The sequence below is a fragment of the Pseudopodoces humilis genome, chromosome 11, assembly GCF_049639895.1.
Source record: "Pseudopodoces humilis isolate 2021_Gansu_Grassland_sample_001 chromosome 11, ASM4963989v1, whole genome shotgun sequence".
Taxonomy (NCBI): domain Eukaryota; kingdom Metazoa; phylum Chordata; class Aves; order Passeriformes; family Paridae; genus Pseudopodoces; species Pseudopodoces humilis.
The window spans coordinates 22,458,356-22,530,444 of record NC_142210.1 but is presented as its reverse complement, the minus strand read 5'-3'; the positions used below and the strand labels follow the sequence as shown (position 1 = coordinate 22,530,444).

Genomic DNA, 72,089 nt, shown 5'->3' with positions numbered 1-72,089 from the left:
AAGAGCTTTTGACCTATTATTCTAAATACTTCAAATAAGTATTTGTAGCTGTACCTGCTTTGTAGACACTGATTAAATTATAATAAGGAAAGGAATCAAATATTTGATTTCTCGTGGTAGTTTCCCTCACTAGAGGACTTTAGACGTCTCTGGGGGTTCTCTCTGACCCTTTGTACCCAACGGGAAGGACAAAACCAAAGCCGTGTTGTGCTTCAATGGAGCTGCTGGAGTTGAACACACACATTGGGGACTCCCCATTCCTGCAAAAACAGGAGCTGATTTCCCACTAATAAAAAACTAATAAAATAAACCGGGATCATTTTCTAGGGTTGAGTGGAGACACTCCTTATTCATGTACTTGAGACAAAGGAAGGCCCACGGTGCTTGCAATAAACTTTGTTTTTTGCCTGAAGATAAAGCAGCCGGTATTAGATCTGCAGCAGGAGCAGCCACGGCCTCTATCCTATTGATTTTCCATGCTGCTGCAGATTGGGAATATTGTCTGCTCCTGCCCAGCTGGAGCTGTTCGGTGAATTTCCAAGATTTAAATATTTATTGCTCTTTCAGTAATTTCTCAAAGTTTCCCCGTGTTTTTTCAATTTGTCTGATCTCCACCTATGGGGAGGAAAACTTTTAAAGCTGCCAAAAGCCAAAGTATTTTTAGAGAGGGCATCATGTATTGATTATTGCCAAATCTCTGTGGACTAAGACACTATGTTATTGTCAGCATTTTTATTGCTGCCACTGCTTTTTCTCTTTTTCCCTTTAATGGTTACAAGTGAGTCTAATATATTTTAGGCCAAACTCTTCTGCCAGCTAGAAGCCACTGAAAACTTTTCCTGAGGACCATATCCAGCTTCAAGAGGCAGGAAAATGAATATATTTTCTGTGTTTCTGTTCCTATCAGCCATTGCAGAGAAGAAGAAATGCAATTTCAGTTTGTTTTGACAAGCAAAGAGAATAATCTCGTTCTTCTCTTGATCTCACTATCCCTTCACAGATTACAGCTATCTCATATGTAATGTAAAAATCTTATAGAAATTGAAATGCGTGAAGGGGAGACAGGAACAGATCTCTCAGGGTGCATGGGAACAGGAATTTGCCAGGGGAATTGGGCCCAGAAAACACAGGGATAATTTGTGAACCACGAAGAATCTGCCCACCTGGAAAATGTTACGGAAAGTTCGATTCGATGCACATCTGAAAGGCAAAGCCCTCCTTGCTCTGCTCCCCTCTCTCTGAAGCTTGGTCGATATTTACCCTCTCAAAACCAGCCCTGCACAGAGCACAGGGCCAAGAGAGACATCAGGTCTCGGGTCCAGACCATTCCTGGTTCTGTGGGGAGTGCTGGAGGGAGCTGGGAGAGGGGCTCAGCCTGGAGAAAAGGGGGATCAGGGGGACATTCCCAGGGAATAAGGGGTAGGATGAGAGGAAATGGTCTCAGGCTGGCCCAGGGGGGGCTCAGGGTGGACATCAGCAGGAATTTCCCCATGGAAATTCTGGTCAGGCCTTGGCAGGGGTTGCCCAGGGAGGTTTGGAGTGTCCATCCCTGGAGGTGTCCAAGGAATTCCTGGAGGTGGCACTCAGGGCTCTGGGCTGGGGACAAGAAGTGGATCAGGCACAGCATGGGCTGGGAGGGCTTGTTTACCCTTCATGATTCTGTTATTCTGTGATCTTCATGGCCAGAAAGATTTTATTTCTGCATTTGTCTTCATGAAACAGATTTTAACTCTCCTGCTTTAGTTTATTAAAAAAAAAAAGAAAATCATATCAGAAATGCTCTCCTTTTCTCATGCCATAATTTGGCCTAGACCCTGACATTAAGCAGACCTTTTTTTTTTAGATCCTGATAGCAAATTTCTGTTCCCAAACAGACCCAGATAAGCAAGGCCACTGCTGATGAGAGGCTTATCTGTGGTGTTTCTGTCAGAGAAAGTGCAGTGTAATACAGGTCAAGTAAGCCAGGGTTTGTGTGAGAAGAAGGGAAAATTAATTGCAAAGCTCAGCTTACAACTTCTCCAGTAATGAACTCGCTCAGCTCGCTGTTGTCTCTGATGCTGCAATGCAGGAGGCTGGGGCTGAACCTGCTGTGCTCCAGCTGCGTGCACAGCATTCCTCCCCGCAGGAATAAATGGGATTTTTATTCCTTCCGCTCCTCCCTGTGGGTCAGAGCAGGGGGATGGCAGTGGGGATGGTGTGACAGATCAAACAGGAGCCTCAGCACGCCCAGATTTCCTGCTGCAGCTTGGACGTGCCATTCCTGTGCCTCAGTGTTCCTCTTCGAACACGCTGGGACACGGGGAGGGCACTGGGGAGTCCCTGGGAGAGGAGCAGGAATGCTGCAGCTGCTTCCAGGGGCACATGGAGGGAGCAGGAACCACTCCAGAAATGAGCTGTGAGGAGAACTGAGCTCCACTTGAAAGGACTTGGAGGAAACTCACGAGTGCTCGAGTTACTGCATCAGTGGTGACGGCGGGGACAGCGGCTCCTCTGCTCCATGCCAAGGCAAATCCTTGGGAAACGGGATGGGAATTACCCAGGTACACACATTACCAGCACTGGAAAATATTTCTTGTTCTCTTCTCTGGTGTTTCCTACTGCTCAAGTAAGGGGAGGCATGGATTGAGAGCTGGAGCTGCACGAACTGCAAGGATTTTAAAGCCCTTTTGCTGTCCTGCTCTGGGAACACCTTCCCAACACCTCTGCAATGGCCAAACCTGACACCCTGAAAATAACCCAGATTATTGTGACCAACTTCTGGGCAAAATCTAAACTCTTCCATAGACTTTACACAGTCAGTGAGCATTTACAGGGCCAATACCATGGATCACATTGTGAGTGTCCTCACCAAACTCTGCCTAATGCACAGCACAGGCCAGCAGGACAATTCTGAATTTGCTCAGCAGAGTTCTCCTTTCTTCATTTGTTACACATAAACTTTGTGCAAATAACGTTATTTTCTTTTCTTTTTTTTTGTCTTTTCTTTTTGCCTTTGCTTGTTATTCCCAGCGGCTTTTTTTAATGCTATTTTGCCATTTCTCACAAGTTTCTCTGTGCTGTAATTATGCCAGTCTGCTTTCCAAACATACTTTTTTTTTTGGTACTGAAATAGAAAGGTTGGGACTGCACAGAGGAAGGGGGAATAATTTTCACAGAATTATTTTGGCGACTTCAGGGACTGCACGCAATGTTTTTACATCTTTCCATAGATTTTTTTCCTTCTCCCTCCACTTGCACATGTTTGGAAATCACTCAGGCAACATGACATCCTGAATATCCCAGCCTAGGAAAAGCAACTGCTGTGCCTACAGGAGTGGATATTTTACATGAGACAAGTGGTTATTGTCAACGAGGCTGGGAATAACTTGCCTGAACATTTCCAAGCTGGCTCCAGCTCTGTATATGCAACACGAGCAGTGATGGAGTAGTTACAATATTTCTCCAGCAGCACAGCTCCCTGCAGACATCAGCAGGTTTTATCAGGCTCACAGGGAATGTTCCCACTGTTTATTGCACTGGGGAAATTCTGCCTCCAACAGCTCAGGCCAGATTAGGCTTTTCAAAAGCCCTGATTCTTGAATTTTATATTCTAATGCTTTTTGACTGGTGGGGCTGAAGGGTTTTCTGGCAGATTTTTATCAGAAGCAAACAAAGAGGCAAAATATTTCCCGGAGACTGCTCGAACATCCATAATTTTATATCATTTTGGGACTGAAATGTGCAAACAACTCGATTAGGCAACACAAGAAATGCCATATAAGATAAAACCCCCAAGAACTAAGTTCTGAGCTGACTTTGGGGCTGGTGATATTTAAAGCTATGAACTCCAGCTCCCTGAAGATAACCAAGAGAAATCCACTGCAGCTGTCTGCACCAAGGTGGAGATTGAGGGATATCTCCTTTAAAATCTCTGTTCATCAGTATGGGAGGCCAGCTCTCCTGCCTCAGCTCGGAACTCTCCCTCCAGCAAGGTTAGAGAGTGGCATTATAATTTCATTATAAGGCATAGCATGAGCCCAGCATTCCTGATATGTGCAGGACTGTTTGGAGCTGAAGGCACGAGGAGGTGCCTCCAATTAAACGATGGCAAATTGCACAGCTCAGTTAAAAAATACTGACTCAGAACTTGCTGCAGAAAAGGGCTCCAGCTGAAGCCCAGCCTTTCCCAGCAAAGCACTTATTTCTGTGGGGAGCTCTCAGTTGATTTTAAGAGGGCTTTGCTGCTTAGATGTTTGTTGAAACCAAAACCAGGAGAAGAGTTTAGTGAGGCCACCCAGTTGTCCTGGCAGAGGCATCAGCTCTCACATTGGCAGAGATGAGATTCTGCTCCCCGCCTGCACAGCACCTCTGCCTCTCTCTGAGCCCTCAGCTCTCTTGCTGGCCAAGGGACAGCTCTGTCACTGTGCCAGCCTGGGGAGGGGACGTTTCTGCCACAGAAATCCTGCGGTACGTGACCCGGGCACGGCATTGCTGCCATTCCCTCCCATTTCCCGCTCAGCCCCGTCCCAGGATAACTCTGTCATCACTTCCCGGAGCACAGCGGGGACAGAAACCAGATCTCCGACTCCATTTCCTTCCAGGCACCTGCTGGAAGCAGGATTAGAAGGATAACAAGCTAAACCTTCCCCTGCCAGGTCTGTGAGAGGAATTTGCAGGCCAAGTATTCTGCCCCACACTCGATCCAGGATCGCAGTGATCCTGCTGATGGCAATTTACTCACACACGTAAGAAAATGAATAAATGAGTAAACAAAAATCCATATTTTGAAGCTGTAGGTGATCTCCACAGGCTCCCCAGCTGGCACCCTGGGCTTGGCAGTGTCACACATCCCTGTTTGTGAGATGGGGACAAGTCTGGGCTGTCCCACCGTGGGGCTTTTACCATCCACCACTCCTGACACGAATCCTCAGGAGGAGGATGGAGCTGCTGAGGTCTCTCTGGTTTGTGAGACCCTTCTGCAGCATCCCATAATATATTTTTGATATCACAGAATGATTTGGGTTGGAAGGGGCCTTAAAGTTGATCTCATTCCACCCCTGCCATGGGCACCTTCCACTAGACCAGGATGCTCCAAGCCCCTTCCAGCCTGGCCTGGGACACCTCCAGGGATGGGACAGGAAGAATTTGGTGTGTCCCTAAAAGCAGAGGACTCACCTTGTCTAATAACAAACTGCTCCAAAATAAATGAAACCAATTAGCAATAAAAGGCAGATCACAAGAGTGTTAAATCCGGATTATCCACCCCAGATGAGGACTGGAGGCAGCTGATGGCAAAAGGTTTTGGTCTCTGAGCTCTGAGTTGGAATACTCTGGCTGAGTTGGTGGCTGCATTATAACACCATTTACAGACACTGTGTGGAGTCACAGGCACAATAAATCCAGGGAAAGAGCTCCCGAAATCGAGAGGGAAATTCGCACTTCACTGAATTCAGTGTCAGCTTCCATTAAATTCAAAGGGACAGGAGACTCTTCACGGGGTTACTGAGCATCTGTAAACACTTCCAAGCATGCCCCAAGTTACAGGTTTATTTTTCAGTTCAAAAAAATTGGCCAGGCGAAGAAATGTTTATTTCTTATTACAGAAATAGGAGAACAGAGAAGAATGAGCCAAGAGAGTCCATAAGCGAGCAAAGATATCAAAAAAACATTAAGATATTCAGGGTGCTATTCAGTTTAGGAACCTCATTGGATGTGGGGAACCTAATCTAATCTGACTTCTTTTATTTTTTTTTTACTGCTCCTGGCAGTGCATTTTCATTCCAGGGTGGCCTCAGAGGCGCTGGACTCTTCACATTTCATGTCTGATGTGCTTCACGCTGAGGCTGTGGATTGATGGACACATTCACAGAATCCCAGGTTGGTTCAGGTTGGAGGGAACCTCCCCAGATCACCTGATCCAACCCTTCTGCTCCAGCAGGAGCACCCAGAGCCAGCTGCCAAGGTCAGCTTGGACAGGACTTAAGGAAACTGAGTCAAGTGAGTGCCCAGGGCAGTGGGGCTGCAATGAGATGATGTTTAAGGTGCTTGCCAACACAAAATATTCCATAATTCTATGCCTGTGTCCAAACACCTTTTGAATAATTTCAGGAATGGAGACTCCAGAAGCTCCCTGGGCAGCTGGTTTGGTCACCCCCACAGTAAATGTGGGTTTGGTCACCCTCACAGTAAATTTGTGTTTCCAGGTTTCAGGTTTTGCCCACTGACTCCTGTCCTGGAGCACCATCAGAACGAGCCTGGCTCTGCCACCTTTGCACCCTCCCTTCTGTGATTTACAAACTGATCACACCCCAGCCTTCCCTCCTCCACCCTCAGCAGCCCCAGCTCTTCTCTCTCCTCTCCAAAAGGCAAACTGTCATCTCTCCAGGCAGGGGCAGCAGGATTATTATTTGTATTAATTAATCACAACTTTGAAATGAGAATAAAAAAACCCCTCCCTGTGATGAGGTTAAAGAGCTCTTGTTCAAATAAAGCTTCTTGCTTAAATATCACGGGGAGAAAAGAGGAGAGGAAAGATAGGTAAATATTTGTGATAAATCAGGTTTAAAGGCTGTACCTCTCCCAGCAGAAATAGGAGAGGCAACTGCTGCAAAAGTGAGGTTGGCACCTCAGTCCTTTCTAAATCTTCCTGGGGAATGTTATGGTCAACAAAGCACTGCAGTTCCTGAGCATGTGTGACTTACTCACACACTCAACTTCAGCTATAAATAAATGCTTAATTGTCCTGGAGTTTGTGTGTGCCTGAGCCCAAGCACACCCCGTGGATCCGCTGCTGAAGGGGCTGGGGCTGGCTCAGCTGGTAAATCAGGGTTCACTTTAAAGCCCAACTGCAAGGCTTGAAGGCTCCAGTCACCTTTAGATGAGGTTTTTAGTGCAAAATATTGAAGCAGTTGGCAGCAAAAAAATCTTAGGAATTTTAGATCTTAGAAATCAGAAGATGACTGAAAATAAAATTATAAAGTTTTCTTAAATTTTGGGGTTTAGTTGCTACTGGGAGCTCAAAGGACAAACATGAGCTGGGGAAAGGGAAAGCTGAAGCTTTAAGAGTTATGAACTGCTTGGAGTGGTGGGAAAGGCAGAATGAAGAAAGAATGAAGAAATTATTGCAGCCCTGTTTGGCAACCTCTGTGGAAAATCACCTTGTCTCTTTTTCATCATCATGAAAAAGAATAGAGAGGAATTTCCAGAATTCCATAATGCTGAATAACAGTCCAGGCAACACAGAAAAGAAAAGCCAGAAACAGAAAGGAAAGGGTGAAAAATACATGAGTAACTGAGGCCTACATGATGCAATTTGCTACAAGGATTCAAAAGAAAAATAGAGAGATTAGTGAGAGATACTAATTAATGGCAAAATAAAATTACCTAAGTGTTTCTTTTATGTGAATTTGGATTGAAACTGGAGATTAAAAAGTGCCACAATCAGCTGAACTCTGGATTCTGATGCAGAAAAAATTGTATGTGTTCATATATACAAAATCCAGCTTGCCGGATTTTAATAATTTAAATATTGATCAGGATAATTTTTATGCAAACACACACACAAAGGAAAGGCTGTTTGATTAGAGGGAATGGTTCTTCTCTCTGAAGATTTTCTTGATAAATGAGTTTTTTCCTTTCCTATTGCACATTTCAGGTTAGTCACAAATGCAGGTCTGGATTTCAGAGGGCTTTGCTGTGGTTGCTAGAGATGGTGAATCTCAGGCTGGAATGGAACCAGCAAAGTGTCACCCTGAGAATCAGGCCTTTTGATATTGTTTTCATAATTTCTAGCCCCTTTCCTGAGAAAGTAACTATAAACATAGATGTTTATACATTCCATTAAAGATTTGCCTTTTGATGGAGGTCTCTCATGGCCAGTGTGGTTGGGAAGGTGGTGACCCAACTATCCAATCCCTGGTCATTATCAAAAAACCTATAAATACTGAAAGGACAAAATAAACTTTCTTCTTTCATCACACTTCAAGCTGTGCCTGTGTGAATCATTTTGTGTTCGACAGTGATGAGCAAAGGAAGCAGCAAAAGGTTTTCCTCCACCAAGGAGGTGGAAGAGAAGGAAAACTCTGGAGTCAGCAGCTCTGCACCCCTGGAGGGTCTGAGAGGCTCCATCAATCAGGAGTGAGCTCCTCCCGTGGCTTTGGATTGTGAAAAACGAGGTTCACATATTTTTTATAGAATTTAAAAGTTTAATAAAAAAGACAATTAGGAGATAAAGTCAAGTTTACAGATATGGCTGGGTGTCTGCATTCAGCCAAGAGAGCTCACCTCACTAACAAAGGATTGTCCCTTAAAAACAGAACCCTACCACATATCCATAAATTCTCATACATATTCATCCATTCTTCTCAGGATCTTTGGTGTTCTGTTCAGTTTTCTCTTGCCCCCATCCCAATAGATCAAACTTCTTGGTGCCATCGAAATTTACATTCCCTGATACCAGAAATGCAATAAATTCCTCCCCCAGAGCTCTGGTCACTGCTGTCTTCATCTGGATAAGATAGTTTATGAATACAGGGGGTCTCTAGTTATCTTTTTAGTCTTTGGGTTATACAAACAAAAGTAGTTTTTGTTTTAATACTATGCCATAGCCTAACATATATATATATTATAACACTAAGTTCCATCAATAACAGAAATAAAGGAAACTGTATTAATACAGCTAAATTTTCTTATCTTATACATACAACACTCATTATAACATTTGCAAGAAGCCAATAATATGATATGCATTTACAACAGGATCACTGCAGCTCTCAGGAGCAGCTGAGACCTGGCTGGGGCACCATAGAGGGAAGCCAAGCAGAGCAGTCCTGATCCCCAGACAGAGCCTGGGAAGTGCCATCACTCAAACAGAAACACCCTTGGAGCAGCACACGTATTTATGGCCAACCACAACTCATTTCTTTGTGTTTTATTTTACAAATTCTCCATTACTTGCTTCAGCTGCGCTGAAATGGCCTCCTGTATTTCAAAGTATCTCAGGCTGATCCTGTACTTGGCTTTTCTGTGTCGAGAAATCTTCAGACAATTGAACAATCAGATTACTGAGAAGCTGTTAAGTGCCTCGTGATGCAAGGAAGTGTAGCTATTTAAGAACTAATGTGAAAAATGGCAAATTATATGCTACCAGCTAGATCTGAAAGGGAAAAAAGGAGGAATAAGTCAATATGATTAGACAGGACTATATTCAATAAGTACAATTTTGGTTTGAAATTGTGCAAGAAGAATTTTATTCCTTTGCAGATTTTCCTTTGGGTTATAGAAGATACCTCTGCCCTGCAAGACACATTTTGCTTTTGCAATCCTCATATTTATAAAAATAATCTGATTGAAAAGAATTAGTTGCACAGAAATGAGAATTTCTTGGTTTTTACGATGTAGATATTAAAATGGATCCTCTATATTAAAAACTGAAAAGATTATTTATACAAGAAGTGCCCAATCAATCATTTTTCCAAGCAGAGAAGCTGTCAAAAAGAAAAATCTTGCATTAATGATCATTCTTTGGCAAATCTGCCCAGGTTTCTCTGGAATGAGAAGTTGTTGAGTTCATTTGAGTGGACACAGCACAAAGCCATTACTTTAAGCAGCTGGTAACTTTGGCCTAAGGACTAAGTGAGCATTTGCACAGAAAAACTGAATAAAATTAACAGCAATGCCTGTGTTTGGCTGCATTTTGTAGATGGGGATTTACCAAGTCCTCAGTTCTGAACTAAATCTGAGGTTAAAAATGTAAATATTAACAGAAGAATTCCCACAGCACCAGCCAAGGCACTGGAGGTTTTTGTGAGTGTGTCCCTCTTTTGCACAAAATCTGGAGAAACCCAGCAGTGTCAGAGACTTCCTGGTAGAATAAGAGACTGTTTGGAATTCTTATGGGGTATCCTGGTCACCATAAATTCATTAAATCCAGCTTTGAAACACCGAGGTTCTGTTCCAGCTGCCATTTCGCTCCCCAGTCCCAAAAATGCCTCTTCCATAGCACCAACATTTCTGGGTTGGACAAGTAAAAAGCTCAGAGATTATAAATTTATCTCCCAAAAATTCTTCCACTCTAGAACCCGTTTAGGTTGCACTGAAAGTCTGAATCTGGCTTAGAAGGGAGTGGGAAATTGGCATCGCAGAATATTCAGTAATTTGTGGGTCATGTGCTCATAAAATGAGAAAAGCTCTATATCAAAAAATAACTTTTATAACATTTACACAAAATATAGCAGAAACTGTGATTTTAATAGAATTTCCAGCATGGGAATACAATCAATGTTTAATATTGGGGAAAAATTTAATCCAAGTGTTTATGGTATTAAAGATGGAGTCAAAAGAATTTACCAGACCGCCCATTTCCATCGAAATCTAAGTCAATGACAAACTATTAAGATGTTTTCATGTAGCCCAAAGGACTGCAAGGAAAATGTAAAAATACTTTTAATTACAGCATTTTGTGCCATTATCTATATATTTACAGAAGTAGCTATACCCTAGAGAAAGATGGCAAGTGTTTGCATGAAGAAAGGTGAAGGAGGTCAGAAAAGCTGCACATTCTGTGGAGAATGGGGAACGTGGACACTGTAATTAATGGATCAAATTGCCAGGGAATTGTAGAGAGGATCAGAGGGTAAAAAGATAATTAGCAGATCAAAGGGTAAGAAGGCAAGTGTTGAAATAAAGTGGTGGTAATAGAAGCAGCTAAAGAGGAATTATTGACCAATAATTGTATTGCTTTGGGCAATGTCTGCTTTAGATAGAGCTGTTATTAAGGAGGTTTTTCATGCACTAATCTGCTTTTATGAAAGTGGAGTTATGAGTGTCAAATGCCACGAATTCACTGCAGGGCTCGGACTGTAACCTGGTTTTTAGGAGTTTGTAACCAATGCCAATGGGAAACAGAAGGAATTCAGGCTGCAGGGGCTGGAATTGTGGTCAAGGGATCTTCCTTTAAATGGAGAAATAACACACAGCAGGCTTTTCAGGGATTTTGGCGCTTTTCTTGAATCAACAGAAATTTCAGAGTTTATTCTGCAGCGGGGGAAATGTTGGGTTAAAGCCTCCACTGCTCTAAGCTTTATTCCCTTCCCTGCAGGCTGAGTTTTGTCTGAGACCTCTCTTTGCTCTCTGGACTAACAAGTCCCAGCCTTGGGAGCTCCTGGGGAGATTTGTTGTCAAGACCCCTCTCTAGGAAGGAATTTTTGGAGGTGTTGGTCTTAATATTTGAAATAATATCTCCTCTGAGTGTGGATAGGGATGGGAAATGCCACAGTGGGTCAGATTTATGGGACAATGGCAAAAATCTGTCCAGAGCCTTGGTGAGCAGGGGATCCTCAGGTGGGCTGCAGAAACTGCCAGTTTTTCCCAGGGATTGCAAGAGGATAATTTTGGTTTCTCCTTCCGTTTTTCAGAGTCTGGAATGGCATTTGTAGTTAGCACCTAATGGATTTTCCTCTGCAAAGATAAACACAATTTGTTCCCATCTTTACTCTCCCATTTAGCTCATCATTAAGAGAAAGCTGTGGGAAAAATGTACGTTCTGAGGTGTGGAGGGGTTTTTTTGTTAAATAGTAAATACCTCCCAGATTATTAAGTGATAGGGAAGATTGAAAATGTCACTCAAAGGAACTCTTGTGCTTCTGCTGAAGGCAATGACAAAATTTTAATTAACTGAAAGGCACCCAACGATCAAGAAGTGGGAGTGCTGTGTCTTTCCCAGAAAGAGATGGATCTAGAAGTTTTGTGCAATGGAGGCAGTAGTGAGTGTTTGTGGATAAAATTGTGATTTTGGTTTGTAATAATCATTTTATCAACCAGAATTCTACCAGCAGTGAGAGCTCCAGGGTTAAGATCTTTTTAAGAGCAGAGAAGGGGAAAATTCTAACTGTGCTCATCACTGTGGCACTGAAAATGAGACATGAAATGGGATGAAAGGTCTAGATAAAAACATGCTGAAAAATAAAACAGGAGCTATTTCTTTTTTTCTGCAGTTATAACTCTTAATTAAAAAATAAAATAATTTAAACATATTTGATTTAGGTCATGAAAAATGAGGCATGGTTAGGGTTATTTAATGACTGATGTAACTTCTGCTAAAAGTACCTACAAAATTGATATCTCTGTAATTAGTGAGTGAGAAAAGTTTAATATTTCAGAAGTATCCCTTTGGATGTGTAATTTCAGCTGGTTCTCACAGTCCTGAATAAGGTCCTTTGAATTACTTTCTAAACAATTCAAGATAAATGATCAGTCACATCTTCTGTTGCTTTTTCTGGGTTAAAACCTTAATTTTCTCACGCGTGAGATGACAAAATCAGATCAGTATTAAAATGCAGTTGAAATGTAACTATTTTGTAAGAAAAGGTGCTGCACAGGCTGTGCCAGAGAGAGGCTGATGAGGTGATTAAACATCCTGCAAGGAGGAATTTCATTTGGAAGATTGAGAGCTGTGGTGAGAACTCCTCTCTGCCTACACACTTTTACCATTTCTCACTCTGAGGATTTATAAATAGTTTATAAATTAAAAAATAATTAACCCCAGCACTCCCAGACTTACACCTTCCACACGTGGTTCTATTGATAGGGGATAAAACATTAACTCCTGCATTCAGGGCATATATTAAGATGGAGAAGAGTTGGAAAGATCAGGAGCTGGTGTTCTTTTCCAGGCAGATATACAGATTTGGAAGGAATAGATGGATAATTTGCAATACAACAGTGATTTAGTACAATAACAATTTCCTGGCTAGCTCCAGATCCCTGAAAAGAGTGCCAGGGTTTTTAAAAAGTGATGCATGTAACGACCAAATCCAGTAAATCCCATAAAACAGAGCCCACAGCCTCTGGAAGTGTCCTCGAGCTTTCAGGGAAGGAACTTTTATCATCGCTCACTTTGTGTAGAAGACCCTGTGCAGGAATTAAACTTCATCTTTTCTCCTGCTTCTCCCCAAACCATCACGTGGCTAAAGCCTCCCCAGCCCTGCACTCCTTACATGCCTGGAAGCCTTAGTTAATCTCACCTGCAATCCAATTAAAAGCCTCTGGAAGCTTTGCACCTGCACTAATTGTAGATTCACATCACTGCTTTGCAGTCATTAAGTCCTCGAGTTAAAGTTTTGATGAGTGCAGCTAATCTGGTTTATCAACAAAGTGCTGCAAGGTTCCCGTGCTAAACCAGGATAATCAGCAGGGGTCAGGCAGGAATTATCTTGTCTCGCCAAGCATTTCAAAATGCCTAATTATGTTTGTTCATAAAAGTTGGACCCAAAACAGCTGAAATCCGAGGGAAAAGCTCTGGAATTTTAACTGTGAATAACTCGTTTGGCCGAGGTGTTGATTTATATCAGAAAGTTCTGTGTGTGTTTCATTCTTCAGCAAAAAACAAGATATCAGGGCTGTGTTTTCAAGGTGCAGCAGATAAAATCTCATCTCCATGCTGCTGACAAAAGCTGGGGGGCAGCTGCTGCTGGACCTGTATTTCTATGGATGTCTGGGTGCATGGATGAATATTCCCTAGGAAACACACCATGTGCTCCTCCCACCTCACCCAGTCAAGGCAGTTAAATATTAATTAACCCTGTGGCCAAATCCCTGTTGTAGATCCCAAAGCTGCAGCATCCAAACAAAATTCTGTATTTTACCAGAGATTGTTTTTTAAGAAGTTTCTTTATGTTCATCAGAAGCAATGGAAAACCCACCTAGAGCTGTAGGTGAGGATAAATGAAAACGGAGCACGGAGAAAGAGAGAAATACTTGTAATTCAGCCAGGAACTTTTGATTTTTCTCCTAAAGGATTCTTGCTCCCGGTTCACCAGGAGTAAATCAGCACACCTGTGGCATTTGGAACAGATGGAGCAGGCATGGCAAACACCTCCAGCTGCACAGATCTGTTACCCAGGTGCTGGCTTCAGGCTCTGCCTGGCCAAGGACACCGGGGCTTTGAAAAATGCCCAGAATTCCAGGGGCTGGAAGAGAAAAGACAGGGAGAAAGGAGTCAGCTGGCAGCAGCATCATCCAGAGCAGCCCCCAAGCCTGAGCCAAACCTGCCCAGCTCATTCCTCACCCCGTGCTCTGATCACTGTCAGATTCCTAAACTTATTTGGCAGTTCAGGGGGAGGAATTTTTGGCTGGAGTTATGGGGCCAGAGACACTGGGATACTTATTGCCTCAGGGGATGGTGTTAAACCCTGCCGTGGTTGATCATTCTGGGGCAGATGCTCTTGTGTGAGCTCTTCTTTTAATTCCTTCCCCCCTATTCATTTGGGTTCTCTTCACACCTTATTTTTCATCACTCCCATTTTCTGCCACACTTGCTTCCCCCCCTTGGTTGTGGTTTTTTTTTCCATTTCTCCTCTTTAATCCTTCCTCCCTTCCTTCCTTTTTTCTATATTTTTTTCTTTCCTCCTTGTTTGTTTCTAGGCTTTTTACTTGTTTTTTGTTTGTTTGTTTGTTTGTTTTTAAATTCTCCTGCTCAGTGTGTTTTTTTGGGGGGAGGGTGGCTGTTTTTGTTCATTTTGTTGCTTTCCTTTGTGGAGAGGGTTTGGTTGGTTTGGTGTGTGTTTTGTTCAGTTTCCTGATTTTTATTTTTCCTGTTTTTTTTTTTTTTTCTTTTTTTCCCCTTATTTATTTTCCTCTCTTTGTTCCTCGTTTTTTTGGGGGGGCATTTATTTTCTCACTTGTGAAGTTTTCCCCTGGAGCTGAGGAGGGCAGTGGCAGAGTCGGGGGCAGTGCCAGCCCAGGCTGCTCTCCACTCTCTGGACACGCTGCAGGTGGAACTCAAGCACGGTGACGTTGGTTATGTCCCTCCAAATAGCTCTGCTGATGGTGCAGAACTGGTGCTGAGCCAGGAGAAATGATAAAACATAATCAAGCCGCAGAACACGACGTTGTGATGTTGATGGAGACAAATTTATATCCCTCCTCTGTCCATGTTATGTTCAGATTAATCCATTTGGTATCTGTGTGTTACAGAAGCCAAACCACTTGGTAATGATCTGCTGGGACAGGAACACTACAAGGGTCTATTCTTTCATAAACTAATTTTCTCTCCAAAATTCTAATTCAAATAAGAATTTTTCTGTTTTTTTTTTTTTTTTAAATAAACAATAACAAACTTAAATTATTTCAGTTGAAAAGAATCCTTCCCAGCTCTGAGCTGCTGGGGATGAGCTTTCTCCTCACGAAGATTTAACTGGGTACATCTATCCATGTGTTTATAGAGCAGAAATCTCTGCTGTATAAATAGACTGAGCCTCTACTGACCAAAGAAGGACAATCCCCAGCCTTCCACTTGACCAGAAATTTGCCTTTTTTAGTTTGATAACATTGGACTGATCCCAAGGCCAGGCCTGAACATCCATTCCAAAAATCCGGGAGGATAATCCATGAGGATAAATCCAAGCAATAAGGGGGTAATAATTTATTATATATATAATATTATATATATATATATTATTATATAATATATAATTATATTATATCATTATTACATATATATTATTATATATAATAATTTATGAGGGTAATATCTGCAGCTGAGGGGAAATCTGGAAATTTTGGGAGGGTCTAAGTTGTGTTAGAGACAATTTTAGACTCTGTTGAAAGCCAGAAATCCTCAAGATTGGTTGGTGCAGCTTTGCAGAGCAGGCCTGGGTCAGGTACTGTGAACATCCCAACTCCTGAGTTTGATGCTCCAGCAGGAGAATAGATTGGATTTCACACAAATAATGCTTAACTAACTACTGCAAGCTTATCTAGCAAAAATTTCTTCAGAAACATATAAACATTTAAAATGTGAAAAAAAAAAATAAAAGTGGTGGGTTTCATTGCTGAAAAATGTCTGACTTCAGCCCTGCAATGCCAATATTTGAAATAAATGTGAAATATCTGTCATTAAACATTAAAGATTATAAACCCAATGACAACTGGTTCAATGCCAACGTTTTTGCTGGCACTTCAGTTCATTTTGTCCTGATCTTTCATCAGCTCTGTGACTAAATTCAGAATGCTTTGGGTATCAAGGATGGTAAGAAAGAATCAACACATTTTCTCAGGTTTCACAGAGAAACCTGTGTTTCTTGGCTCTCAGGAGCGAAAATAAAACATCAATTAACAACATTCCATCTTCAGGAAGGTCTGGGTGAGATACCCCTCTAATATATAATCATCATTTTCAGCAATCACAGCCTTTTTTCACTCTTCATTACCTTAACCATTTACATTCAAGTACTTCAGGCTTTGCTTGGGGTTTTTTTTTTTCAGATATGAGTCATGAATGACTACATGATGTATTGATTTCATTTGAATGATAAATGGAGATATTATTTCCCAGGAGGTGAATAAATACAAAGCTAGCAAGTCACACCAAGGAAAATCAGTAAAACCTGCAAAAAGTGCTTTAACCTTTGTTTTACTCAAAAAAAACCACCTTTGCAACCAAACATTTTATAAACTTCACCACCTTTCCAAAGGTTATTTTTCATTTTAATTGGCTCAGATATTTTCCCCTCCTTGATTAGGCTGATCAGAGAGGTGGATAAGGAAATATTGCTGTGAAGAGGATGGCTAGAGAAATAAATACTGCTTTGATGGTGCTGTCAAGGCTCACTGTGGCAGAGCAGCACCCAAAAAACCCCTGAAGAACAGCACAGAAATAAAATGGGGAATGCCAGAACTGCTCAGGGATGGACGAAAAGTTCACCCTTCTGTGTTTATTTTCAGTATCACATGGTTGCTCTGAAGAATATTGATAAATACTCTGCTAATCTATGTAATGGGCTGATTACCTGTGGTATAAACATGCAGTGCTACATAAAGAGGGCTTTTGGATCCCAGATCATTTCAAGTTTTGATCAGCACGTTCAAAACTGATCAGATTTTTTTTTTTTTCCCTCTGTTCAGGTTTGTCTGCAGCCTTTGAAAATCCTGTGCTAAAAGGTGGTTTTCAATAATGTAGTCAGGGAAGTTGTTGTAGTTGTAGGATGTAGTTGTGTTCTCTTAGAAATAACAGGAAAGATGATAAGCCATCCTCTCTTGCAGAATTTGGCCTTCCTTTATAAATAAATCCTTTCAGTGCAGGGATCCTGTGTGGTCAAACTGATTGGCAGGAAGAGAACACTCTCAGTTCATTATCCGGAGTTCTTCAGCTCAATCCAAGGAGGCATTTTGCAATCACTAGCACAGAAAATAGATGCACTGAGATGCTATTGCGTTTACAGAAAGCTTCAGGATAATTCATTTATGAGATGGCTTGTTGCTCTTACATACTACTTACATTCATCAAGTTCTTGGCATTTATTCTCCCCAGTTGAGCCAGTGGAAAGCAACCAATTACGGCGGTGTTCAGGCAGAAAAATTCCAGCCCCATCCAGAAGGAGGGAAGTTGGAAGAATTATCCGTGGGTTTCTCTAGAAGTTTTTAATAGGTTCAGCTCAGTCAGGTGGAAAGGAGAGTGGGAGATGCCGGCTCCCAGGGCAGGGAGCTCACCTGGCCGTGGCAAAGAGTCCTTTGGGTTCTTCCCACCAAGGTCACAACGTCCCTCTGCAGGGATCCCCTTCCCAGCCTTCCATCCAGCGGATTTCTGGCCAGGCCCCACTCTCCTGGCAGCTTTTGGGGCTGGGAATCTGCTGTCACCGAGACTGAGGCTCTTCTGCAGGTGTAAAGCCCTGCTCCTCGTGCTCCAGGAAATGTGGGGTGTCCCTCAACCTGGAGGCAACGGAGTGGACAAAATGAAAGTCATAATTGGAGCTTGTCTCTGTAGGAGGGACTTGTCCCAGGGTGCCTGAGCTGGAAAGATGTGAATTCATTATTTGTGAATCCATAACTCTTTACTCCTTGAAAAATGAGAACTGTGGGAAGGACGCTGGGTTTTCCAGCTAATTTCAGTGTAGCTCCTGATTTAGGCTTTCCATACACAGCTCAAATCATCTCCTACCATGGATTTGTCCTACAGGTTTGGCCAGAAACAGGCACAAATTCACACTTTTACAGCAGTCTTAAAAGTTTTTGGTCTAACAAGCAAATATTGCCTTGTGTGTCCAGCAGAGTTATTGTATCTTTATGTTTATGACAGTGAAATTATGTCTGAAATAAGGCTGGAGCACGGTGGTGTTTAAAGATTAAATCTGATTGTGTTCTGCATGGCAATGCTGTAAAACTGCTATTTCTGTTTTTAAAAAAAATCCATTTCCCTCTAACAGATTGCATTGTTTCTTTGAAGGGTGAATTTAAGCAGCAAGTATTTATAATAATATGTACATCATTAATCTCCAGCCTTTAATCTCACAGTCCTACTTAACCCAGGGAAGCTTCAAAGGGTGTGGGTGCCGTGTGGGTTTTTTTTTATTGAGAGAGGAGGTAAAATATAAATGAAAGATCTGAAATCAAAATTGTATCTGTAACATTTCCTTTTAATCTGCATAACACATTTAATGCTCGACACGTTGGGAAGCTACCTGGGTATCTGCCTGATGAACAGTTCTAGGGACAAACTGGAAAGAGTAAACATATTAATTAGAGACTGCACAGCTCCTTCTTGCTGGTGTAATCATTAAATTGATTTTTCCAGTCTGACATGTAATTGTTCCAGCGATGGAATCCTGCTTTCCACTCTCGTTCTGCTTCATCAATATTTCCTGTAAAACATGAAGTGGGTTACATTAATCTAAATTTGAATCTCTTTGTATGCTAATTGAAAAATAATTTTGATTATCAATGTCATCTGCTCCAAATACATTATGGGATGGTCTTTTGCTTCTTTTCTCAAACCTGGAATGACTGAAAATTCAGTGATTAGCATTTTGTCTACATAAGAAAGGAAGGAGGGCAAAGATATCATTCTGGCAGGGTAATAAATATACTTTAGATTTTTTTTAAAAAAAATATATATTTTTAATATACATTTTGGATAATTCTTCTGTCCATCAAAATACATAATTTTAAAGCATTTTTTTCTTTCTTTTTTTATCCTCAAAATATTCCTTTGGTTCAATACACCCTACATGGAAACCCACACACCCTGAAGACTAAATAATGCAAAACGAGAGAGATGTTTGTACAGATAAGGTGAAATCACAGCTTTGTTTAAGGCAACAAGAGGATTTCCATCATTTCAATGGATTTCAATGGATGTCCAGGATCTCGACATCCCATGGAATAAATCCCCAAGTTCACAGCATAAAGGGCACAGGTTTGGAGTAGGATACTGTCAGATATGCACTGTGTCAACATGAAACCATCTTCTCTTTTTCATCCCCACCTTTAAAGCATTTTCCAAATAATCCTGAGTCCCAAGGAAATATTTCTTGCCAAGTTTGTTATAAGCATGGGAGCAGAGGGTGAGGATGAGAAGAGCCATAAAAATACTGCTTTTCAATGGATTCCAGAGTATTTTTTGGGCAGGGATCCCTTCCTGCAGCCCCAAGAGGTGATTAACACACGGAGAAAGGCAGTGGCCTTGCAGGAACATCCCAGACACCACCAAAAACCAGGTGCAGGCTGTCTCGGTCACTGATGCTCATCATTTTGTTCCAGCTGTAGACTTTAGGATAAAGTTCAGAAGCCATTGATGATCTGTGAATGTTTTATTGGTTCTGGACCCAGCTCTGGTGGTGTCCCACACAGCTCACTCCCAGAAAAACCTGGTTGTGGTGTTCCTGAGGCGACAGCTCAGTGGTTCCTTTCTGCTCCTTTGGCTTTTATGTTCTTGTGCTGCAGCAGATCCTCAGTCCTCTCCCTCCATAAATACACCCCTTCCCCCTTTTTTATTACCTGCCAACACTGCAAGCATAGCTGGTGATGTGAAAATGAAATACTTCTGTGTTTTACACCTCGCTAGAGAAAATATCCGGGAGAGAGAGTTCACTGATTCCGAGATTTAGCTTGGAGAAGCATCCAGTAATTTGGTCGCTTATCTGCAGTTTAGCTCAACGTTTCCAAACCTTTTTGGTCTGGAAATCCAGATGGCAATTTAATGAGACTTTGAAATGAGATTTACTTCTTGGTTCCAGTGAGACCAGAAATAAAACCAAGATACTTTTTCTCCGGGAAGTCTTGTACTTTTACATGCAGTCAAAAAGCAAAGTGTGAAGAACAAATATGGGAGAAAATGTCAATAAATTAACCACATCCTTCTCCCTAAGCTCAAAGTTGTAAATAAGCTTGGTTACAACAGAGATCAAAGGAAAGTTCAGACACTTTTAAATTTATTTTTTTTTCTGCAGACCACGACTGCCATTAACTCAGAGTTGATTTGGGAAGTGCTGGTAACAATAAAAACTCATTTTCATTGCTAAACTATGCAGAGAGAACTCAGAAACGTGGGGACAAAACATGCACAACATTCTGCTTTCCTAACTCTAAGAACTCTCCTTTGCACATATTTAATTTAAAGATGTAGTCAGGGTCTCAGGCAAAGCCAAATTTTTCTCATTAAGTCAAATGGATTGGTAATTTAGTGTATGAAGCAGTAGCAGTATTATTTGGAGAAAACTGCCTGAACTGTGTTTCTCATTTTATTCTTGATCTTGGGTGTCCAGTTTTATTTATTTAGGCAAAACCTCCAATTATGAATTAAAAAGGAAACTCAAAAACCGCTCTTTTTTAATTATTCAGGTGTAGAGGTGTTTAAAGTCTGCCTAAAGACACTGGGATATCTCTACCATAGACACATCTTGAATTAAAAGTCACCGTTCTGGGGTGTAAATTATGGGGCTTTTCAGTCCTTTTTAAAGATAATGGTGAACAAGTGAGCCAGCCAGAGAAAGAAGACATCAAAAAATTCAGAGGAGCCACCATTATGAATCTAAAAGACAAAAGGGGGACGGAAAACACTGAAATAAGAACTTGGATTCCCATTTGTTTGCTTTTTTCCCCCCAGTGATAAGATCCAAATTGAAGTCACAAGTCAATGCATCCCATTATCACCAACATCATCAATCTCTGGGAGGCAACCACCCGTGACTTAGATGAGCTGACAGCTGGAGGCAGAAAAGAGAAAGATTAGAGAGTCCAAGCTGACCAATAATTACAGCTCAGAGCACTGGGTGCCTGCAGAGCCACGGAGCCAGCTAAGAGTGAAAACAGGGAATTTTCTATGAGCCACTGGGGCAAGCCCAAACTTTACCTTAATTCCCGTGAGCCCCGTGCCAAGCCCAGTGAGACTGACAAGGGGAAAAGGGGAGATCCTGTAGGTAATGAATCAGTGCTCTGAAAAGTTCCACTTCAACAGATCAAAGTTTAAAAAAAAGGGTTGGTTTTTGGGTTTTTTTTTGACTCTTCAACAAGCCGGTGCAATCAGCTGGAATTTCCTCTCATTCCATCTATCCCTTACTTTAATGGTGTTACAGCAAAGTTGAATTTATCACCAACCCGTCATTTGAACTGCTGGATGTGCCAGTGAAGTGCTAATCTTAATGTTAACACATAAAAATACACCTAGGATTGGGATAAAGGCCGTATAGCTGATAATTAACAAGGGATGACAAGTTAGAATTAATTTTTCCATCCTCAACAGCTCATGATTGCAGGTACCTGCAAGTTTCTGTGCTCAATAGTATGATAAATGCCACAGGTTTATGCTGTAGATTCTCATGGTGAGAATTTCTTCACAAATGTCCAGATAGGAGGAAACAAATAATATCTATATTGAATATTCTTTAATCGCACTCTCTGGACATCAAAGTTTTGTTAGCCACAGCAGTATATTCATTTTCACATGTGTTTTTAAGGACTACAAAATCCTTTATTTTCTTTTTTTTTAGTTCCTCCAGAAGTCAGCAGGGAGATTAATTATTCTAAGGGCTGTTGTCTTTTCAATGACATGGAAATGTTAGAAAAAGTCAGATGGTTTAGGTACAGAAACTTATTTTTCATAGGTGCAATGAATAAAGTCTTTGTAGGGAGATGTGGTAGTATTGGTGAGGTTACTTGTGATTAATTCACACTTCTTCATGTATCCAGCTCTGTGAAAATTTAATTTAATTCTGATGGTGAATTTTCTATTTAGTCAATTTTTTTAACACTCTTACCACCCTGAGTATTTATCTCTGCAGAATCCAGACACTGGTTGGAGGATCACAGCAAACACAATAATTTTTGTTGCTCATTGGTCAAGAGGTTGAACATTTCTCTGCCTCCATATAAAAAAAAAAAATCTTTTTAGGGTGGTTTTAAAATGTAATATATTTATATGACCAAGCTTGATTTCTTCATAGATGATATATGATGCAGTAATATCAAATAAAATAGAAAAATATGTATTAGGCACACTAAAATAGTAATGGAAGGGTAAATGGAAAGTTTGGCTGCCTGCAGCGTTCTACAATCAAGAGGAAACGGGCTCATATAAATAGGAAGGGCTTTAGATGCATTAAAGGTTGTGTTGAGGAGGTAAAGCCTAACACAGATGCTTTTATAATTAACATATGATTGCTCTAAAAGCTACTTAGAAGTCACTTTCTGTTTACTGTCCCTCCGGTGTGATTCTCTCAGCAGAAACCCTTCTGGTTTCAGAAGGAAATGGGGAATGCTGAGTGCTCCCAGCTTGTCCTGAGCTGGGCTGGGTGTGCTCAGGGCCTTGGAAATTGGGTTAAAATCCGTGTAGGAATTGTGGCTGCTTGGGACTGAGAGCCCAGCTCTGTTCTTCCAGTGCTTGTTATAAAGCTGGACACAAAACTACAGGTTCTGACTTGTGTCTTTATTGATGGATTTATGAATTGAAACTGCAGGAGAAGACACTGAGAAACTTTCCAAAATCATACAAATTACTCTAGAGGTATCAAGGCCATATTTTATATATTTTATATATGGCTGCTACTCATGCAACTGTGAGAACCTTATTTTTTCCTTATTATTTCCCTACCCCAAAACCATAATAATTTTAAAAAAATATCTGATATGATTGCTTGAGGAAAATGTGAATGATCTAATAGTAAAGATATATATTTCTCATCTATTTACCTGCCTCAGGGAACTTGTCCTACACAGCCTGTGATGGGAACAGGCTGGTTCAGATCCAGGACACATTTGGATCTGGCCTTTAAAGGCTTTAAAATCCCTCAGTGGGTGGCAAGGCTTGGGCCAGGAGTGGGTCAGGAATTAAGAAGGGGTACCAAGCACATCTGTGGCAAATCCTGATCACTTGATGCTGAAAAACCATAATTTCTGTAAAATAAGTTGTTTTGATTATCCTCTTTGGCTTCTACCTGACAGAATTCTACATTGCTTACCTGAACCCTACTTGAACTCGTAACAACGAGAACATAAAAATTCCTTACTTGTTCCCTGTCATCTTCTATCACCTCATGTTAAAGCAATCTTCTTTTCCTAAGGACATTTCAGTGAAAGGAGTAATAGGAACAAGAGACCCTCAGAACAAGAGGAAACCTTTGCATTAATGACATGCACTGTCCTTGGGGCATAAAAGGAGAGCAAAAATGCAAAATAATATTTCAGTGAAGAGAATTATTGCGATATCAGCTATTATATCACATTTGTACACAGGATTTCAAAGGGTTTTCTGTCAGAATTGGATAATATTGTATGGGGAACGTAATGGAAATCCTCTGTTTTTATTATTGCAATGTTTCAAGGACTGACAGATGATACAAGACAAGGCAGTGCCACTTGTTGACAGTATTCTTGCCTCAGCTCTACATTTGGGTCCAGACACAGCAATTCTTCTCTTTTTGCTAAGAATACACTCGTGAATTTCTTTTAATTAAATTATGCAAATTTATGTTGTGAATTACCAAATGTGATGCATTTATGTCTTCTGGCAGATCCTGAGTGTTGCTTCATCATCCCTCACCCCGCAGGACCAGGCAGAGCAGCTCTCCTCTCCTCTCCTCTCCTCTCCTCTCCTCTCCTCTCCTCTCCTCTCCTCTCCTCTCCTCTCCTTTCCTCTCCTCTCCCCTCCTCTCCTCTCCTCTCCTCTCCTCTCCTCTCCTCTCCTCTCCTCTCCTCTCCTCTCCTCTCCTCTCCTCTCCTCTCCTCTCCTCTCCTCTCCTCTCCTCTCCTCTCCTCACCTCTCCTCTCCTCTCCTCTCCTCTCCTCTCCTCTCCTCTCCTCTCCTCTCCTCTCCTCTCCTCTCCTCTCCTCTCCTCTCCTCGAGTCTCCTCTCCTCGAGTCTCCTCTCCTCTCCTCTCCTCGAGTCTCCTCTCCTCTCCTCTCCTCTCCTCTCCTCTCCTCTCCTCTCCTCTCCTCGAGTCTCCTCTCCTCGAGTCTCCTCTCCTCTCCTCTCCTCGAGTCTCCTCTCCTCGAGTCTCCTCTCCTCCACACAGACTTAGTTAAGCTCAGCCCATTTGTAGTTTCCACATTTTTCCCTGGGGTTTCCCAGCCAGGTTAAAGGAATATGTAAAAGAGTTCAGTTCTCCTGGCTCAGCACAAAGTTGTCAGAATCTCTGAAACCTCCCTGAAATCCTCCCGTAATTGGGAACGCTGTGATTTTAAAATCACACTGTAGGCTTCATAAATTATTCATTTTACCTACTGATTTCGTGCCTCTTGATTTAATTGAAAAACATCTGTTGAATTGAGAGGGGATAAAAGTTGAGCCATAATACAGTCACCGACTCAAATGAGGAAGGAATAAATTATTTCAGAAGGAATCATCTGTGCACCATGACAGTTTACATATTTTTAAGGTTTACGAGTTTTTTAGGATGAGCATTCAAACTGAGTCTTAGAGAAAGATTTTAAATTACTAATTAACATCTTAAAAGTGTATCTCATTTTTGAAATGAGACTTTCCTTCAGTCAAGCTTCAGAATGTGATTCTAGAGGTGCAAAATCACTTTATAAAATCAATTCCTTTTGAAATCCAGAGCACAGAGGCTTTGGTAAAACAGTGCCATTGCTCTTCGAAAAATTTGGGTCTTCTGTGTTCAACTGACCTTAAAGTTTCAAACAATTGTACTTTTCTTGGCAGTGAAACCTCATAAATCCATTGTATGCATGGCCAGGCACAAATCAGTTCTGTTTTCTATAGACAAATCCTGCAGCCTCTGGGTTGTCAGCAATGGCACTCCAGAAATAAAACACAGGGCTCTCACGTGAGCTGGAAACCACAATCCCCTCTTGGCAGTGGCACTTCATCTCCTCAGGGGATCAGTTGCATAAAATAGAATCCCATAAATAATAGGTAATATAAGCCAAATATAACATCCTGTAACAGTTTATACAGAACATCTAAAGCCTCCAGAATTCCCAGTGCTAACTCCTTTAGCTGATTTTCCTGATCTCTCCAGCACCCAGGAGCACTGGTGGCACCAAGACTCTTTTGGGGGGTACCAAAGAACAGAGGTTTCAGTGCTCACATTGTGGCAGCATCTTTGGGACAGAAAATCTCCATATCACAAAACCCTGGCCCTCGGTGTGCCCCTGGGTTTTGTCCTGGTACAAAATAGGGTGGTGACCCCAAAGCCAGAAGCACAGGGCACGTTCTGGGGTCCACCCTCAACACAGATTTATCCAACACCAACTCAGTTTTACCCAGCTGAACATCCCAGTCACAAACAGGAACATAAAGATGGGAACCCAATTATCACATCAACATCCAGCAAACAATCCTTGCAGAAAAGTTGTATATAAAAGCATCTAGAAGAGACTTGTTACCTGTCATTTCCACAACTTTGGGGAAAAAGTGTTTCCAGAATCGACACTGCTGAGCTCGTAGTTTTGTCAGTACCTCAGAAGTGTTGGTGTTCAGTGTCAAATATTTTTGGTCAGTACTAGTGAAGACTGGCCATCTTATTCCATTAGTCAGGGTCCCGTTTGGAGCTCTAAATGAGAAAAGAAACACTTCATTTACAATGAGAAACCACCTCAGCACGCAATAAAGCGTGGTTTGGGTTTATTTAATCGTTGTTCTACTTAAGTGTGTTAGTTTGGAATGACTGATGTGTCTTTTGGGAAGTAACAGGGGAAAAAAGCCAGATAAATTTAATTTACCCTCATTTGAAGAAAATAATTCCCCTTTTGAGGTGTTCTGGGTTCATCAAAGGGGAAAACTTAATAAAAGATCATATTCAAGCAACTTTTTGAATCTGGATATTCTCACAGAGGCTGTGAATGATTAGGGATGACTCTAGAAGTGACCAGCCTGCCAGTCTGAGAGGTTGAGTGGTTTGTGTTTTAGTTTGAATGCTTTGATCCCTTCAGATGGACAAACAGATTGGAATAAATGACTGGGATGAACAAATAATGTCTGAACTGGGGTGAGATCTGTGTTGGGAGAGAGAACAATTATTCCTCACTAAGGAGGAGCTCCCCTCCTGGAAGAGTGTTGGGTCTGGTTAGTGAAGGGCCAAATGGGAACAATCTGAAATCTTGTGGGAACTGGGAAGAGGCACAGAGGGCTTGACCCTTTATAAAACAGCTCTGTCTGTGAAAGGAGCACAGCTGTTGGCATTAAAAGAGTTGTGATAAATATTTATAAAACAACAGAATTCATAAGGCTCTAAGGACAGGCATCCAGATTTCACCTCCAGAAATGACAGTATCGGTGTGAGGGGGAAAAAATGGTCTAAATGTGTAGGAGACAACAAAATGGGCAGCGTTACATTAGGGAACAAACAAAACAGAGCATGAATTTTAGGAAAATAAGTAGATTTGTTTTTCAAGCAGTCACAGATCACCATTAGCTCAGAAGAAGTTAAAAATAGAAATGAACCATTTTATATCAGGGCAAGCACAAGGAGACATTTTCTTTCCTAGAAGCTGATCTCAAGGAATTTGGGATTTAGGGCAGAGCAGCAGTAATTGATGATTCTCAGTGGGATAAATTAACTCTGAGCTGAGTTCATTTTTTTGAACCTCTCTTTTACTTTTCACCAGGACTCTTCCTGGAGGCAAAGAGGAGTCCAGGGAGTGGAGCACATTTGGGTTCTGCTTCCCAAGAGAGGGAACGAGGCAAGAGGTGTGGATGGGAGCACTCAGGGCACAAGATGCTGAAGCAATATTGATATCTCTCAGTTAATTCCGAATTAATCAAGTTTTCAGCCCATGTTTTTGCGTTCTGGGGTCTTTGGCATTGGCTGCTCCAAGAACCAGTGCTGGAATAAGAGCTCCAGGCTGTCATTTCCTGAACTGCTCCTTTCTTCACCGATTTTTCTTGACTAATTCAGATCTGATTAACCCATGGCACTTTTTTAAAGTGCACATTTATTTGTGACTCCTGAGAATGATGACTTAAGCAGAGCTGACTTGCACTTCAGTTCAAGATCAGGACACTAATGGTGCTGTCAGTATTCATTTAACAGCTTTTATGCTATGAAATAAATCATGACATCCCACATTATAATTTACAGGTGTGTGGGGGGATTACACAATGCCTCGATGGCTACAGATGTATTTTACTAAAAAATGATTGAAAGAACTGTCAGGTGAACGCAGCACTTTGAAGCCCATGAACCTGATTATGACAATCTCTGCATTTCTAGGAAGTTTACTGTTCAAAGAAATGCCCAGTAATTTCCTTCTTGGCTTTATTATTGAAATTTTCCCAAGTTAAAAAGCAGCTCCCAGTCAGAGCAAAAGTGGAGATCACAGGAGTATAATTTGGAACAAGTTATGATTATAACCTTGTTGTTCCCTCACAATTACTGTTCATCCCTTCTTATTAATAACTTCATGATGAGAATTGCAGTGCCCAGAACAGGCTGTAAAATTCCCTGTTCTTTGCACCAAATTCAAAGTCTAATAATATTCATACAGAACAGCGAAATTATGGTGGGGATATCTTCAGTGAGCAGACAGGAATCCAACACCCTGCACAAACGTGTCACTGCCCATTTAGGTTTGGATGGACAACCTTTGGTGATCCATTACAGAAACTTGAAAAAAAATAAAAAAAGTTCCATTTGCACAGAAATCTCCATTCTATCATCTTTTATCAATTCCTTAAAGCTCTGCTCTTTTATCTTCTGGTACCGCTGAATCATCTGTGCCTCAGTAATTCCAGTTTTGCCACTTCAGTGCTGGCACTGGGGCCTGGTGTTTTGTCCTGTAAAGGGTTTGGGTTGTGCATCTTCAAGACAGGCCTCTGTTTTGTGTTTTTATCTTGTCAAAACACCTTTCTTGGACAAGATTTATTCAGAGAAGGCCTGAATTTTGTTTGGAGAAAATCATCAAATATTATGTCTTGGAAGGGACCTTGGAATATCCAACCTTCTGAAATGAACAGGGACATCTTCAGTTAGACCAGAAACATGAGCTTCAGTGAAGATCTTAAAAGAATCTTTTTCTTTTTCCCTTTTTATCATTTGCAGGAGCAGTTCTTAAGGCAATGAAGAAATACAATTCTTTGAATTGGTCCCAGAAAAGAAATGCAAGACAGAAAACCAAAACAAAACCAAACCAAACCAAACAAAAACCAAACTCAAACCACCTGTGTTTAAACTCTGGTGTAAACAGAATTTGTCTCATTCCTGCAGCTATGTTTTCTCTTTGCATATGCCCTGAAATTATGGGCTGGATTCTCTCTACTCTGGTAGTGGCACAGCAGCTCATTTATAATAAATTGTTTTCTTAAATATGTCTTTAAGTGGAAGTTTCTTGGTTGTATGTGTTACTTAGATCAGGTTCTTCTCCCTTTGGGTTTTTCCATCCACAATTGCCAATAACTTTAAGTTTTCAAGATTAATTTATAGCAGTGTAGTAAATTGGATATAGGCGTGAAGAAGGATTTGGAAGAGCTTATTAACCAATTATTTCTCTGTATTTAATATTCATCTTCAGCAATTTTAGAAAGAGAAAGTTAATTTCATTGAAATGGAAAAAGCAACATGAACAGAGCTCTGTTAATCATAATAAACATACATACATTACCATTCTCATTAATATGATCAATATAGCCTGAGAAACAATACCAGCTCACTGCATTTGTATTAATATTCACACAGCGTTACCTTTACAAATGGTTTATCATACAGATGCACAAAAAAAAAATGTAATTCATCATCTGACTGGTTTTGGTAAACATTCAGGATATAAAGTACCTGGAAAATATTCCCTTTATTTTTGTGAGCAAGCTCTGAACAGCAGAGTGAAAACTCATAGAGTGAATTCCATCGTTAACACAGAGGTTATTTTTTTGTAGTGTTCAGCTGTATTTTGAAGAAGTCCAAAAAGGAAAACATTCTCTGCTAACCCTCCTGAAAACATGTTTAGGCTGTTTTGGGATTTACCTTTGTAAAACAAGTGTCCTACAGTCCAGCTTAGACCGTCCCAAGCTTTCACCATGACCCTGTTTAGCTGCTCTGCTTGTGACTCACGTTGTGTGTTTCTCCAGAGGACAAGAAAAACAGTCCCACATCTCAGTGCCCACTAAGATGAAGGAAAATGAATGATAATTCTGCTGCACCCTCTTCTTTCCCTGTGCAGGAGGAGCAGAAATCCAAGGGAGACCTGTCCCTCTCAGTGTGAGTGAGTTGGCTTCGCCCTGGTTGGGACTGACGATGCTCGTTTCCAATTTGGCCCCTTTTCTTTTAAAAGCTGGTTTCAAGGCAGGAGGGAGGGAGTGTCAATCCCTTTTGCTGGCTTTTGTGATCCCTGGTGGCTGCTGGCCAGCACTGGCAATCAGCTGGTGTCCATGGAATAGGATTTTATGGAATGTTACCACAAGAAAACTGGGAAGGGGGATGGCCTTGGAGGGAATGCAACTGCAAAAATAACCCCAACTCTTGCAGATTTCCTGCAGCTGCACTACAGAACCTCTGAGAATTATGGAAACAGTCAGCTCAGCATCAAACAACAGGGACAACCTAAAAGTTTCACCCCAAGGGTAGCTCTGGGACAGAGGGGTGCTTCTACATGTGTCTGATGGCTGGATGATCTCAAAGGTCTAAACCAAACAGATGAACCTTTTCTTTGCTTTTATCCCCTCACATTTTGGGAGAAAACATTTTGTTGTTTTTTCTCTTCCCCACTTGGACAGGAGGACACTCCTAATTAGCAGGAATGCTGATGAGCAGCTCCAGGCCCTCCTGGAGGGACGGGAAGTGTTTATGGCATGAGTCAGGCCAGCACAGCCAGATGTCTCACATGATTCCTCGAGGCCAGGATGGGTGATATTTATACCTCTGCTCATTTTCTCATTGCAGCCCACTGGCTGCCAGGTTAATCTCAATTTGGGGGGCTGGTGTGGTCCCCGGGGGGATGATGGGGTAGAGACAGCAGGAGGTTTTGTGTGGCTTTGCTTGGATGGCACTGTGGATGTGAGAAAATAGTGATTGGTTTCTGAAAATGTAAGTAATTAAACATTTCTCATATAACTGATTTAAATTATTACATAAGTGAAATTAAAAAAAGAATTCTCCTATGATTGTTCCTTAATAAAGTGCAAAAATCCTGATTTTGTGACATTTGAGCCTTACTGAGATTCCCAGAGTAAGGAAAGAAAAGGCCCCTCTGATGAGCACTACGAGTCCCAGGGATGTGCAGACTCGAATCCTTCAAAGTCCCTCTTTAATCAGCTGGTTCTGGGAAGTTCATTATACCCTGCTGTGCTCAGCTCTCACTCCCAGATCACACACACCAGTCCATAATCCAGTGCCTGCGAAGTGTCCCCGAGCCAGAGCGAAGGGAAACTGCTTTGCACGTTCTAGCCTGGGTAAATATTATTTCTTCTGCTGATCCCTGAAGAAAGCAGCAGGATCCAGCTGGCAAAGTCCTTAACTGAGAGAAACTGGAGAAGAACCTTCACAGCCAGGCTTTCTTACACCTTCACAGGCTAAATAAAGCTCAGGATATTCCTTCCAGATTCCAGCCTGGACACAGCAGCTGCCTCTTTAAATGCCTTTAACTATAAATTATCATGGGATGTGCTATTATGACCAATATCAGTTTCAGGAAATGAAGCAACAAGCTGTTATTCTTTTTTTATTTTCTTTTTTTTTAGCTTTGTGTTATTTGTGCTATTTTTTATTATGTTTTTTGTCTTGTGCTCTGCTCCACAGAGCCTCTTGGAGCACCCATTGAGTTGAAACAATTCTTGCTCATGGATGTCACAAATTCCTGCTGTATACAAGGTATTGGCCATAAATAATGGAGCATTTGAGACATTTAAATGCAGGATGTTCTGCCCCAGCTCTTTGCTGAGCATTTAGGACCTGGGTGCTTCCAGCCCCTGGCCCCTGGACAGGAGCCTGCCCTGGTGTCAGGAGAAATAATGAGTTTGAGCCAGAGCTAACGAGCCCTTCAACCCCTGCCTGCATTTCTGACCCTCTGGGCAGTGCTGCACATGGGTCTCCTTCACTCTGAAATGCTCCAGCCAAGTTTGGGGCTGCTCCAGGAACCCCAAACTCCACACAAAACATGGGTGGGATGGGATTTTATCATGCAAGGTCCAGACCTGTCCAGCTGTTCTGTGGCAGTGATGATTTCACACCTTCTCCAGGACTCAGGTTCTGGTGTGAATATTCACATTTCATATTTACATCGCTTTTGGGTAGACATGAGAGAGGCAACACGCCAGCTTAGTCCTTCTTTATGCTGAAGGAACAATTTTACCTCTCTTTTCCCCAATGTTCCTGTAAAGTATTCTGTGAGATCCTTCTGCCCTTTTGTGTGGTATCAATTTCAGCTTTCAAGGGCCACTTTTCGAAGCTGTTATTTCTTAACAGTCTTGGCTGCAGGAAGAGCTCAAATGGAACTATAGCTTTTAGTCTTAACTTGTAGGGGTTGAAGAGGGATATTTGGAAATGGAAGAAGGTCCTGAACCCCGCTGAGACCTTGAAGGAGGAAGAACCTTCCATAACAGGTAAGTAAAAGAATAAGTAGACAGGAAGGCACGTGGCACTTGCCCTTTTAGTCATCCTCTGAGGCTGTTTTATCTCCTCTGCAACCCTTCTTCCTCCTCATGACCTGGAAGACCACAAACTTACACAATATCTTACCCAGAATTACTCCCTGGAACAAAGCAGGGCTTAATCAGAAAAGAGAGGGCGTGAAGGGAGAGAAAAATGTTTTTTATAGCCATAAAACTATTAATACTGTGTTTTAAACTCCCAGTCTCTTTGGTAAAATTTGTCAGCCCAGCTGGTTCTGAGAAAGAGTAAATACTGTGCTCATGGATATTATTGCTGGTTCCATTCCTTCCTTTCTCTGCCATTAATAAAGTTCATCCCAGGCACTCAGAAATTGTTGGATAAATGTGTTCAGAGCTTTTCTTATCTCTAGAGACTAAATTTGCAATTGAGACTGTGTAGTTGATACTACGCCAGGATATGATAGTTGAGATTTGTTTTCAATGGAAATTGCCCTAATCATGATTTATTTTCAGGATGGATGCTCCACAGAGCCCTGCACCAACCAAAATCCTCTGGATTCATCGTGTCCTGATGGATTTCATCACAGTGGCATTTTTCTTTATATTTTCTACTACTGTTTTATTTCTGTGAGTGGGAGGAAGTGCATGAGTCACAAACTTTCACGACCATGTAATCAAGGCCAAATTGAGCACTCCTAAAAATGAAACTATTGGGTAGCTTTCAGGAGGGGGCAATTTGTGTTACTGCTTCATCAGAAACAAAACCACTGCAGCTTCATGCTGGGAAATGTAAACAAGAAGATAGAGTGCTCTCAACCCCCTCCCCAAATATTTAAAATAATAATAATAATAATAATAATAATAATAATAATAATAATAATAGCAATAATAATTTTCTTATGGTGTAAATTCATTGTAGGTTTGACATTTACAAGGGGAAGTTCCATATGACTTCCTTTGATAAAGAAATTTGAATTATGCCCCACTCTTGTAACTTCTTCTGAGTCTCTGTTTTGAACTGCAGCAAGAGGGACACCTCCAAATACCAGCAGGTGGACTGGGAGCCATGGAAGGGTTGATCTTAAGAATAAACAATATGAAAAGAGAGGAGAAACATCTTTAAAGTTCTTCTCTTTCAAAATTGAGAGGGTTTTGTGGAAATTACAGTATGCAGACTACTTTATTACTAGGAAGAAACCATCTGTTAAACCTCTGAGCATTTCCAGTTGTACAGAAAATTCACTTGGAGATTGCACCATGAATAAGATCCATGAGAGGCACATATTTAAAAGTTCATTAAAATGAAGAACTTTGTTAGAATTTGAAAAATCACTGTATTTTAGCAGCTGTTCCAGTAGGAGGAGGTGTAAATTTGAGTTAATGCTCTTTAGGACTTGTATTTTATGAAATTAAGAAGTTCTCTAATGCTCCTGCAAGGAAGGGTAGAAGGCACAGATGGTGGCCAGGAGTGTCTGGGAAAGCAGAGGATGGCAGCTTTCAATTTTATATTTTTTATAGAATTGTGTAACATCACCAACTGCGAGCACAAAATGCCCAATTTCTACCAACACGGCTTCATATTCTTGGGGACAGAATCTCCCAAATCCCAACACTGAATTTCTAACTACATTTCCCCATCACTGCCTTCCCCTGCAGCTGATTGAAAACAGAATTAAACACCAAATTGAGCTCCCTTCAAAAAGGTGGTGTTGGGTAACCTCTGCTGCTCCTCATTTCCTCTCCTCTCGCCTTTGCCACTTCCCTGGAACAGCCAATCTCTGGCGTTGGGGAGTAAATTAAAATGTGCACTGAGAGGTTTCCATTCCTTCTGCAACACTCCTCAGCATCACTCCAGATTACTGTTCCAGAACCACCTGGAAAAATGAGGTTTGCAGACCTTTCCAACTTCCATTTCTGCTTTTGATGATGGAACAAGGACTGAGCTGCAGAAAAGCAGCACTGAAGAAGAGTGGCCCTTGAAAAGGGGATTAACTGTGGGTGAACATTAATTAGGATTTCTCAGTGCCTTTTGGAACCACGTATTTACATGCCTGTAAAATACATTCTCTCTGAAGTGCCTGGTTTATATGTGAACCTGCCCCAGATACAACTCATGATAAGTCCATGTGTGCCCTTCCTTCATTTCTCTGCTCTCAGATTTTTTCTCCCCCTCAAATAGTTTGTGAGTCTTTCAGATATTTGCTGCTTTCATATTTCAATCTCATTTTTGTTCTTTCTTCTTTGTGCATTTCTTGCTCACCTGATGTCTTGCAGCACTTACGTTTCCCCTCTTCCTTTTCCGATTTCCTTCCCACCAAACACTAAATTATTTCCACCCAGGCTTCTTATGCCTACTCCCAAATCTGAGGTGGCAATCACACCATGGTTTTATTTCACTCTTGAAACGTTTATTTCTCTTCAGCCTCTCCTTTCCCCAGACTGTGTCTGTGTAGAGGCTTTGGGCCTTGGGACAGCAGGGAGCACTGTCCAGTACAGGCTCTTCAACCTGTCCCAGTTATGAGGAAAGGTAGAGCCACATCCAACATTTGAATCCATAGAATCACTGAATTAGGTTGGAAAGGACCTCCAGGATCTTTAAGTCCAACTGCTGACCCAGCACTGCCAAGGCCACCTCTGTCCCATGTCCCCAAGTGCCACATCCAGGAGGATTTTAGATCCCTCAAGGGACGGGGACTGCACCACAGTCCTGGGCAGATTTTACCAGGGCAGGACATCCCTTTACACAAGAAATTTTCCACATATCCAACCTAATCCTCCCTTGGGGCAACTTGAGGCCATTTCCACTTGTCCTGTTTCCTGGGAGCAGAGCCTGACCCCACCTCACTGCCCCTCCTGAGAGGGAGTTGTGCAGAGCCAGAAGGTCCCTCCTGGTCCCCCTTTTCTGCAGGCTGAGCCCCTTCCCAGCTCCATTTCTTTCTCCAGACTCCCCCCAGCCCCTCAGACCTCCCTGTCCTCCAGGGCTTCACCTTGCTCAGCCCCAGTGGATCACCACTGATGGTTTTGATCCCTCATCCTCTGAATTCCAGCTTGCCCTGCTCCACAGAGCACTGCCATCCTCTGCATTTCCGCCCTGGGTTTTAGTTTTATTCTCACTCAAAGACTCCTACAATATTTGGACATTTCCTTAATAGATGTTCTCATCTCCTGTTTGAAAATAATGGTTTGACTCATCTGTTGGAGGGAGGAAAATCCGCGTGGACAGAATTGTTTTTGCTGCACATATGGAAAGGAAAGAGACGTCTTCCTGTAATCTGCAATATTTGTAATAAAATTAAACCAATCTCAGCAATTTGTACCCCAAACTTGTTTTCAAAAGACATCTGAATCAAATACTCCTGTTTTCAGTTTTGAAATTCAATGACAGCTTGTCAGCTTGCAAGCTGGAGAGAGAGAGATGCCTGCTGAGGTGTGTGTCTGCTTACTGATATTTTCCATGATCCGCTGTTTCCTACTAGTTTGCTAAAAAGGTTTTTCCATTACTGTTTCTGAATATAACAATGGATGGAAACTCTGGTAAAGATGATGAGTCACTTTTAAGAACTCAGAACTCAAGGTGGAAAAATAGGAGTAAATTTTCTTTAAAATTAAACTTTTTTTTTAGTTTTTTTTTTTTTCAAGACTGTAATTTATGCAATTTCTTTGCCTAAAAATTACTCACATGAAAGACAGTGAATGAGAGAGTAAATGTGTCTTTTTTTGGGTCAAAGTGAAAGCTTTGATTTTCCCTAACATGGGGAAGAAAGTCTTTCTTTCCACATTTTTATATTTTTGGGAAACTCTCTCCTGCTTTGTTAATTTTTTTTTTTTTTTTTTTAAATCCAGAAATCTTGTCGTCTGGATTCTTAACCTGATCAGGAAAAATCACTTGTTAAGATGAAACATTAATTTTTCTGGAAGGGTGTGAGATGTCAGGAGCAGCTGAGGAAAGGATCCTCTTGGTCACCCTGAGCTCTGGCTCTGGAGTGTTTGAAGACCCTGTGAAGATCAAAGTGACTCCAATCCAAAAACTTTCCTCTCTCCCTGTGAACACGAGCGAATCCCTGTCAGAAATACAGCCCACAGTAAATTTCTTCCCTTGAAATGGCTCAGAGGGACATAAAACTCCCAACTTCCTGAGCTATAAGGAAATTAAAAGTGGTTGGAGTTTTTTATTTTTATTTTTTTCCCAGTATATTCTGTCCTTCCCATACCCAGAGTATATAGGTCCCCAGTTCAAGTGCTGCCTGGACTCTATATGAGGCTGTTGGTTTTGTTCTCACTGCTCTGAAACTACTCTCTATAAACAGCTTGTGATAAGTTGGTAACAAAAGCTCTGAAATTTATTATGTGTCTACCAGCAGAACATCAGGGAAAGGCAATAATAACCAGACAAAGTGCTTCACAGCTTTAGTGGGACAATCAAAGCCTCACAAATTCCCCTAAAACATAGGAGGAAATATTTCAAAGGCTTCACTTTATAGAAAAAGCTGCAAAGATTTGTTTCAGCAGTTGTAAAACTGGCAGGGAGACAAGTTTTGCCCGTTTCCTTTTATCCGAAACATTTTTCAAAAAGCCTTAAAAAATATTATCATTGCGTGCCCCGTTATGTTCTTGCTCGGGTTTTCAGCTCATCTGATTTGTCTGGCTCTTGTCACTGTGCATCTCTCATGACTAAAGAACACAATTACCAAATCTAATGGATGAAACAATGGAAAAGGCACCCACAGGTCTGGGATCCCATCTAGTTCTTTTCAGGATAAATAAAATTTCCCCCTTCCTGGGTCTTGGGATTTGTAGTGTCACCTGCCTGCTTTCAAAAGCTTTCTGAAGAATAACAAAAGTGTGGCTGAAAAAGAAACTTTAAAATTGTTTAAAAAGAAAGATTGATACTTTTTTCACGAGCCTGGCTTAAAATCCAGTGTGCTGGGAAGAATTTAGGAGAAGGCCACTGAAAATTAACAATATTGTTAAAATGAATGTTGTTTCCACACAAACACAATCATAGCAGAGCTGATCCAGCACTTTTCATGACACCACACTACGGTTTCCTGCTGAATCCAATCTGCCCATCTCTCTTTGTCTAACTGGGATGATATCTGCTATTTTTATCAAATGATTTTGAGGCTATGAATTGATATTCAGCTGCCAATACCCTTAAAAGCAAGAATAAACTGAGGCACCCCAGGTCAAGGTGAAGGGAGGAATTTAACCTCAAAGTGTGAATCAAGAACTTTGATTTTGGAATCTGTTCTTTCTTATAACCCAAATATTTTATTAGGCTTGATTTATTCAGACAGCAGGAGTAATAAGTCTCTTTGTTTCCTTGCTGGTAGAGCAAGGATATTTCAGGGTATGATGAAAATGTTGCTCTTTCAAGGCTCAAACGTCTGAAAAATAAAAGTACTTTATGGAATATCTGAACAACACTTGGAAAGGCTGGGATATTTGGTCAAACTTACTTGATACCCAAAATCAGTCATGAAAAAGCAGGATTTTCATAGACTATGTAAATATATGTCAGATTCCTAGAAATGGCACTATTCCCTGGGATCCAGAAGAGAGTTATCGCACTCTATCATCAGCACCAACTCCAAGGCTCACAGGAGAAATGTGTGTTCCTGTCTCCTACAGAAGCCTCTACATCTCCATTCCCTGTTTATGTTCAAAAATAGGAATTTTCCTGTATTTTTCCAGGAAAAATCAGTAATCACTGATGTCTATTTTTAGCCAGGATGTGAAATAGGAAGTGCCCAGAGATTTGGAAGATTGCATCCACTCCTGCTGGGGATGCTGGTGGACTGGGGAGGCCCTGGGCTGGCTGGCAGTGTTCTTTCAGTTACTGAGAAATGCAGAAATCAAGAATTTCCCACTCTTGGGAGGCTCTGAAGGAGTCACTTTCTGTCCCCATCATCTTTTCTTTTGTCCTTACATGGTATTAAGGATTTCTCACAAGTTTTCTTTGCTTTTATCCCTCCAATTCTCTCTCCCATTCCTCTGTGGGGGAAAAGGGCAGCAGTTTTGTGGGTTTTAGCTGCTGGCTGGGGTTAAACCATGACAGAAACAGAAACTGCTCCTAAGTGCATGTTTTTAATTTTCCTATCAGTATTTTTATTCCTCACATGATAATAAAACCCAGAGAACACTAAAGTCAAAGTTTGGGCTTGAAGGCCCCCTCATGAGGAGCAGCTCTGGCACCTTTCAGTCCCTCCCAGCCAGAAAACACCGGGAAAAATAAGATTTCTTCCAGTTTTGTTGACTCTACTTCTTCTCCTTTCCTCTGCAGGCTGCTCTCCCCTCCCTTGTGCTTTTGTACTTCAGCACATTAGAATATTAGGTCAAACACCCTCACTAAAAAATGTGCTGTACAATATTTCTCATTTTTTCTTGATTTTTCTCTTCATCTGCTGGAGACATCAGTGGTAATTTTCCCCTCAGAGGTTTGTCCTTTGATCATGCCAGAGTTTCTTATAAACATTATGTCAAAACAGGGCTTCCCCAGCTCCTTATAAATGTTTGCTGTGCTCAAATGTGCCGGGAATAAAAAAGGATCCCTTATTAATCTTGAAATTATTAGGAATTTTTATTACTTCCCTACTCCTTGAACCCTCTGAAGAATGGGATACAGAGCTTTAGGCATCTCTGATCTGAATAATGAGTCAAGGGTTACACTGAGGGTTAATCCTGATCTGATTTTTCTGAACGCAGAAATTACTGGATTGTACTGTTTTTCCCAATAATGATGGTTTGGATCCCCATGGCAGGAGCAGAGGGAGGATTATTTGCTGTTTGCTGTGGAAACCACTTGAAATTCAGTCTGTGGGGTAATCTACTTATAGTGTGAATGATGATCAGAGTAGGTGACAGCGCTGTCTTCCACAAACTTAAACCTGAATGTACCTTATGTTTCATTTTAGGAGCTGCAGTGACAGGAACTGTGTTTTGCAGAGCAGGTTATTGAGATTTTTATATATATATACATAAAAGCTATATACATGAAAATTAAATATATACATAATCCAGTGGAAGCCAATAGTTCAAAGAAATGTAAATATCAACCTGCAAAATCAAATATAGATCTGAATTTCTCTTTTTCCACCAAGAGATTGCTCTGTTTGTTGGCAGGGTGTGCTGTTTCTGGTGGGAGATCCTGGCTGCGAGCTCCTTTAGGGCAGGATGGGGAGCTGCAGCTTGGAATGAGGAACTTTTCACTCACTTTGCTCTCCACCAAGGGCCTGATGACACCAGCCCCAAAGGAACAGTGTCACAGCACATCTTCATGCTGCAGGAAGGGTTCCCAAGCCTTTCCCAATGCCAGAATTCATCCTGGGAACCCATCAGATGCATTTTTGGCATTGATAAGTCAAGCTCACAGCTCAATTCCAGACTGTGAGCCACACTGGAAGCTTTGCTCTGCATCACAGCCCTCCCCACCACACTCACACAGAGGGGTGTGCTCTGAGCAGAGAGGGAGGCAGGAAGAGCTCGTGGATTCAATTTTAGATTCAATTTTGCAGTAATTAAAGCTGTATGAAAGCACTATGCAGTGATGAGTACAGTGATTGGTACAGTTATTTTCTGAGTTGTGATATGCTCATCTCTTTTGGTAAGAGAAATATTATGAGCTCCAGCATATAAAGGGGATGGGAGTTGTTAAGGTAATTAATCCTCCTACAAATCAAGGCAATCAATCAATCAGTCAATCAATCAATCAATCAATCACACCCATTGATAAATAAATCTGTTAAAAAAGGGATGCACATAAAAATAACCAGTGAGTTCATCCTGTAGGATGAGGTGAAGGGGAAGCACAGGGCTGGGGGTGGGACATGGGTTTGGGATGGATGGTGGAGCCTTTGACAAATGACATCCCCAAGGTAACACCACGGAGCACAAGGAGAGCTTGCCTTGGATGGATAAACGGGGAAAATCAGGCTGAGCTGGAAGGGAGAGGTGACACCTGGAATTACAACTCTGTGGGGATGACAGTGTTTAATTCTGGCAGGGAAAGTTCCAACAAGGTGTGGATGAATCACAGGTTTAAAGGTGGAGAGTTGTTATTTGAGAAAGAGCACATTAGTGCAAGTCTCAAGGGTATGATCTGTTTGTTCAACAAACAATTAAAAAAGAAAACATTAAGGATTATTTTAATAGATCCTTAATAATCAGCCTCTATATGGAACAAAAACCATAAAGTGAATCTTTAAAATTGTCAAACAAAATGTGAAACCTGGAGAATGTAGAGTTAGAATAGGCAAATTCAGTCTAGAAAGACTTACTTTTATAATGTAACATTTTAAGCAGCATTAAGATTTAAATCAACCTAACAATGTTTGTTCTGGATTTTTAATCAGTGGAAACATTTTTAATCAGTGGGAGCACTTCGCTCCTACCTGTGTTTTGTGTTATGTACAAGGTTGGGCGGACTAAATGAGCACAGTGGTCCCCTCTGATTCGAAACCTCTGGTTTCTAATCTATTAAAAAAATTAATTAGATCTTGTTCCAATGTTGATTTCCTCCTTTACAAATCTATATATCCTTGACAAATCAAACAACGGGTCCACCTTAGAAACAGAATTAACGCAGGATTTTGACATTAAAGTTAAATAAATGTTTTTAGAGTGTGAATTGACTGTTTGGTTGTATGTTCTCCAAGGCACTAAGTTTTGTATATATAATTTTCTCAGTAGAGAGCACAAACTAAACTCCTAGAAAAAGATACCTCCTCTTCCCATCAGGCTTGGGACTAATCCTACATGATTGTTGTGGTGGTGGCTGTTTTTGTTACTGCCCTGAAATGTTTTCATTTCAAACTGAGCATCTCCTTGAGAGCCCCCAGCCCTGCTGAGAGGAGCAAGGGCTGCCTCACTTCCCCCGACTCCAGCTGGAGAGGGGTTGGATTCAATCCATTCCAAACACCCAAATGGAATACTCTTATTTTCTCCCTGTTCAGGCTGGGCCATATTTCACTTCAAGATGAGTGGACTGGGATTGGAGAGTGATTTGTCATGGGCTTGCACTCACGGCACACAGGGAGGAGAGGCTTTCTGAAATCCCAACCTCTTCATCATGTGAACATAACACACCTCCCTGTTATACACCTGAATGTTCCGAGAAAATTACATCCTCAAGGGAACTGGGCTTTTTTCCTCCTACTTCTACTGCTGGAAGTCTTTTCTAGTGTTTGAAATAGTTTGTTTCTAACACTCGAAACCATTACCTGCCTTTGGAACAACAGCTGCCCTGGCAAAGAAATGTTTTGTGTTTGCTTTTATGGGTGGATAAACATTGTTGCCTTAAGCTTGTCCAGTACAGGGAGCAACACGTCAGCAGCTTATTTTATTAAAACAGTGCTTTTGTCAGAACTAAAAGAGGAATTCTGGATAACTGAACAATTAATCTGTTTCCATCATTCCAGTCAGGCTCCAAAGCAGCACTCAAACAGTCAATCTTTTTCCTCTGGTGAAACAACATCCAATCAACCAACCAACCAATCAACTAACCAACCAACCAAAAACCAACCAACCAACCAACCAACCAATCAACTAACCAACCAACCAACCAACCAACCAACCAATCAACTAACCAACCAACCAAAAACCAACCAACCAACCAACCAACCAATCAACTAACCAACCAACCAAAAACCAACCAACCAACCAACCAACCAATCAACTAACCAACCAACCAACCAACCAACCAACCAATCAACTAACCAACCAACCAACAAACCAACCAAACAACTAACCAACCAACCAACAAACCAACCAAACAACCAACAAACCAACCAACCAATCAATCAATCAACCAACCAACCAACCAATAAACCAACCAACCAACAAACCAACCAACCAACCAACCAACCAACCAGCCAACCAACCAATCAACAAACCAACCAACCAACCAACCAACAAACCAACCAACCAACAAACCAACCAACCAACAAACCAACCAACCAACCAATAAACCAACCAACCAACCAACCAACCAACCAACCAACAAACCAACCAATCAATCAACCAACCAACCAACCAACCAGTCAACCAACCAACCAACCAGTCAACCAACCAACAAACCAACCAACCAACAAACCAACCAACCAACCAACAAACCAACCAACCAACCAACCAACCAACCAACCAACCAACCAACCAACCAACCTTCCAGAGGAAACTTACCCAGTTTTGGCAAAACTTGCCCAGTATCTCATCATGGAGCGGCTCAGGAGCTCCTCAGCCTTGGTGTAATTCGCTCTCCTCTCCAGGGGCAGCCCGAACACAAACTCGATCTCGTAGCCGTGCATGACCCCCATCCACTCCGGCCAGGGCAGCTTGGAGGAGCGATGCTCAAAGAAATAAAAGAAGGCGTGGTGGCCCAGCTGGGTGAAGCTGGTGGTAAATTCCACCGCGGGACAGATGATGTTGTAGTCCCCGATAACGTCATCGATGGCATCCCGGTAGTGCTCCGGCTTTCCCATGTTTTCCCAGTCCATGTAGTGGAAGCTGATGGATTCTATGGCAAGTTTGCTCACTCCTGGGAAGGCCAGACTTAAAGCTGCTTCAAACTGGGTTTTATTGATCAAGCCATCGCTATCCTTGTCGAGGCCAGGCACTCCGTATGCCAGAAACGATAACCCTTCATCTTTATTGACACCCACCAAGATCTGGGTCTGTTTGAAAAGACCATTCTCCATCAGTGCTTCTGGCATGTCGGCCAGAAAATCGCCATCCACGCTCGGACAGAAATATACTTGTAAAAGAGAACGATTTGGAACGACAAAAATTTCATTTTCCAGTATTTCCTTCGGGTCCTTGTCTTGGAGGCAAAGAATGAGCTCTGACTCGTTGCTGGTGGGACACTGGAGCTGTTTGGCCAAAGCCACTGCTCTGTTCCTGGCCTCAGAAGATGTAATTGCAGCCCAGGGGGCATTTGCAGACCCACTCTGCAGGATGGCCCTGGTGAATAAGGGGTGGCTTTCAGGAGAAAGGAGGTGATAGCTGACAGAGGCCGAGCCTGCGCTCTCTCCAAACAGAGTCACGCTCTTGGGATTGCCTCCAAAGGCTGCTATGTTCTCCTGGACCCACTGAAGTGCCAGCCTTTGATCAAACAAACCTGCATTTCCAGGAGCTTTCTGGTTTCCTGGCAAGGACAGAAACCCCAGAGCACCAGTCCTGTAGTTCATGGAAACCACGACCACTCTTTCCACCCTGGCCAGAAACTTCCCATCGTAGACAGGCAGGGAAGTGGAGCCAGACTCAAATCCACCACCATAAATCCACACCATGACAGTGGCGTTCTTGGGCTTGGGAGAAGGAATCCATACATTCAGGTACAAACAGTCTTCACTCAGGCTGGTTTTTGGGTTCCACATCTCTGACCCAGCAAACCCTGGGTAAGCTGTGTCTATGGGCTGGAAACAGGAGCTGGCGTGTTTGGTGGCATCCCAAACATCTTCCCACTTCTCCCGAGGTTCTGGCTTTTGGAAGCGCAGCCTCCCGATGGGGGGCTGCCCGTAAGGGATTCCCAGGAAAGCCGTGACTGTCCCCCCCAGCACCTGCAGGCTGGTCCCTCTGACTTTGCCATTCTTGGTTGCAATGATCTCTTCAGGCACCACCTTCCCAGTGAACATGGACAGGAGAAGGAACCCCATCAGGAATCTGGCAGAGAGACTTGGACCATTTGTCCAAATCATGATGCCTGAAACACAGGACGAAAAAGTAAATTCAGAATTAGTGTTGCAATGTATTGGTACCACAGTGGTCTGTTAAATAAGGGTGTTGGATATCCCAGGGGCATGGAAAAGAAGAAGGTGCTGCTACACAAAGCACAGGAGTTTTCAGCTGCAAGTTCCTGTTGTTTATTTGTGTTGCAAAGATTGTGTTCAGTATTTAGTATTTGGTCAGCACTTCAGAAAAAGTCTCTTGCAAAATACTGCAGTTGAGGAAGACAAACCAGGAGAGATGAAATCAAACAAGCAGGCTCTGACTACTGCAGATGATTTACCCACCAACCAAAACCTAAATGAATAATTTCTTCCAAGATCTTGTTTTTCTAGTACATCTTAATCAAGTTTGCAACCAGCAGAGTCCTGAAGCAGTCATACTTCTACTATTTATAATTAATATCAAAATTCTAAAATGTCAAGGATTTTTGAATATATGAAGATAGTGTCTAATAATAAAAGCTCTTCCTGAGGACTTTTCCAAGTGATAATCAGTATTACCTTAAAGCTAAGTGTATAAATGTTGATTATGTATCACATTTAAGCCCCCTAATAATCTTATTTACCCCAACCTTTTCAAATAAAACCTCAGCACTATCCCCTTGAAACTGAAAATTCTCAAAAAGCCTATTTGCATAAATCCATTTCTATGGTTTACATATCTGAAAATGCTCAACAAAGCTCCCTTCTTTTTTTTTTAATTTTTTTTTTTTTGCCTGTTTCCCTGTCACACATCGAGGGCTCTGTCCTGTCCCTTTAAACAGGCCATTCTTTGTTAATGAGGAGCACTCATGTCCTTAAAAGGAATGAGGATAATTTCTCTGGAAAATACAGCTGTGGCCTAATTTGAGCTTCTCCTGCTTGTTTGCCTGTTCTTGGAAAGAAAATGCAGCAGAGGGGAGCAAGGGAAGGTTTTGTGCAAAGGGATTCCTAATCTTGAGACACCATCAAAGGAGCAGGGAGGAATCTTCAGGGACAATATTTTTAGCATTTGTCTAAACAGACAGAAAATGGATAAATTTTAGAAAATATAAACAGGCTCTGGTTGTTTTGTTTAAATAAAATAGATGAGGTGGCAAATGGGGGCAATAGACTTCAGAGCTGTCCTTGCATTCCACCAAGTCTTCAGCTTGATGGACAGAAACCTGCAATTGTCCCTTTTTTTGTTAAATATTAGAGATGGGATTTGTCAGTTCCCAGGGATTTTGGGTCAGCACAACTCGCCCTGGCACGGGCAGGAGGCTCAGTCACACATTCGCTGGTTTTTGGCTCCCCTCTCCCTGTGCCAGACATAGAATCACAGAATATTCTGATTTTAAAGGGTCATCCAGTCTAAGCCCTGGCCCTGCACACACACCCCAACAATCCCAGCCTGGGCATCCCTAGGAATTCTGTCCAAACGCTCCTGGAGCTGCGGCAGCCTCGGTGTCCATTCCCTGGGGAGCCTGGGCAGTGCCAGCACCTCTGGGGGGAGAACCTTTCCTGATACCCACCCAAACCTCCACAGAGCCCAAAACCAGAGCCTGCATTTACCCCAGTTAGCTGAAACATGCCTAAACCCCACTCTCTTTGAGAGAAATGGGCATAACTTACCCAGTTTGCTGAATATTTCCAGCCTGCTAAACCAACACAGACTTGGGATTATATTTTTAACAAAGCACGTTTCATTTTAAAGCTTTCTCAAGAAGATTTAAGAGACGCAATGGAAGGAGAGGTGAGAAGAATGATTTAGTTTGCTCTGTAAATCTGTGCTTAAAAAAATCATTTGTTTTGAGCATTCCAGGGCTTTTCTCAGCCCCTCTGCAAAACCAAAGGCAAAATCCTGAAAAGCCACTGGAGCTGGGAGAAGGATAATGATGGAGAAGGAGTGGAGGAGGGTTTTGGAGCACCCAGTAATGCTATGAGATGGGAGAAGTTATTTCTCTAAGTCTGTTGTTGTGACACTGTTCCCTCACTGAACTTGAACATGACCAAACCACAACAAGCTAGAAATGGTAAGATACTTAAAATATTGTCATTATGAAAAGAAAATGATGCTAAGAAAAACAAGAGACTTTAAAGTTCCTCAAGATTAATCCATCTTAATAGTAATTAAAATTAATTCTTCTCATGCACTTTCCTGTTAATTAAAAAGAGACAGGAGGAGTACAGTGTACCATTGCAAAATGTAGAGGCAATAGTTTTAGACCATAATATTAGTTAGAAAAAAACCCCAAAAAATTCAGTTCTGTACCTTTTAAATTAGCTTTGGCATTTCAGAGAAAAAAGTTGGATGAAGCTTGAAAAACACAGAACTTTTGTGCTACTGAATGAGAGGACTCATCTACTCTCAGGTCACTCTGCTAATATTAACAAAAGTAACAAGTGACAGAGGATGATTATTACACCCTGAATGGCTGGCAAATATTACATTTAATAGGGATTTTAATGCTGCTTTAAACCAAGCTCAGCAGCGTAAAGCACACGGAGCAAAACAAACATTACTCGATGATTACAAGGAGAGTAAAAGGGTCAGAAGATTGCTTTAGCTCATCAACACCAACCCAGCAGAGTTCTATCACTCAGTGTGTTTGCACATTTTAAAAAGCTGCTGCTGTAGTAGTTTCCCCCAGCAAAAGTTAAACAGACTCTACTCTTGCATTCTTATTCATGGGAACACTTTTTATTTCAATGCCTGTTTCCTCCCCCTTGCAAATCTTTACCCAGCCAAAAGAAAATCTATACACCGGACTACATAATCGCTATTTAAATAGGAAAGATGGTTGAATTAATAAGTGATTTCTAGCTTAGCTTAATTTACTTAGCCCAGGATCCCTTGAATAATGCCAGGCTCTGCTACACACGCTGCTCACTCGTTCCATTTGCAGAGCTTCCCCCGGAGAGCAACAAATGGGCAGAGCAGAGCATTCCCAGAGATCCCAATCCCCGCGCAAATCAAGCGGAACCGCAAATTATCCTGGCAGGCAGAGACGTGCAAAGAGAGAATCACTTACCCCGCTTCTATTACAAGAAACTACAAAGTTTTTAAGAGTGGGGATCTTGGGATCCCTGGGGGGAAATGCAGTGATGCAGCTGCTGCTTTAAGCCTGTAAATTGGCCAGTGCTGACATTATAATCAACTCTTTCTGACATGGAGCTCGCGAGAGTTGGCAGCAGCCACTTGATCTGCAGGCAGCCTCTGCCTCCCATCCCACATCTGCTCCCAGAGCAGCCCTGGAAATGCTCCAGGGACTACCCCAGGCTGGGCAAAACCAGCCACAGGGCTGGGGAAACGCAGGGTTTTCTTCCGTGCCTGGGGCATCTATTTTATAAGAGTGAATAGAAATGTAAATATAATAATTCATGCCTCCCTTTCGTCCTGCTTAGAGCACTCTCTCACCTGTAATTTTATTTTTTTTTTTTTTTTTTTTTTTTTGCTGTACTCAAATCTCAGATTTTCATTGTAAATAAGTATTTATTTTTGGTTTTAGCAGCTGTGGCAGATAAAACAGCAATGTGCCCTGCCTGGACATGCCAACAACTGGCACCAGCTGCATCACTTGGCTCCTGCCCATCCAGGCCGTGGCACAGATCTGCATTGTGCCCTTCTGATTTTAGGGTTAAAAATGGGACCCATGTGGTGTCACATGCTGCTTGCTCCCTATTCTGAAGCTCCAAACAGGGAATCACACCTGATATCCTCCTTTTTCCCAAGGCTCCTGAGCATTGTTCCCACCAGAATTCCACGCTGCAGGTGCAAAGCCAGGCTGAACCACAGCTGTCCTACAACACTGCATTAAAATGCAAAAATTCTGTGGGGTACAGATGAAAACAGAGGGGTGGAGAAAAGAAAAAAAATCCATGCACCACCCTTACAAAGTTGTCAATCCCCCTTCCCTGAGCCACCCCATGGAACCAGAGAGATGCCCCTTGGAACTGGATTTGCTGTCCCCCAGCAGCATCTGCTCTCTAGCTCTGCTCCAAAAAAAAAAACCAAACCAAAGAAACCCCCAATTTTTCCACCATTTAAGCTTTTTTTTATTGCTGTCCACATTTGCTTCCCCCTTTAGAGCCAAACACAATTACCTTCCCTGTTTAATACTCAAACTACAGCTCTGTTTCAATTACACAAAAGCAATATTTGGCAACGCACAGAACAGGAATAAAGCGGAAATAAAAAGTTAAGGATGAAGTTTATAGACCTTAATATGGAGATTACAAGTGAGGTTTTTAAAGCCAGCATGGGAATTAGTGTTTTAACAGAGGAAAGTTCAAGAAAGCAGGATTATTTCACTTCTCCTGGTAATTTTACCTCATCCTTTAGGATCAGACTTCCACAGGTATTTTGTATGGATATGTTCACTGGAGAGAATATGTCCCACCCAAAACCTAAACTGCCGTGGCAGGGTTTGGAACTGGCTGATTTTTAGGATCCCTTCAACCCAGGCCTTTTGAGGATTCCATAATTCTATGAAAAATCCCTAAACTTGAAGTGCAGAACTGTCCAATACAGTGGGATTTCAGAATTCTTAACCCAGATTGTTAACTCAGCAGTGCAACAGAAATATTTAGTAACAAAATAGGATTAATTCAGAATTATTTCTGATGGCAACTCTTGCTGATCAGAAGCTTTCAAGTGCAGGAAACACTAAATGGTGCTACCCAGACTGAGGCAGTTCTCAGTGTTCTCCACTGCCTCCTCAGCCCATCTGGGGATGTGGCCAGGTGACACACGCTTCCTTCATTTCTGTGACATCAGAGGGATGAATCATAACCCCCAAATCCTGTTAGAGGCCACTTTAAAGCAAATTTCAGATGCTTATGACCATGCTTGTGCTCTCAACCTCTTTGCCTTGAGCGGTGGAGAAGCAGCAGGAGACTCAAACACTAAAAATGCCGCTTCTGGCTTCATCCGTTTTCAAACATTGTCCATTTTTTCCTTCATTTGCTCTCAGGACTGTGCCTTCCCCTCCCTGCTCCTCTTCAGAGAGCCCAAGGCACCCGGAGCAGCCTCCTGGTCCAAGGCACTAAATGCAAAATGTGGAGTTTTCTGCCAAGGTGACCCTGGGATAAGTGAATCCACTGTCTCAGGCTGTTTCCAAGGCACCAGGAAACTCCAAGTTCAGCCTTGGGCTTACCTTGATGTCTTCAGGTAACTGTCAGACCCTCCACTGTTGTCCTTCAGATTAATGTTAGATTATTATGCTGTAGTTTTCAAGAAAACTAAGCTAAATTCTATATTTTTTCCCCCTTTAATTAAAAAAATTAACATATAAATTAAAGTTTCACAACTGTGTGCTGTGAGAGGAAACACTTCTTTTAGTTATTACTTAGCTTGCTAAAAATACCTGTGTGAAAATTAGAGATTAAATACATTTTATGCCCTCAGTGATTGTGTGGAGAGTTGTCATTTTCTTAGTGATCTATGGGAGGGTGGAAGAAAAGGAGGTGAAATATTATATATATATATTTTTTTTATATGTATATATATATTTATATATATGCTGTACACCTACATACGTGTAGGTATTTATACTCTTTCTTTTATGGGTTTTGCTTTTCTTTTTTAAAATATCTATATCTACCTAATGAGGTTTTATAAGGTTATGTCATATTTTTAGTAAGGGCAAGGTTCTTAAAAATGGCCACAAAATATAAAAGTGTCTTTTTTGTTATTTCATGTGTAGATGTGAAATCATTGCCACATTGACATAGGGACTTTGATCAAAGAAATGTCCAAATGTCTGAAGAAATGAAAGCAAAGTTCAACTCTAGGGAAAATTGTTATTTGTTAGTCTAAAAAGCTTAGAAAACAATAGGTATCATATGTAAATATCTATGGAAATACATAAAAATATGTACTATAAAAATAGAATATTTTGTTAGGATTTAGTTCACTATTAACTGCCCTTCAGGATGTTACCTAAGTATTATTAATATCCTAAGCCACACACGTTCCATATTATCACACAATCATGGAATCATGGAATGGTTGGGGACCTTAGAGCCCATCCAGTGCCACCCCTGCCATGGCAGGGACACCTCCCACTGTCCCAGGCTGCTCCAAATCCTGTCCAGCCTGGCCTTGGACATTCCCAGGGATCCAGGGGCAGCCCCAGCTGAACAATTCCTCCCCTTTACCCATCTAAACCTCCCCTCTCTTGGTTTAAAGCCATTCCCCCTCCTCCTGTCCCTCCATGCTCTTGTAAATTCTCTCTCTCCATTTATCTTCAGGACTTAGCAGAGCTGAGAAACCTTTGAGAGAGAAAAATATTTGGAAAAATACATATCTCAGATGTTCCTGGTGGAAAACACGAGCCTCTCTCCCAGGGTGTTCTCTGTGCATGGAGAGTCCAGTTCACCAGTTTTGGTCCTGCCCTTCCAAGCCATCCACAGTGCAGAAACAGCACCTGGGATCCAGGATAACTGGAATAACTGGGTAACTGGGCTGAAAATCTTCTCAGGTGTCACCTCAAGGTAAAGGATGTCACACACCAAGAGTGGGAATGTCTGAGGAAATATTTACATGCTCATGGTAAAAGCAGGAAATATCCTGATTTTTTTAACAGCTGAGAAGGAATCAATAAGCAAATTATATCCGAACTACAATTGATGTCACTTCTGTGAAGATGTGGGGAGGCTGTTTTAAACTTCAGCCTTGGCAAACCCCCCTGGGAGGGCTCAGCTCTGTCTCTGATCCCTGGCTGGATTTCCACACCGAGCATCTGCCTGACCTTGGCTCCAACCTCTGAGCAAACCACCACACTGTGAGGGAAACAACTAAACTCGAGCTCTACAAGCTCCAAAAGGTCAAACTGCAGACAGGGGGAAGATTGCTGGGAAGGGGACAGTTAGCAGCTCAAGGACTCGCAGGGAAACACATCAAAGCTGCGAGCTGTGAAATCTTCAGGTTAAAAAAAAGCCCACAGAAGGTGGAAGCTCAGCAGCAGCAGCAACAGCAGCAGCAGCAAGGAATTACTGATGCTCAACTCTGGGGCTTGCAGCCACGTTATTCTACTGTGAATATTAGGAAATAAATCATTGCCTTGTCCTTGGTGCATATCCTGCTTGCAGAGCATCTTTTCATGCCCAAACACAGTGACCCCGAGGGGTTGCACCTCTCAACCATTTCTGCATTTCTGTCCCCAGATCTCACCCTTGCTATGAGACCACCCACCTGTACACCCATGGATTCAAACCAGGGACACCCTAAATAAACCTGGACAGGGAGGAAGTGTTAGAGAAGACTGCAGCTGATGGTCAAAACCACCTGAAATTCTGCTAATATTCTGATTATTCCAAAAGGCCTCACCCCACAGGGGCTTCCAGGACCAGCAGAAGCGCCCAACAATAGATCTGAAGGGTAATTTGATAATATCAGGAAAGGTGTTTCAGATACACACCATGAAAATGGGTGCCAATTTATTAAGTATACAGAAGACACTAACACTCATGTAAGCCATTAAACATGATTATATTTTCCCCTTATTGGTTCAATTATGATCTGCTGTACCTTTCTCCTTATTACTCTAATTATAGATCGGTATAATTTCCTCTTTATTAGCACAATTATGGTCTGTACTTGTATAAATGTCTTGGAGAAATCAAAGCCACTGAGAAAATAGAGCCAGTGAAAAGATAAAGGCATTATTATTATTATCATTAGTAGTAGTAGTAGTATTTTGAATGTTCACATATTCTTAGCTCCTTGTGATATTACATAATTCTGTATTTTGTCTCATATAGGGATCAGGTTCAATGAAGAAAATAAAAAATGATTAATATGTAGTCAATATGACTCACACAACATTATTGCAGCCTGGTGTTTAGCTTGCAAGGAAAAAACAAATAAAATTTTAAGTTAGGGTGCACAGACTTCTGCAGTAACCTATGGATTTTGAGGGTACAAATCAAAATATTGAGGCCACTCTGATGCCAAAGCTTATCCATGTGGAACTATTAGGAAATGCTTTATTCTAGAGGAGTTAGAATTATCTTTCATCACTTTAATAACAGTAGATTCTGCTCATGATCATCCTGCCCTACGCAGATCCCTGATGGTTCATGCACCCCATAAACTTCTCCTTCCTTCCTCCCACCTTTCCTCACACGATGGAAACCGTACAAGGCTGAAATTCCAACTTTTCCAATCCCTTGCCCTCTATCACACCATTTTAACTCCAAAAGTGATCCTGGAGTGCACTTTCCCTTAGCAGGAGTTGCAAGAGGTCGGAACAGGAAAGGAAAACTTCAGAGCAGTGCTGGAGAACCTGGCAGAGCTCACGGACCTCGGCTGGGGAGAGGAGTTTTAGTGTCTGCAGGAAAGTTCTGATTCTTCACTCATTTTCTCCCTTTTGCCTGGAGGCAGGTTCAGTACAAAATGCATGGAGAGAGTGCAGGGCCTGAAAGACTTTCTGTTTAAGTTGTCAGACCAAAGAGTCTGGGAAATTGAAAGATGTGGCCAAGACCATAAGGAAAGCCTGGACTGAGTTCAGACACCCAGAGGTTCAGGACAGCACCATCCTTTTTGGTTTGTTTTAAATACCCCACTTTTTTACAGCTGCAGTTTTCTAGATTTTCTCTCAATATATCACCAAAAATAAGGGCCTTTTGATGGAAATCTTGAATAAAAGCATCATTTCCATCCCTTCTCCACAGTAAGCAGAAGTCAGCCCTTGGGATTCAGAGGCTGCATTTTCCAGAAGTCACTACAGGCAATAAGCACAGAGATGTTTTGCAGAATATTCCTGGGCTCCTTAGCTGGCAGCCACCCCCTGGGGAAGGAAAACCACTTGGGATCAGCCCACCCAGGAGCTGCCAGTGCTGCTTCTTGGAGCCACCAGCACAGCTGTGCATCTTGTGTGCACAATAATCAATCCCAGCCAAGGATGCAGGGAGGATTCTGCCTGGAAAGGGATTCGGAAAGCACAGATGGAACCTGATGGCACAAACCCCCGTGCCTTCATTTTTGCCAAGGCAACGTCCTTCTCATGGTGGAGGAAACCCACAGGTGGTGGGTGCTGCTGAGTTCCACACAGATTGCCTTCCCTGGCCTCTCCTGCGGGAACACAGCTCCCATAAAGCAGAATCACAGCGTCATTAAGGCTGGCAAAGGCTCTCAGTCTATTTCCCAGTGCCCCTGGAGGAATGAAGCACGATGGCGAGGACTTGCTCGGTGAAAGCATTCAAGTGATTTTAATTTCCGTGTTCACGCAAAAGGAAAGGAAAAAAAAAAGTAAAAAAGAGTAAATCCCATCAGCAGCTGCTGAAAACATTGGAGGTTTTCAGTGTCACACAAAGAATTGGAAGTGCCTGTGGGGTTGCTTCTCTGATTGAGCCCATTTGTACCTGTATCACAAATGAGCTGCCCTCCCCACAAAAAGGGCATCTACCAGGGCTCAGGATTTAACCAAAAGGGAAAAATAATTTACTCACTCTCCTATGCTGCCTTTCCTCTCCTCCTCCTCCTTTTATTCCACACCTCCCTCCCCAAATTTTAGTCACTATTCATGTTGCCAAAATATCTGCAGTGATGTCCTTCCATGCAGAGCGTGAAATAATTCCTCCAGTAAATGTTAACAGCAGCCGTAAAACAGCAAAATAAAATAACCAAGAAAAGCAATCAATAAAAACCTGTACAAAAATTAACTATTGGCACATGAGATAGGAAAGGGCCTGAATCTGAGTGTTTTATAGAGAAACCTGGAAGCTATTCCAGAGAAGATGGGCAAAGAGTAAAATTTATCAAATGTTGCTGGGATAATTAAACCAGAACAGACAGGAAACAAGATGTTTGACTAAAGGGAATGTAAGTAAATGGATGCAGCTCTTTCTCTGCTTCCCAAATCATTGTTCTCCTGGGCTTAGGTGATCCCAGGGTGTCACCATGTGAATGATTTTCAGCTAATGCTGAGACAGGTGTTACCATGATGGGTGACTGGGCAGGGGGAATTTAGTTTTTGCTGAGCAGCTGGTGCATGAGAAATGGGGATTCAGTCTTTGGGATCAGCACAGAGGCTCTCCAGAGTGGGAGAAAAAATACAAAATACAAAAAATTACAAATTTTAAAATATATAAATAAATAAAAAAAGAAAGCAGAAGGCCTGCAGTGCTAACAGCACCAGAACCCTTTCCTTGGAAAGCTGTGCTGGGCCTCTCCGTGGCTGGATTCATGCAAGAAGGGTCAGCTACGAGCAGCCTCAGTGGCAAAAACCTTCCCATTTCAGACAAGGTGGCATCTGGTGGGAGCAGAAAGGTGGGAGCCACCCAGGGAAACCCACGGAGCAGCTTTTGTCAGCACACACAGGCTTTCCCCACGGGAATGGCAGGCAGCAGGAGCAGACAGGGCTGTGAGGAAATGTTTCACTGAGGAGCAGGGACGTGTTTGCCTGGGCCAGAGCCAGCCAGAAATGGGGGCTGGAGCTTTTGGCAGGAGCTGGAATCTCGTCAGCAGTGAAAAGGAGAGGTGGGATGAGGGCAGGCCGTGAGGAGGAGCCATTCCCAAGGCACAGGAAGGCCTCTGGCACCATCAGGATGGAATAAATCCATCCTAACCCAGTTATTAGCATTGTGTCCCTTTGACACGATGCCTGGAGCGTTTCTCCACGGGGCAGCTGCTGGATTGCATCATGTCAGAGCCCAGCATGGAGCTATTAATGGCTTTTAATGTCATCCCTGGATCCTGACAATACCTGCCACCAGGCAGGCCTTAGCCACAGCATTACAGATCTTGAAACTCTTAAACCATTAAGCAAAGACTCAAAATGCAATTCATTCACAGGAAAATTATGAAACTTCAAACCAGAGCATCCACAGATCCAGTGCATGCTGGGAGAAATCTGAATTTTTATTCACCACGTGTCCACCTATTCTTGGGTTAATGACTGGGAGTTACAACCAGCTTTTCAAAAACATAACCAAAAAATATCACCGCTCATTTCCCTGGCAGACTGCTTGCATCACTTTAATTTAGGAAACCAAACCGTGTTACAACAACCACAGACATGTAAATGAGGCAAAAAATGGTGCTTGTTTTGTTGCTTTCCAAATTTAAGCTGACCTAAATAGTTTAATACAAAATTTACAGCAGCAAGAACACAATTTGGTGGACAAATATGGGAACACAGTGAATTTGTGCTACAGAATTTGTACTCCTCTGGGTAAAAGATGATTCACCATCTGTGTGAACTGCAAGCAGCTCTCACTTTGGGGGCAAACACAGTGCAGCCCCTCTCCATTATCCCTCAAGTTAGCATGGAAAAAGGAGAATTTTCTTTTATCCCAACAGGAAAACTGGGATTGTTTTCTGAGTGGGTGTTTGACACTCATTTGTCAATACCTGATCTTTACAAGTTCCTGAAAGGGGATCACACACAGGTGGGTCTTGTCTTTCAGGTGAGAAGTGACAGGACCAGAGGGAACGCCCCAGGGGAGGTTTGGCTGGATAACAGGGAAGATTTCATCACTGGAAGGCTGAAGGGACATGGAATCACCCCTGGAAATGTTCAGAAAATGTGTGGGTGTGGCACTTGGGGACATGGTGTAGTGGTGGCCTTGGCAGAGCTGAGGGAATGGTTGGACTGGAGGATCTTGAGGGGTTTTCCCAACCCTAGTGATTCCATGACAGGAAGGTGTCCCTGGTATTGCATTAAATGACTGCTGACAAATCCTTTGTGCTAAAGTGAAAACATGGAATAACTTTGTGAATCAGCAGGGGAAGGAGAGCAGAGAATTAACCCTGTCAGTGCTGCCCCAGGCATCGCCCCACACCCAGGGCAGATCTGAGCCTCTCCATCCAGGCACCAGCACAAATCAGTGTCTCAACTGATGGGTGATAATTGCAGAGTGATCAAAGCACACCAGGCAGGGAGACCTGACATCCCTGTGCTTGCCAAGGATTTTTAGAGATCTGAAAACCACTCTGGTTTCTCCAGCCTGGAGCAGGATGTGTGGGAAGCTGGGACAGTTTCCATCTCAGGGATTTGCTTTCTGTCCATGGTTATGGGTAGCTGAGGCACAACTCAACATCCTTCCCGTGGCTGCTCCAGAGGGATTCAGGAACTCCATCACCCCCCTGTACCTCAGTGGGACCAGGGAAAGATTGTGAACAGCATCTTTTGGTCATTAACCAAAGCAGAATTATAAGTATTTTCACGAATTTCAGCATAATTCACGTACAGTGGGTCGCAATAAGATAAGTGAAGCTTAAGAGAAAGCTTAAGAGTCAGTTTGAACGTGTGAGTCACACCTCCACTGGACTCCAGTGCTTTCCTGAGAGTGATTGTGAGTCATTCCTCAACCATGGGCTGAGCTGAAGGGCACGGAGGAAGCAATGAGACAGCTCAGCACTCCTGTGGGGAGACAATCCTATAGGAATATTCACTGCGTAAAAATAACCAGCCTTTTGCCCCAAAGCACTTCAGTCCTCCAGTCCTTTGAAAATCCCTTTGCTCTCAGCTCCAAAGCCACCCAGGTGAAATCAAAGGTTCTTTGTATCAAGTTAGGCAGGACTGAGCAGTCTCTGGTTTAAATAACCCAGACAGGCTGTGGACTCCCAGTCCCTGGAAGTGTCCCAGGCCAGGCTGGACGGGGTTTGGAGCAACCTGGGATGGTGGAAGGTGTCCCTGCCCATGGCAGGGGTGGCCCTGGATGAAATCAAAGGTGCCTTCAAACCCAAACCATTCTATAAACTATTATTATTCCATGAAATTATTATTGTTATTCCATGAAAAAGCCTTGCCCAGTGTCAGGAGCAGCACCAGCACTGGGCTGGAAACCCCTCTGTAGTCACAGTCTGTGGCTTTTGTCCCATCCTGCATGATCAGAAAATGAACTGAATATGTCGTTTGCAAGCTATTTTGTTCAGCATCCACATCTGCATCGCTGGCAATCACACAGCCTGTGCTTCACAACCAGGCAAAACAGAAAATGTAATTAATTTTATTTGAAAATTCTCTCTGAGCACATTTGCCACCTGTTTCATTTCACTTCCACCTCAGAAGCTGCACTCTGACCAACATCACTTATCCTGAAGACACACAAGAAAGGCAATAAATATTATTATTGGTGTCTGAATATTCAATCTATGTAAATGCATTATATACTTTCCTTGGATTTGTCATAGTAGAAAAAGCAAGGCAAACTTCCGATTTTTTTCTGCTCACACTTTCCTTTTGTCCTTTTCTTTTTCCCCCCCAAACTTTGAATAGTACATTTTACAAGATTTTATTCTCAGTTATTATTTTGAAAGCAAAATTCAGACATTTCCAGCACCTTGAGGTTTCAGAATCAGGGATGTTGGGAAGGACCTGTTACTTCATCTTTTTGGTTTTTTGCATATGCCCTTGCAGCCTGCTGTTTTCTATTTATTCTGAAGACCTCGGGTAAAATGAAATCTTACAAATGAATTCATGGAAAGAGGCTTCAGTCCTGTGCAGGCAACGAGCTGGGTTCTGAGGAAGGGAAATTCCTGTGCAGATCCCGATGCACTGGAATAAGCACAAACCACCAGGTTGTGCTGTTGCCCTTGAGCAATGCACATCAGCACAGAACTGTGCCCGGCTCCTGGCTGCACTTTGTCTGGGAAGACCCTGAAATCCTGGAAAACCAATTCCCTCAGACTCATTTTCACTTGTGATTGTGCAGCTCAGAATTTTTCCCCCTGATTTTGCCTCGCTTTGAAAGCCACAGGCTGGGTTTGCTGGCCATGAAATTCAGGTAGGAAAAATAATAAAAATTAAAGGTAAAATTAAAAGCATAAAAATAATGAAAATAAAACAATATAAATAAAAGAATTAAAAATAAATCAGCCATCAGCATAGCCTTAGGATATAAACACTACACAGCTCACCCAAAACTGGCAGGTTTTTTGGTAGTTTATACCCAACCTAATTATTTTTCTTGCAAACTTTTAAACAAAATCAATGTTTTCAGGTTTCCCATTGCACGTTTTCCAAGTAAACCACAGCTAAATGGAGCAGATTTGTTTCTACAGGACTGAGCACCTCAGACACTGGAGTGAGCCAGAGTTACTTTCCCACTCTGACTAAAGAGATGTGCTAATTGCAGAGGAGTAATAACAGTTCTCATGAATGAGAGAATATTCAAGAATGACCATGCAGAATCTGAACAAAGGTAAATCAACAAATCATGGAATGCAAGGATGGTTAGGGTTGGAGGGGACATTAAATCCCATCCAGAGCCACCCCTGCCATGGCAGGGACACCTCCCACTGTCCCAGGCTGCTCCAAACCCCGTCCAGCCTGGCCTTGGGCACTGCCAGGGATCCAGGGGCAGCCACAGCTTCTCTGGGCACCCTCACAGGGAGGAATTCCATCCCAATATCCCATCTAAACCTCCCCTCTCTTGGTTTAAACCCATTCCCCCTTGTCCTGTCACTCCATATCCTTACAAAAATTCCCTCTTCACCATTATTTTAGGCCCTCCATCAGATACTGAAAGGCCACATAAAGTCTCCCCAGAGCCCTCTCTTTTTCCAGGCTGAACAATCCCAATTCTCCAGCCTTTCCTCCCAGCAGAGCTGCTCCATCCCTCTGCTCATCCTGGGGCCTCCTCTGGACTCGCTCCGAATGTTGGGGAAGTTTGCAGAGGTAGAGGAGCAGACCAAGCACAAGATTACACAAAAAGCTGCATGTTTTTGTCTCCTGTTGCCACCCAGAGGTTTTTCTTCCTTGAATTCACCCGAGCACTTTTTGCAACCCTGTAAACATTTGGCGTCTGGAACATCTGGTGCCAGCTCCATTGCATTAGTGAAAAATGCCATGAGCCGTGAAAAACTTCCTTTTGGGCTGCTTTTGAACCCACCACCTGCCAGCCTCCCATGTGATAAAGGAAAAAGCAAACCTGGCAAAGATTCAAGGCTGGATCCTGATTCTTTCCCTCAGAAATGCAGGTAATTGGATAAAGCCAGTTTTGTGGGTTTCTGACACGGCAGGTGAGACCATCCCACCACACAAACCCAAACGGAGACCCCAAACCTTTAGAGCAAATAACCACATTTGGAGATGGTTCACTTGAATTTACATCACAAATCATCTGGCTGTTTATTCTCCTCTCAATATTCCCAAAGATTTTAGGATTCCTCCCCAACTACCCTCGGATTTTTCCCTGGTGCTGAGTAGCTTTTCCACGTCTTGTGCTTTCCTCCTCAACTGATGCAACACCCACCGTCTCCTACCTTCCCTCAAAGCACTCCAAGGAAAGAAAAGCTTTTAGCTCAGCTTGAAAAGAAGGAGGAGGAAGAATCCCTTTCTTTCATGCTCCTGGGTGGGAATACAGCAGATCAGGAGCTGTTGGAGCACAAGGAGCACACTTGGGTTATTCAGCTCCCAGGTGGGAGCTGGGGCTGTCCTGGCTTACAGAGCACAGCTTCAGTCACAGATTATGTGCTGCACAGTAGTTTTCTCTGCTAAAATAAGGGTACAACCAGATTTTTAGCTCCTGAAATCCACAGCAGCCCTTCCCAGCCTGCTCCTGCCCGTCTGTTTCACCAAGGTGTGAATCTGTCCTTTCACAAAGAGGGTAATTATATGTTGGACATTCTCAGATTTCCTTCTGTCTAAATTATCGACAGGCAGCTCCTGCTATGTCGAGTTCAGAGTCTCAGCTGGGCTGATAAATGTGAGTATTAAACTCCAGAATATCTACAAAGTGGGGAAGGAGAGGAAAATCTTCACCTTCCCTTTGGACTGGTTCAAATTCTTGCCCCACAGATCTGTCAAGTACTATCAGGAGGAATAAAAGCAATCTGAGGGAGATCATGCAGTGGTGGTTTTAGAAGGCTTTTGACCCAATCCATCCCCAAAGCTTATCAGGGAAATTTGAAAACTCAGGGTAAAAGGTAAATTTCTGCCACGGATTAAAACACATCGAGATAGGGAAAACAAAGGAGAAGAAAAAAAGATCAAATTCTTGACATACAGAGGGGTTAATGTGGAGTGCCCCGAGATTTGCTGCTGGGATGGATTTTTTTTGTCCCTTTAAATCCCTGGCATAACACAAGAAGTCCTGGCTTACTCAGCAAATATTCTGCACTTCTCTTCTGCAATAAATCCTTGTGCTTGCTTTAACTCAGGCTCCCGAGCTGCTGTGCCTCAAATTGTGACAGCACCCACAAGACAGCCAGGGCACACGAGGAGCCAGCTCAATCTCACTGTGGTTCCACTTCATTACAAATATCCCAAGGGGGGGGAAATCTGTATTACTTGTGATTTCTCACAAATCAGAACAAAGATATTTTTTTCTTTTAAACATCCTGCCAGTCTGAAGCTCTGCAAGGTAGATAAAACATATTTTTCCTTTGTATATATATTTAAAAAAAAAATAAAATTGAGAACCACGCTGGTGCTGTGGAAAATGGCGCTGTTATGTGTGGAATAATGGCATCAAAAAGATTCTTTAAATCCAAAGTAAACTTTGTCTTGAATGTTTAAGTGATACCACTCACGTGTACAGGTGTTCAGCATGGAAATAAGCCAGCAAATGGAGCAAACTGGAAAAAAATAGTGAAGGAACTTTCATCCAGATGAAGATTTATGAGTCTACCCATAGAGATACTAATGGATTCAGAGGTGGATGTTTGACTGTTAAAAATAATTAAACAACTCAGTAGAAGTGTCTGCTTATTCCTCAAAACCTTTCTCAAAATGGTGAATGTGTTTCATGGCAAAAAAGATAAAGCCCAAATGAATGTTTGATGTTATTGCACATCCTCTTGGTTGCAGTTTTGCACGTGGTTCTGCTCCTTTTTGACCATTTCAGGTGCACAATGTCCCAAAAGCTGACAGACTGCCATGGGCACAGCGCTCAGAGAAACCTGACTCAAACATCCTGGGCACATAAAGCAAGATAAAAATCCTGAATACGATCAATGCTCACTGCTCAGAACATAAACTGATTAATGGTCGGCCAAAAAGTTCTCTTGGAGGTGTTATTTCATAGGCACCACTGCAGCAGGAACTGGCAGAAAACAAAGCTGAATATTTAATTTCCATTGCCAGCTGATGCAGTCATGATCTCAGAAAATCTCCTGCCCTAAACCAACCTATGTGGAACTCTGGAATGTTTTCATTTGCATTATAAATAATGCTGCCTGGTGGAGGACACCTCATTTTTCTAAAATTGTGTTTGGGAACTTTCCCAACCTATACAGTGCTTTCACCCTTTCGAGGATAATGGAGAGCTGAAGTCAATAATTGTGTTTTATTCCATGTTTTGTGTAGCACATGCAAAGAATTCACCTTCTATTCAAGACTAGCAGCTGGGAAGTTTTGATGATCCCAAATGGAAGAACATTTGACAGTCACTCATGACTGGAATCTTCACTGCCCTTTCCAGGTAAACCTACACAAATCTCTTTTTATTATAAATTTTACAATTTCTTGCCTTTCTTTGTGTTACACTTATATGAAGGAAACACATTTCTAATATTATGTAATCTTCTAACCTATTTTCAGCTTTTGGGGGGTAAGAAAAAAATTCTACTTTCCCCCCATCATCCAAGTAAACTTTGTCCACCCTGTCCTTATTTGAAAGATGTGGAAGGATCAAAAATATTTCATCATTATTTCCATTTTATTTCTTTGAGGTGAGGCTGGTAGAGCACAGGTCATCAAAAATGATAGTGCCACCAAGACATAAAAAATATAAATAATTTGTGTAAAACATACACACGCAGTGGAAACTTCTCCAGAAACAATTTCTTTTCAAAAAGCTGCTTTATGTAATTCCATATTGACTGAAAGGATTTGCAGGGGGAAAATACATCCAAATTAAAATCAGCCACTTTTAAAACATGGAAAGAAAATTGCTGTGTAACAGCCACACTTCTGGCAGAGAAAGCCGAGTGTAGAAAAGGGAAAAGAAGCCTTTCTGGGGCTTTTACAGCTGGGAAAGCCTGGGAACTTTATTTTTCAGAATTCTTAGAAATGCAGTGATTTGCTGCTATTGCTCAGTGAAACAAGAGCGCTGCTTATGGAAAAGTGTTTCTGCAGAGATTGAGAAGATGAGGAGCTCTGGCTTCTCCAGGATCCAAGGCCCAGAGCACAGATCTATAAAATGGGATTAATCTCAGGATTAATGCAAAGACTGAAGCAAGCAGCAGCGCAGGATCACAGGTGTTAATCAGCTGAGTTCCCCGCAGTGCAGCAGGTAATGATTAACTTAATTGTGCCAGCACTGGCTGCTGCAGGTGCCCTTGGGGTCAGCTGGGACAGAAAAGGGAAGGGAGAAAGGGAAAACTGAGCACAATTTCTGTGTCCTGAGGAAGCTGGAGGAGAGGAAAGAGCCGCTCCTCAGGGCTATCAGGCAGGTTACATTAATAATTGGAATTTTTAACTGCTAAAGCTCTGGGATATTGATGCCTTTATCAGGACTACCTAAAACCAGAGGCCAGACAGAATTAAGGGAATACAAATCAATTCTATTTCTATTTATTGAGGGCCCTCCAGGCACATTTAGGGCAGGTGAAGCCCCCCAGGGGCTGCACCCAAAATGTCCCACGGCTCACGGGTTTCACACTTTTACAAGTTTGGTCCATTTGCACATTGGGGGTCAATCCTGCAATTCCAGCTGCAGCTGATGAAGGCATTCAGCCCAAGTTTGCTGCCCCAGCTCCCTTTTGTTCCCATTTCTGGGGCCTGGGGCACTGAGGTGTCCTTGATTGCCAGGCCTGGGGAGGAATTGTTGTGTCTGTCCAGAATGGGAAAGCAGCAGCTGACGCTGTGTGTGGAGTTTGGAGTTCTGGAAAGAACTGCAGGGTTACAAATGCATGGAAGAGATAAAAGCTGAACCCCAAGGCAGCAGCATGAGCAGGGCCTTGCTGAGCTGTGACCAAGGATTCTCTGCCAAGAGCCTCCAAAATCTCAGCCTTGACATCTCAGAGCCTCTCCAGCAGAAGCAAGGAGCAGGTTGGAGGTGATGGCAAATCTCAGTGCCCGAGCTTTGCTGCTCTCACGGCATGACTGCAGCATAAAGGAAAACTTTTGGGAAAGTCCCAACCCTCTGGCCAGCACTCCCGTGCCCTGGAGGAGCAGGAGATGGCTCAGAAGGGAGTGCTCCATTTCTGGTGTTTGTAACACACAGATCAGCAGAGAGGAGCTGCAAACTGCAGCACAGCTGTGAGAGCATTGATCATGGCTGGGTTTTTGGTGATTGGGAAACTCCCAATGGGATCAAGCAACAGACATATAAAATATTTCAATTCCACCTTGATGTCCTGCTGACACTTTAAAGAGAAAAGTTTCATTACCCTGTTACTTTGCACCACACAACGTTAATTATCCCTCCAAAATTCTTGCCTGTTCTAAGGTTGACATTGATTTTTTCTTTTTGCCCACACTAGACTGAGACGATGTCTCTTCCTCCTCTGCAGCTCTGCTCCTTCCCACACTGTTCCCCTTGGCACAGGGGTGACCCCACATAAACTGGGTGAAAATCTGGCCTTTCCCTGTGCCTGTACAATATGTAGAGCCTCTCAGCATCCCCCAGTACGACACAGAGGTGTTTGCATGTCCTTTTTGTGGTTGTCTAAGGTGATATTTCTCACTATTTGAACATGACTAAAGTATTGCAGTGCCTTTAAGTTATTATCCATCCTCCAGAGCATTCCCTGGGTCTCTGATCCAGTGGGTGTCACCCACAGCCAAGATGATCTTTAAGGTTCCTTCCAACCTAAATCTTTCCAGGACTCCTTTCTTTATTTTTCTCTTAGAAAGGACCAACATCACAGCATTTCTCCCCATCAGCAATCAGTTAATTGTCCTTTGGGGTTCCCACAGAGGAGGAGCCCCCCATTTTCCTGCTTAACACCTTTAATCCCTGCCCTGTGAGCAGCCCAAACCCTGGGCCAGCAGCTGCTCTGGGTGCAATTCCATGGTTTTCCCAGATGCCCGGGGCTGGCTCTGAGCTGCTCTGGTCTGGTGCCAGCCCCAATCCCCGTGGGAGCAGCGAGGGGACAGTGCAGAGGTCAGGACTAAAGGGCACCAGGGAGCCCCTCCAGCAGCGCTGCTCTCATCCCACAGAAATGCCAGAGCTGTGGAGGTGGCACCAAATTAACCCAGAAATTCAGGGGGGACAGCAGGGCTTGGTTTATTCACTGTAACCTTCCTGTCTGATCACATCAACACTTCCACCTCTCCCACTCTCAGCACTCTTGGATCTGAAAAGGAAGCAGAAAAACACCGACCTTGAGAGCTGGTTTTCCCGTCTGGCTGCTTCTTCCTTTGAATAAAAGAGTTTTCCTGGGTCAAGAGCTGTCTACCAAGGTAACCAGATTATTTCTGCCCAGAATTGCTGGTTAACCTGTCAGATAAGCAGGAGGTTAAGGAGCCAGCCACACCACATGACTGCAAGGATGTGCTATTTTTTATCTGCAAATAACGTCCTGAAGTAACGACCCTTTGGCAAACAGGTGAATGAGCCACACACACATTTCTGCTCAGCTGTGTTTGCACACCCGTGCTTTTCCCACTTTGCTGAGAACTTTCCCTATTGTTGCATATTTTTTATAGTTACTGATAGGACTAGGCTTTGTATTTGTTTTGAAATCTTTTCCAAGGCCCCAAAAAAGCACATACATGTAGATTTAATTGTTTCAGAAAACAATTTGGAGTTTTAATTCATGGGGTTGACTTGTCATTTGAGTGGAATTCAGATTCCACATTGCTTTTATTGGAAACAAAGAAGCATTAACATCTGGAATAACTCAGTTATTCAGTCTTCATGTCTGGTATTGCTTGGCTGTTCAAGTGTGGGACATCAGCTCGGTGAGAAAGGGATGGTTCTGCTCAGGGAGCTGCTGGAGCATTGAAATACTTTCCTTTCCACTCCCCATTTTCTGATGAAAAAGAGGACACTTGTTTTAGGTTTGTTTTTTGGTTTTTTTTAATACTATTTTCTGTGAGCAAATTAATTGAACCTAAAACCTCTGAAAAGAAAATGTCTGAAAAATAATTCCAGCTGAAGAAACACCACCATTGGGTTCTCATCAGATCTGCAGTGTTGTCAGCTGATCGCATTCTCAGTCCTGTGTGTATTGACCGTCTGCATTTCAAAACCTGGAGCCTGAGCCATTTATTTAGCCCTGAATTTTGGCCTGCCACAACAACCCAAGGAGGTTCAGCAGGAGATAACCCTGGGCTGGCTCCAGCTGCTCACACCACCACTCCCAGCACAAGGAGCTGGGCGTTACCATGCTCTTGCTCCCATGGAATGAAACATTAAACATCTCAAAAGGCTCAAAGGTGACCATTGCCAGCACTGAAGAGAGGGGTGACCCTCAGGAAATGCTCAGAGCCAGGCTGGAGGAGATAAAAGAGCTAAAGGGACCCCAGAGAAGTCTCCCCTGTGGAAATCCTGGGGGAAGGGGATGGGAGCAGGGTCTGAGCAGGCTCTGGGAGGAAAGCTGGGCCAGGGAAATGGGTTTGAGGTTGAAAAACTCATCAGGAAACCGGACTGGGGTCTCTCAGTTGTGACTTCTGTTTATTTCTACAGCATATGAGAAAATGTGGTTTTCAGTAAGTACTATGGCAACTAAGAAATACTTCACTAATGCCAGCAGTGCATTATTTTATGTAAGTAACTACTGGCATTTTTATTTTGATTATTAGTGTGTGAAAAGTGCTCCCTGAGCCCACGATATTTCACCTCTGGACATCTGACTTTTGCTGTGCACATTAAGACAGCTCTGCCTTTCAGTGTTGTAATTTGGAAATATAATCTACACACACTTCACAAGAATTTACTGTCTCTCTTGATCCTTGAACTGTTTATATTGTAATTATTAACCAGCTTAATTCTGAGAACTCTGCTCGTGTTATGTTTTTACACAAGATATCTTGGCATGATAAAATGATGCCTCATACAAGTCAAGGTTGTTTTTGCTCAACCAGAACAGCCACATTAATTCTAAATTCAGTGTAAACAAGAAGCAGAATAAATGTTTTCCAAGTAGAGGAACAAACCTGGCAAGGAATAAAACACATTCATGCTTTTAAGGTTCATAATACAAGTGTGTAGAAATACAGAATCTTGGTTTTCAAGAATGTCAGGGCATTTTACAGTCCACTGTTTATGCATTGTTTTCCTTTTAATTTTGAGCTAATTCTTTACTTAACCAGCCTTAATCCTTAATCTGTTTCTTTCCAGGTATTTATAATTTGTGCATATATCCAAGGCTGAATTTAATTTCAGTCTGAATTGGGACTGATCCAGAGTGTCTTTTCAGGAGAGTGCAAGTCAGAGCAGTGATTGAATTTATTGAGGAGAAACCATCAGCACAGAAGCCCCCAGGAGCTTTGATTCCCCAAACCGTGGGGCTCCATCGATGCCAGCGCTGCTCTCAGAGTTCGTGTAAGGCTCAGAAGAGTTACTGCTTTTAATAACTTATTATTACATGATTTCTCACATCAGTGCTTCCCTGGCTTCAAGGAAGTCATCCCCTAAACCTCGCTGGTATAAACCAAATGCCTTCAGCTTCGTGACTTTGTCCCCATTAAATATCTTCTCCAGGCATCCCACCTTCCTTTTTAAGCACATTTCCTGTTTTGAGGATCAGCCTGGAAATGAGGCTGCAGAATTAAAGAGGTTGTTGCAATAAAGGTCTCAGCAATGCTCTGTGGACAGATGTCACCTCTTCCCTGCCTTTGCTCCTTCCTGTCCTGCCTTTGCCTTCAGGTGTTGTGTCCTTGCCTTTCCTGCAGCACTGGGCTGACACTGAATATTCAGCTTCTCATCTCTGATTTCTGCACTGCAGGACGTGTTGATTTTCCAGGCATAAATTTATGGCATTGCAGATGCACAGAACGTGTTTTGCTATAATAAAGTGTATTGATTTACTCTAAGACATGGGAAACCTTTCCTAATATTTCCTTAATCCACAATTCATTGTTCATTAATATCAAATCAAGACAGAAATGGCCAAGAAGTATTTTTTAATGTGTCCTACAATAGACTGTAGCAGTGTCTAAAGTCTAAAAACTGATTTAATTTTGCTAAAACTGGTACTAAAGTGAGTGAAGTCCTGTAATTTACCACACATTAAATATCCCAGGGTATGGATCCTCCCCCAGTGTCATGCTCAAATCAAAATAAATAAACTTGGGATCATTTACACCAAGTATGAACAGGAATTTTCCAGGTTTACAAATATTTAGCTGTATTTAAAATTGGGAAAGAAAAAAAAAACCGTTCCTGATTTATCATCTGAAATTTGTCTTTGCTTCCTATGTTTGGTGGAGAGCTGGGAACCAAAATGCAGGGGGTGGAAAAAGGCAGGAATTGCTGGATAGAAATAGCTCCTTCCCCTATCATGGACTGTGTGGTGGAATAAAAGTCAGATTTTTATCTTTTTCTCTTTGATTAATATTTTTATTCAAACTCTTTGCTACGTGAATGAATGGGCACATGCAAACAAACAAATTTACTAATGGTCTTTAGGGCTGTCTGTAGGTTTAGAATTTAAAGATCTAAGAAAAAAATGAGGCCAGAGAAGAAAAACTCCAGAAAAGAAGTCTTGTACCACCTCTAGACAGTATTTCTAGCAGAAAAAAAAGAGTATTCTGAGACAAACTGTGGGAAAAAGTGTCCTCTACTCACGGGTTACTGCTACAAATATCCTCATTTCCCACCTCAGTGAAGCTTTTTTTTTGCCTGGAAAGACCAAAGCAGTTTGAAGATACTGACTTGAGCACCCCATTTGAGAGCTGGCTGTGATCTCAGCCAGCCAGGGGTGGGAGCAGATTGCACAATCTGAAGATATGAGGAGTGTTTATTCGTTATTAAGAACAATTTATTCTCTGATATTTCTGCATCTCCTGGTGTGGGCTTTAGAACACATGGAGCTTGCCCAGGAAGAGGCTGGGAGAAGATCCTAATCTTTTCAAGGCAGATGCATTTCCTGGTGTCCTGGGGAATTGAAAAGATTCCTCTCTGCATTTCAATAGCTGGCATTCAATTTGAGTTTCAGAAATCCCAGACCACAGGACTTCCATCTCCTCTATTATTCAACAGTTTAATATGCAGCATTTCCTGATATTTACATCAAATGCCTTTCTTCCCTCATAATACATTCCCTTCACCTGTTAAACTCGTTCTGCCATGTAGCAGAGTGAATAATTATTATCCTTTATACAGGCTTATGTCCTCAGACATTTGAAAGCTGTTATTGTGTTCCTGCTTATTCCTTATTTGGCCAAATTATAACTGCTTAATTCCCTTCATTTTTCTTCCCACTTCAGTTTTTACAAAACCCCTTCATTTTTTATTCTGTCTCCTCTCTGATTTGCTGCCAATTTAACATCTTTCTGGGAGAGCATCTCTTATTGCTGCATGCAGTGGCCAGAACAAGGTTGCAGATAATCCCTGCTTTGGGGCTGCCAGCCAAGTCCCAAATCCTTTGAAGTCCATGGCTGCACTTCCATTGGATGCAAAGGGCACTGGATCCTGAACTTGCATTTCACTTTCATAATTCCTGTAGCATCCTCCTGCTCTCTTATCCACTGCCACTGTTCCATTCACTAAAAGATAAAAGTTCATCTTTTGAGTTACTCTGGTTTGTGCTGGTTTTGTGTTTGCAGTAAAATGATTCCCCTGATGAATCTATTTTGGCTGTGTTTTATCCGTGTTTCCTATCAATCCTTTTTTTAATTTCACTCTCCTTATTGACATTTCAAACCTTCTACGATGAGCATAATCTGTGTATTTAATTATGATCTTGATTGTATCTTTTTCCTAAGCCATTAATGAAGATACAAAGTAAACTCAGACTAACAATCAGTGTGTGTTACCCCACTGGACATTTCCACCCATCTTGTTACCAGCTGTTTATCAGCATTTGTTTCATTTGTGCTTTAGCCAATATTCAACCCATACACCATTGTCTGCAGCCAAGCTGACTTGAATTAATTTTTCAATTAAGATTTCATGGGACAGTGTCAAATACTTTAACAAAATCCAAATATCTGTCAACTCCCATACTGAGATTTCTTCTGGTTTTATCTTATTTTACTTTTTTTTCCCCTGTCTCTCTCTGTTTAAAGCTAATTCTTCATACAAAGACATCAACAACTCTTCCATGTCCGGATCACTTGGAAATTGTGCTTGTCAAAGATAGACTGGAAGTGTCTGTTTGCCCAAAGCCCACCCAGCTCAGGGTTTGCAGAACATGAAAATTCTTCTCTCTCCTTCACTCTGCAGTGACTGGGGTGAGCTGAACCAGGGTGTTCTGCCTAAATCCTCTCTCAGATTCCCAGTTCTCTCCATTATTTTAATTCACACCGCCAGAAAACACCTTCTGTCCACTCCTTATCATGCAACAAGCAGCAGACGAAGCTGTGATTCCACTCACTGATTTTTATACCAATGAGAGATATCCTTCTCCACCTCCAACCACCACCTGGTGTCTGTGGTGTGCCCAGACTACCAAACCTCAGCTCCTGGAATCCAGAGAACTTTTCCTCAAAGGATCCAAGGATCTGAATTTACACAGTCTCATTGCTGGACATTAATCCTCTGTTTCTGTTGTTTCCAGAGGGACTAATCATGCAGTGAAGTGCTGCTTATTGTTAATTAAAATAGTCCAGCCTGGCTATTATAAAGCTACTCTGTGTAGTATTTAGGTATTATTTAACATCTAGTTAATTCCTTTCATTCACTGAAAATATAAAAATAATTATTCTTGTCTTTATTAACTCACTGTATCTGCTTAACTCCTCAGCCTTTACTCAGGAACATTTATGTGGTTAAATAAACAGCAACTGGCTATGAACTTTCTTTCATATCCAAGTAAATACCCAGGCACCAGGATGAATTTCTAATTAATTCATAGTAACCAGTTAGAAGGTGTTCCTTCATTAATTCTGGAAGGGTATTACCAGAAAAGCATTTTATAATATATCCAAACTCCTGCCAAGAGAAGCAAGTTTTAAAGAATTAAAATGCTTCCTCCCTCAATGAGGAAAGTACAGGAGGACCATCAATACCCGATTTTTTAGTAGCCAGACACTTAGATTAATTACTGAAGGATTATGTATTTCTTCTTAAAAAACCAGATTTGAATCTATGAAAGATTTAAAGAGGCTTTTGAATAATGAAGAAACTCATTGAAATTAAAGAAAGCCAGTGGCTTCTATTTTATTGCAAACATATTTTAAGGCTTGACAACAGTTGCAGTGTTCCCCTAATTTTTGCTGTAAAAGGGAAGTAAAACAACTGTTTATTGTGGCAATACTTCATAGTGCCCTACTTCTGTAAATTGTCTTGAAGCTCTAGGGTAAGGATGGAACATTCATGTTTTTAAATTGGATACAAAAGCTGTTTCTATGCAGTGACTGCTGGAGCATAAATTGCCATACAGAGACTCCCAGATTTATCTAAACACACTGATGCTCAGCAGGCTGGGAAGCTTTTCCTGCCTTGCTTTACCTGCAACGCTTGCAACTTGTGCTCCTTTTAAATGTTTTTTAATGTTTGGGAGGCAGAACACAGACCTTGAAGGAGTTGTAGGAAATTCTCCTCCAAACAGCCCCAAAACCTCTCAGTGCCATCCCAAAGTTTTGCAGGGTTTTAGCATGCCTAATTTATAAAATAAATTTATAATTGTAATTATAATTTGTAAAATAAATTTCTAATTATAATTTATAAAATAATTTTAAAATTGTAATTATAATTTATAAAATAAATTTATAATTATAATTTATGAAATAAATATATAATTAAAATCTATACAATAAATTTATAATTGTAATTATAATTTGTAAAATAAATTTCTAATTATAATTTATAAAATAATTTTAAAATTGTAATTATAATTTATAAAATAAATGTATAATTATAATTTATAAAATAAATTTATATTTATAATTATAATTTATAAAATGAATTTATAATTATAATTTATGAAATAAATATATAATTAAAATTTATAAAATAAATTTATAATTGTAATTATAATTTGTAAAATAATTTTCTAATTATAATTTATAAAATAATTTTAAAATTGTAATTATAATTTATAAAATAAATGTATAATTAATAATAAATAAATTTATTTATTTAATAAATAAATTTATATTTATAATTATAATTTATAAAATTAATTTATAATTATAATTTATGAAATAAATTTATTAAATAAATTTATGAAATAAATTTATAAAATAAATTTATAATTGTAATTATAATTTGTAAAATAATTTTCTAATTATAATTTATAAAATAATTTTAAAATTGTAATTATAATTTATAAAATAAATTTATATTTATAATTATAATTTATAAAATAAATTTATAATTGTAATTATAATATAAAATATTTTTATAATTCTAATTTATAAAATAAATTTATAATTATAATTTATAAAATAATTTTTATAGTTATAATTTATAAAATAAATTTATAATTGTAATTATAATTTATAAAATAAAATTATAATTATGATTTATAAAATACATTTATAATTATAATTTAAAAAACGAATTTTTAAAATAAATATAAACAATAAATTATAAAATAAATTAGCTGACCGGGCTGAACCCGCTGTCTCTGCAATTCTTTCTGAGGACACGATGCTCCCCGGGTGATAACGGGGAGAAAATGACATTGATGGAGCTGGGCCGGGAGGGCAGCAGCGGCTCGGGGCGGTGTCCCCAGGTGCTGCAGGGCACGCAGGTGACAGCAGGGGACGGATTTACCTGGAGCGCTCGGGATGGGGATGCTCGGGATCCGGCTGGAATTACCTGCAATACCCGCAGGGATGGGGAGGGGAAGGGAGCTCTGCCACTGAGGAGCCACACTCGAAGCCACTGTCGTGTGAGCGATTAGCCACCGAATTAGGGATTAATTAGCCACCGAATTAGGGATTAATTAGCCACCGAATCGAGCTCCCCGCTGCAGGTCCCAGCCGGCCCTGGGAGCTCCATCCTCGCCTGTGCTTCCACTGCTCTTCCTTTGCTGCTCACCGCAGGAGAGGCTTCCAGCTTTCCCATCGGAAGGAAAATACGGCTTTTTAGGCTATTAAGTGCTAATGATCAGATTGTAAGGACCTATTGCTTTATTTATGTATGTATGTATTTATTTATTTATTTATTTTTAGGTCCTACTGCCCTATCTATCTATCTATCTATCATCTATCTATCATCTATCTATCATCTATCTATCATCTATCTATCATCTATCTATCTATCTATCTATCTATCTATCTATCATCTATCTATCATCTATCTATCATCTATCTATCTATCTATCTATCTATCTATCTATCTATCTATCATCTATCTATCTATCTATCTGTCATCTATCTATCTATCTACCATCTATCTATCTATTTTAAGGTCCTACTGCTTTATTTATTTATTTATTTATTTATCTCCCAAATTATTTGTTTAAAGGTCTTATTTATTTATTTATTTATTTATCTATCTATCTCTCAATTTCTTTGTTTAAAGGTCTTTCTGCTTTATTTATCTATCTATCTATCTATCTATGTGTTTATTTAGTTATTTATTTTAAGGTCCTACTGCTTTATTTATTTATTTATCTATCAATTTATTTATTTAAAGGTCTTACTACTTAATTTATTTATTTGTGTATTTATCTGCGCATTTATTTATTTATTTAAAGGTCGTAC

General features: G+C 41.6%; 1 protein-coding gene across 3 annotated transcripts; it reads right to left on the bottom strand.

Annotated features, from left to right (window-relative positions):
- Positions 1-18,374: 18,374 nt before the first annotated feature.
- On the bottom strand, positions 18,375-63,765 carry BCHE (butyrylcholinesterase). Of its 3 annotated transcripts, none has more exons than XM_014254315.2 (4): positions 63,650-63,765; positions 41,924-43,442; positions 25,594-25,760; positions 18,375-18,614 (listed from the first exon to the last, which is right to left on the bottom strand). In XM_014254315.2, the coding sequence occupies exons 2-4, from the start codon at positions 43,435-43,437 to the stop codon at positions 18,493-18,495; spliced, it is 1,803 nt and encodes a 600-aa protein (XP_014109790.1). In that variant the 5' UTR covers positions 43,438-43,442; positions 63,650-63,765; the 3' UTR covers positions 18,375-18,492. The 3 variants fall into 3 exon arrangements, with proteins under 3 accessions (XP_014109790.1, XP_005525174.1, XP_087917133.1); XM_005525117.3 differs by lacking the exon at positions 63,650-63,765 and adding an exon at positions 46,461-46,582; XM_088061007.1 differs by lacking the exon at positions 63,650-63,765 and adding an exon at positions 46,268-46,319.
- Between the last annotated feature and the right edge of the window lie 8,324 nt (positions 63,766-72,089).

Coding starts and splice junctions, on each gene's coding strand:
- BCHE (XM_014254315.2), bottom strand. CDS start 43,437: ATGATTTGGACAAATGGTCCAAGTCTCTCTGCCAGATTCCTGATGGGG. Junction 25,761..41,923: donor GCAAGTTTTGCCAAAACTGG/GTAAGTTTCCTC, acceptor TTTCTCATTTAG/AGCTCCAAACGGGACCCTGA. Junction 18,615..25,593: donor CAAAGTTGTGGAAATGACAG/GTAACAAGTCTC, acceptor CATGTTTTACAG/GAAATATTGATGAAGCAGAA.